General features: G+C 36.5%; 5 protein-coding genes across 10 annotated transcripts; 2 read left to right on the plus strand and 3 right to left on the minus strand.

Moving 5' to 3' along the window:
• Positions 1–5,378: 5,378 nt before the first annotated feature.
• dimt1l (DIM1 dimethyladenosine transferase 1-like (S. cerevisiae)) lies at positions 5,379–16,248 on the minus strand. The gene is made up of 12 exons (XM_077223470.1): positions 16,045–16,248; positions 15,588–15,661; positions 15,345–15,431; positions 15,165–15,226; positions 14,984–15,077; positions 11,974–12,023; positions 7,632–7,755; positions 7,345–7,437; positions 7,142–7,206; positions 6,973–7,036; positions 6,378–6,484; positions 5,379–6,275 (listed from the first exon to the last, which is right to left on the minus strand). Exons 1-12 carry the CDS (start codon positions 16,100–16,102, stop codon positions 6,233–6,235), a joined length of 921 nt encoding a protein of 306 aa, XP_077079585.1. The 5' UTR covers positions 16,103–16,248; the 3' UTR covers positions 5,379–6,232.
• Positions 16,249–16,265: 17 nt separating this feature from the next.
• pola2 (polymerase (DNA directed), alpha 2) lies at positions 16,266–31,052 on the plus strand. Its single transcript, XM_077223465.1, has 19 exons — positions 16,266–16,404; positions 16,642–16,765; positions 17,884–18,008; positions 18,158–18,240; positions 18,337–18,394; positions 18,618–18,727; positions 18,947–19,140; positions 20,796–20,884; positions 21,013–21,165; positions 21,279–21,341; positions 21,440–21,494; positions 21,576–21,700; positions 21,894–21,932; positions 22,024–22,097; positions 22,190–22,298; positions 23,034–23,140; positions 30,376–30,432; positions 30,562–30,688; positions 30,786–31,052. The coding sequence occupies exons 2-19, from the start codon at positions 16,684–16,686 to the stop codon at positions 30,936–30,938; spliced, it is 1,803 nt and encodes a 600-aa protein (XP_077079580.1). The 5' UTR covers positions 16,266–16,404; positions 16,642–16,683; the 3' UTR covers positions 30,939–31,052.
• A 314-nt stretch (positions 31,053–31,366) lies between these two features.
• cenph (centromere protein H) lies at positions 31,367–33,603 on the minus strand. The gene is made up of 10 exons (XM_077223474.1): positions 33,446–33,603; positions 33,231–33,359; positions 32,998–33,053; positions 32,864–32,900; positions 32,704–32,772; positions 32,552–32,608; positions 32,402–32,465; positions 32,228–32,279; positions 31,850–32,007; positions 31,367–31,727 (listed from the first exon to the last, which is right to left on the minus strand). Exons 2-10 carry the CDS (start codon positions 33,347–33,349, stop codon positions 31,641–31,643), a joined length of 699 nt encoding a protein of 232 aa, XP_077079589.1. The 5' UTR covers positions 33,350–33,359; positions 33,446–33,603; the 3' UTR covers positions 31,367–31,640.
• On the plus strand, positions 33,581–36,422 carry kgd4 (alpha-ketoglutarate dehydrogenase subunit 4). 3 transcript variants are annotated; one of them, XM_077223471.1, is made up of 5 exons: positions 33,581–33,743; positions 34,740–34,839; positions 35,208–35,271; positions 35,575–35,783; positions 36,014–36,422. In XM_077223471.1, the coding sequence occupies exons 2-5, from the start codon at positions 34,789–34,791 to the stop codon at positions 36,029–36,031; spliced, it is 342 nt and encodes a 113-aa protein (XP_077079586.1). In that variant the 5' UTR covers positions 33,581–33,743; positions 34,740–34,788; the 3' UTR covers positions 36,032–36,422. The 3 variants fall into 3 exon arrangements, with proteins under 3 accessions (XP_077079586.1, XP_077079588.1, XP_077079587.1); XM_077223473.1 differs by having other exon boundaries at positions 33,605–33,743; positions 34,774–34,839; XM_077223472.1 differs by having other exon boundaries at positions 33,607–33,743; positions 34,771–34,839.
• A 98-nt stretch (positions 36,423–36,520) lies between these two features.
• mier3b (mesoderm induction early response 1, family member 3 b) lies at positions 36,521–51,526 on the minus strand. Of its 4 annotated transcripts, none has more exons than XM_077223469.1 (13): positions 51,450–51,526; positions 50,731–50,755; positions 50,238–50,383; positions 49,974–50,108; positions 49,770–49,893; positions 49,435–49,508; positions 43,850–43,922; positions 41,904–42,049; positions 41,706–41,787; positions 41,524–41,615; positions 40,683–40,810; positions 40,448–40,599; positions 36,521–39,574 (listed from the first exon to the last, which is right to left on the minus strand). In XM_077223469.1, the coding sequence occupies exons 1-13, from the start codon at positions 51,456–51,458 to the stop codon at positions 39,123–39,125; spliced, it is 1,638 nt and encodes a 545-aa protein (XP_077079584.1). In that variant the 5' UTR covers positions 51,459–51,526; the 3' UTR covers positions 36,521–39,122. The 4 variants fall into 4 exon arrangements, with proteins under 4 accessions (XP_077079584.1, XP_077079582.1, XP_077079583.1 ...); XM_077223467.1 differs by having other exon boundaries at positions 41,515–41,615; XM_077223468.1 differs by having other exon boundaries at positions 41,524–41,618.
• Between the last annotated feature and the right edge of the window lie 20,208 nt (positions 51,527–71,734).

Here is a 71,734-nt window from a genome sequence, read left to right on the forward strand (position 1 = left end):
AGGCCTACACTAAATAACTTTTTTGCTCGAAATCTTCAAAATTTATATAATGAGCAAGTAATCCATCTTCCAAACCGTGTTTGCATAGTTATGTCTATGTGGTGTTTTAAATGTGCTTTAAAACAAACCAAGTGAAAATTCATTCATTGCTGAGTATTTTCTCCTTAAAACTGCAGTGTACCAAAATACGGTACCAAATACGCAGTTTGAAACCGCCCCCTAATTCCTACGTCACAATCAAGTAACCAATTCCATCATTGTGAGGAACGGGGCTTTTCCACAGTGACCACAACAACACCTTTAAGAAAGGACAGGAAAGTTATGATGAACTATATGCCATTCTCCACTGACTTTCAAAGAGGTTTCAAAGAGTTTCTAACGATGCTGATTTTTAGAAGGCAGCTACTGACTTAGAGATGGCGAAAGGGAACATGGTGTAAAATTTGTCACACATTATTAGCTGTTCGATAACGTAGTCAAACCGAAGGCTAATCATATGAATTTCCGTTATGTGTACGACGTAGAGAGCGAAACATAAAATGCATTACCATTCTGATACATTGACTTGTAGATGACCCTGTATAATTCACTCTTCCTCTTCTTCTGAATCAGTTTCTGGTTCAAACATATATGACTGAATTAAACCCATATTTCCACTTGCCACTGTGTAGCGTTTACTACAGTTGACCGAGTGGATCAGGTAGTCCAGGCTGGTGTGAGTGAGTGGAGGCGGGATCTAATTAACATATTATCGTTCCGCATATACTACATGAAGCAAGGGTGTAGAGTTACATTCAAGCTATTTTAAAGGCCCACTGAAGTTCCTTGAAACGTGCAGCATTATTTAATGTGTTGAAGTTATTCCACTGAAACAGGAAGACATTCTCGATCAGCCCCTCACCTTTTTTTAAAATAGCCAATAGCGTTTTATTTATATCACAGCTCGGCCAGAGCCGTTGAGCTCAGTAAAGCCGCAGATTCCTCCTAATCTCTAACCAATTCTCCTACTATTCACCTCCATATCACTTTAAAATATAGCATTCTGTGCAGAATACAAATGGATACAATACATTTACGTTTATCGATATGATATGTTTTGTGAATAACCTTGAACTTGGCGCACAACGTGACGAGCGCAGTTGCCAATTGCCATCATTATGTTGTGCGTCAAGTTCACGGGTACTCTTTTGGCGTAAATCGATGCATATGGCCGTCTGCCGGAAGCTAATTATTTTAGTCGATAAAGTTTTAAAAGTGGATATTTTTCTTACACGAACGTATCGCTTAAATTTAGAAGGCCTTTATTAACACTTTTATCATGATAGATGCGCTTTACTGGACTTCCAAATGCATACAGCCATTCACTGTCATTATCAAGATTGGAAGAGCCAAGACATTTTTTTAATATAATTTCATTGCTAATTTTTTTTTTTGGGTGAACTATCCCTTTAAGCAATTTTCAAAAAAAAAAAAAGTTAAGCAAGATTTAACTCATTTTTAAGTCAGTTTAATGTAATTTAATTTAAAACGACTTGCACATCCAAGTTGAGTGTCCTTAATTTAAGGCAGTAACTTTTTTTACAATGTAGAAAATAGTAAATGTGTGAACAAGTGACCGATTTTAGCGCAGCTTCAGCATCTATTTATAATGTAGGGGGCGGAACTCTTTACATTCTAGAGAGCATTTGATTGGACAGAAAATCTGATGAGAAGCTGAAGTGCAGCATGATGAGAACAAAATCATTGATCCATTGGCGGAAGTGAGAGACTGTAAGAATGATTTTTTTTAATGATTATATCTTCTAAATGCAAATTGTATCATTGTTTTGGAGCACACTGGCTTATAAATAACAGAAAGGCTAACAGTCACACTAAAAGCCAAAAATATGTCATTTTAATTTCATGGGAATTTAAAGAGGGGAAAAAAACATTTAAATTTGCAATTTTGATTATCAAAAATGAGTATTAAGGGAAAAAATTATTGACTGTAGGGGGACTTTTGATTCTTGATAAATATAAGATTTACTTTTAAAACAAGAAAATTATTTGCAAATAACTTGCCAACTTGGAGACACCCAAATATGAATAGATATTTAGTTCACTCAAATGAAAAATCTGTCATGTACTCATTTCGTTCCTAACCTGAATTGGCTTTCTCCTGTGGGACACAAAAGAACATATTTTGAAAAATGTCTGAGATAGTGTCTGAGAAATGTCTGAAAAATGTCTTTCTTTTTTTTTGTCCATACAATGAAAGTCAATTTGCTCCAATGTTTTTTGGACACCCAACATTCTTCAAAATATCTTCTTTAGTGTTCAGCAGAAAAAACGAAAAAGTCATACAAGTTTGGAATGATTCGAAGGCGATCAAAGGAAAAAAGCAAGAACAAAAAAAACAACAGAATTATACAGCTTTAATAAGTTAACACAATTTTAAAAGAGAAAAATAAGAAGAAACGTACTTTTGCCCCCATTTCAAAATTTGTGAGCAAAGCGTAATCTGATGCATGTCTTCTTCATTCTATGTTCTTCACATCATTTCCTTTTCTCTCTTCCCTCCTAATAATTAAAAGGCCAACAATGAAAAAGAGAAATTTCACTCTCAAGCAGTACTTAGCAGGACTATGGCTACCTAAAATGTCGCCTTGCTAAATGAGCTTTACAGATAATATCAATAATGGCACAAATTTACAAAAGCATATTTTGACACATCTATGACGCAAGATCCATGACGGATCCCAATATGAGCCAAGAAACAAATGCAATACTGTGATGGACGTTTCTTAGTGAACCCTATGACGGAGACCCCTGTAAGACAAGCTTATTATGGCATCAGTGTCGGGGGGTCGTAAAGACCGGCCCCGCACCATTGACCCTGACAGGCGCTAAATGCTACATTGAGTATTTATGGGACACAACCACACCAGCCAATCAGAAATCGCCACTGTCATCTGGCCAACAAAACATGAAGGTCATCGAAGGCAAGAAAAACTTATACAACTATAATAGTAAGCAATAGTGAAGTTGAGTCATCAAATGAAACCCTTCAACAACTGATGCTTGACCCGCAGGTCAGATATTTCCCATGACCTCCAGTCGCTCAGAGTTCTGCTTTATTCTTTTAGAGACCGTGATCAAGAGAATATAAGCGTCTGCCTCAAGTGAACAATTTAACAGGATAAAAGAGACAGATACAGTAGATAGATAGATAAAAAAAATAATTAAATCTCAAAGTCAAACACGTTTCGCAGGATCAATGTGTAGATACGACTGGCGTGTCCTCTGGGTGTGAGACTCAAAAGCTCTCTCGCTTTACTTCAAAGAAGGAAGACATTTGAATTTCTAATCTCGATGCTATCAGCAGGCCCAAGGCTCAGCGACTGGCAAGAACCTGCGTATACAGGAAAACTAGGACAGTATCTGGGCTACATGAGAGGGATTCACACCTAAAGCCCAATTAATTATCTTCATCAGGACTTTAGTAGCCAAGCAGAAAACAGAGAGTCTGCGCTACAGGATAATGGAGGGTGTGTGACTCAGCCGGAAAGTTTGTAACACCACTGAAAGCATTTTGCCGTAAGGCCACATACATTTCTCAGACAATTCAGTCACACCTGCAGACAAGATAAAGCGATACGCTGTGAAACAGTTAGACAGGGATCTGTACAAATGAGCAGGTGTGATGCAACAAAAAAAAAAACACAGTTGCACAGCAGGACGTCCTGCAATAGGAGATACACCTGTTCATGTGACATTTAGCTCTGGAAATGTCAAACATGACTGTTTTTGCTTCATAATTTCATGTTTTATGCATCACTTTAAAATGTGTACTTTGTGAAAAGGGTTGAGAGTCAAAGTGGGAAGTTTCTAGAGTTTCATAAAAATGAATAATCATCTGCATCTCAGTCTATGCACTGGATTGATGCAAAAATCTTAAATAAGAGACGAGATGAATATTTTTAGACATTTCTTATGTTACAAAAGATTTCTAATACAAATAAATGCTGTTCTTTTGAACTTTCTATTCATCAAAGAATCTCGAATAAAAAGGTATCATGGTTTCCACAAAAAATTCAGCAGCACATCTGATAATATGATAATTGATAATAAATGTTTCTTGAGCATCAAATCAGCATATTAGAATGATTTCTGAAGTATCATGTGACACTGAAGACTGGAGTAATGATGCTGAAAATTCAGCTCTGCCATTACAGGAATAAATTACATTTTAAAATATATTTAAGTAGAAAACAGTTATTTATTATAGTAATATTATTTCACAATCTTACTGATTTTACTGTATGTTGATTAAATAAATGCAGCCTAGGGGAGCATAAGCCTTATTTCATAAAAAAAAATTTAATCCTACCAATCCATAATGTAGATTAATAAAGAACAATTCTGTCTTATCCGTCTTTTTTTTCCCATAGACCCTTATAATGATTGACAGTAGAGGCCAAAGAAAGAGAAAGAAACTGGGATTAGCTGTCATGTAGGCCTAGTTATACTGTACATAAAATATCTATAACGGTACTCGAGAGCCATCTAGTGGTCAAATAATGTATTGACAAAAAACAACTGGAAAGAGTCTGAAACAGCCACTGGAATAATCCACTAATTTAATCCAACAACAACCACACAAAACAAATGAGTGTGCTTGACTGAAAGGAAAAAAAGATGGGTTTAAAACAAGTCGGACCAACTAAAATACGCCCAAAATCCTTTCAAAACTGTCCAACAGACCAGGGCACAGTTTGATAAACATAGCCACTATGTTAAGACTAGCTAAAACTAGACTAGCCAAGAGTTAATCTGTCTTGCTTTTGGAATTCAAATTAGGCTAATCTAGCTTTTTAATGGTTTATGTTGTTAGTTTGTGTTTTTTCAGCAGGGCATGCCCAGTATCCGATAAGTGGTCAACATTAGTATGGTGCACAAAAGGGCCTCATTAAAGTCATTCATTTGTATTCATACACAATATAACACAGAGTATGTTTATTGACTCCGTAAAAGGTATTGGTTAGCCTAACGTAATGCAATCAAAAGCTCTGAACTTTTTCCTCTGAGAACAAATCACTGCACCAGTAGTGTTTTCAAGATTTTACTCTCAACTTATCATCATAAAGCAGCAAGAATTTTTTTTAAATTGTTGCTTCAAAGCTAATTTTTCTGTTCAGATTTCTATCTTTAACTTTCTTCCCACACCAAATCGGGAAGATCTGAAACTCTTGCTTTACAGAAAATGTTAAAGCAGTTGAGAGCATCTTTGAACAGTTCAAAGTGATACAAAATAGAAACACTATTTGAAAGCCTCACATAGGGTGAGAAAAACTGTTTTCTCAAGTTTCTTAAATTTGAAAGCAATTTTACACAAAACATGATTCTTCATGATTTTATTGGACTTGTACAGATAAACCTTCCTTAGAAACAAGCCTTAAATGAATCTGAGAATAGATAAATCACCTATTACATAATTAGCCATTATATTTACACATCAAAGTTTACATAGTACAGTAACTGTAAGTAGAAGGTTAATAAAGATTTATCGGTAACACCTTCACAATAAGTTTCAACTTGTTAACAGTTAATGCAATAGCTAACATGAACTAACAATGAATAATACTTTTACACAATTTATTCATTTCAAATTTTATACAAATTAATTTATCATAAACAAACTTGAATTAGCAATTAGTATAATTATAAATTAACATTAACCTAAAAATGCGGTAAAAATAGCTGTTCTTTGTTAGTTGATAAAGAGTTAATGACACTTAATACATTATCTATTGTTAACCAACTGAACTTTATTGTGAAGAAGTTTATTTCTCAATTTGACAGTTCAGTATTGAGCAGTAGTGGGCAGGATAGCGTTTTGTGTGTATACTACAGAGATTGATGTGGATGTAGACTAATATTCTTTACAACAGCATCAGTTATATCAAAAGTAAACTGGTGTACTCACAACTGATGAGTGCATATTAATGAAAGCTGTAAGAAGCCATTACATATATCCTCTTCAAAGCTGAGAGGAATACAACTTTTACCTCAGAAAGAAGTCCAGAAATATTTCATCATTCAGCAAAGGCACAAACACATTGCCAGCCTGAGAGATTAAGTGTCCCACTGCATCTCCATTGAAAAGAAATGCCATTCATTTCTGAAAACATTAACGAGAAGACTGTGACATCACTTCCTGTCAACCTAGTAGCTGTTCACTGTTCCTTAAGCCTTAGGAGAAGTGTATCCCGGCAGAGTTGAAGGCATGAAGAAGCCTACCATAAAATATGGATGCAGAAAAGATGCTTAATGAAACGCCCTCCTAAAAAACAAACATTTAAAAGCATTTTTCATGGTGTGAAGAATGTCATACTTACACCATGAAATCATCAATATCCATGGAACGTGCCCTCTTTTCATTAAACTTCGACTCTTGAAGGATGCTATCAATTTTCTGAGTTATGTTGAAATCCTGTTGTACTTCCTGTAGTACAATTTGGAAATGAATTTTAATATAATTGTGTATCAGGTCAAGTATTAAGTGCCTAAAGCCTTGTTCAGACTGTCAGTCCAAATCCGATTTTTCGTGCATAAAAATATTCAAAACCCATTTCTGGAAATCAGTTTCTGTCAACCGTTCTCAATTTTTTGTTGCTTCAGTCACTTTCTCACGCCACATAAAATGTATAAACACATCAGATGTTGTTGCAGAAACACATGGTCATATTGTAAGACAATATTGCAAACCCCTCCAAGTTATTTCTGTCATATGCCAACTAACCCAACATCATTGCCATAGAAACCAACTCAGATTTTCCAAGAAAATGAAACCGCGCCACAGGACATATAAATCAGTTCTGAACAGTTAGCATACAAAGTGGACAGTCAATCATTTAGATCAGATTCCACAGATACACACAAATAATCGGATTTCAACTAACTGTGAACATAGTCAAAGTGAAGCAGACTCACTATGTTGTTGACAGAACAGTGGATTCTGTAATTCTTCTCTAATAATTGCTCAACCGCAGAAGACCTGTGTTGAAAACACAAAAACATCAATCCATTATCAAGATTGGCCAGCTTCTTGAATTTATTACTATTTAACACTCAACAAAAACAAAATTTAGTGACATCTTACTTGAAGGCAGCACTGAGCGTTTTGTTCTTTCGGACAAATGCAATTCTAACAAGACCATCCCATTCCTTTAAATGTGGAAAAAAAACTGTTATATCATTTCCAATAACTGCACAGACAGTATTAGATACATGTCTATCGCGAGACATATCGTTATTGTTTTATCACCCAGCCCTAGACAGTAAACATTTTAAATATACACTTACCTGGAAGTTGACAGGTGGCGGAGGATTTTTGGGCTCTATCCTCACCACGCTGGACTCTACTTTTGGAGGTGGTCTGAAATTGTTCTTTCCCACCTTTATAAGCATAAAATGTCAGTATCTCTACATATAACAGTTATAATCTATGCATTCCACACAAACTTGAGGATTTATCCATTCTCAAGCAGCAGTCATAACTTGTTTTTACATATTTTCATATGAATAAGAAGTAAATAAATTAATACAGGCACAAATAGCAGTCAATTAATGAATGTTGGGACTCTCCAAACCTTCATGAGATGGTCCACGCGGGATAGGAGCTGTGTGTTGATGGACAGTCTGCAGTATAGCTTGTCTCCTGGTTTAGCCACCAAACGCATGGCAAATTCCCTCTGAAACATCAGCACCGCACACCTACAGACAGAATAGATACAAAACTCAATTACTGGCATGGCAATAAACTGATCCTCTTCTGGCTCTGAACATGTTTTCACCATTTATTTTCCATTGTAATGCCTTGTGTTTTTACTGGTTTGTAAAGTTATAGACAGTAAAAGGGGAGAAGACAAGCCACTCGCACAAAAACGTAAATTGGTGAAATCATAACACTCAATATGACAGCAGTAGGTATTAAAGCAGCACTATGCAGTTTTTTTAGCTTCACTGAACAGCTTCGGACTAGGGCTGGGCGATAAATCGATTTTATCGATTAACTCGAATGTGTAGTTTACGCCGATTTTTTAAATGAAAATCGGTTTTCTCTTTAACAACCGCCGACGCTCCCATCTGGGCTCCCGTTAGGCTTGGGCGGTATCCAAATTTTGATACCGTCAAACCTCCTCTCTATTTTACCGGGGTATACGGTATTACCGTGACTAATTAAAAATTATGACATAAGGCTCAGACAGCATCACAAAACTGTTGGCTTGTGCCTACACCGTTCAGAAACTGAATACCAGATCGGGCAAAAAAATAAATAAATAAAAATAAAGGTCAACCTGTGCACTTTGTGTCAGCCGTAGCCCTATTTAGACTCGACTATTTTTAATATATGGGCCGTTATAATATGGTGGTGCCAAATAATTTTTTAACCCAGGTGCTGAGGGGGTGGTAGATATAAATACTATCTATAAATGAGCAAAAATGGGACAATTAATCATATTTAATTATTTTAATTATGACAATTGTATTCATTTTATTAATTCATTTAAATTAAATTAACAAGCAAGAAGTGCATTTGTAAATCCGGTGACATGCATCCATTGATTTTTATTAATACAACTTTTCTGTCAGTGCTGCAAAGATTAAGTTGACGATCGCCATCTCCTAGTGAACGCGCATATATAGAGAGAAATGCAAATCATGCATTACATAATCAGAAGGTATAGGCTAGCCTTTTTATTTTCGTTTGAGAATTTTTTAGTTTAAAGAAATTGACGATTGATATCTCCGTAGTGAACGCGCCTATAGATAGAAATCATGGATTAATCAGAGAGTATGCTATATTTCTTTTCCTTTTGAATTGTTTCGTTTAAAGAAATTGACGAATCGCCATCTCCATAGTGAACGATAGAGATAATCAGAGAATAGGCTAGCCTATTTCTTTTCGTTTTGAATAGTTTCGTTTAATTTGATGATCGCCCTTTCCGTATGAACGCGCATAGAGAGAAATGCACATCATGGATTAAATAATCAGCGAGTGGCCTATTTCTTTTCGTTTTGAATTGTTTCGTTTAATAAAATGTCAAGCTTTATTTAGATATCTGTCATGTCTGTGAGACATACACTGAGTTTCGGTTAATTTATGATGAGATTTCAATGCAAGTGACCGCGGCGCGCCAGCGCACGATCATGTCATGATTATGTTGTCTGCTATATTTGATTCTTATTTATTATTGGTTGATAAAAAAAATATTAAAATTAAGATACAATTTATACAAAACGAAATTCACTTTAAAGAAAGGCCTTTTACAAAATGAAACTTAATTAAGTGGTCAATGTCTGACTCCCGATGCATCCCATCTTACTCGTGCTGTTCAGTTTTCATTATCAACGTAAAAAAAAATAACATTATAATATTTTAACAAATATAAACTAATGCGCTTATTTATTGAACTCGGGGCAAAATGCATCCTCGCAGCAGTGAGTGGGTGGTTGTTTCAGAGATGCGACGTTTCCATCTCTCGCAGTCACCTTTTTTATTGCAACCTTTACAAATTGCCTCGTCAGTATTTACCGCCTCTCCCTTATCTCTCTCTCTCTCTTTCTCCTCCACACTGTCACTTGATGACAACTACATAAGCATTTTTAGGCATTGAATAAATTATATTTATATATTATATATAAGTGCCGGTAATGACGGTATTGAAACTGATACCGTTGCTATTTTAAGACCCCGCGGTATACGATATTACCGAAATACCGCCCAACCCTAGCTCCCGTAGTTCCGACCGGGCTCAGCGCTTGCCATGATAGTGATCCACAAACAACATGGCAAATGAGCAAGACCGCGGCAGCAGAAGCACACCTGCCGAAAACATTTACAAGCTGAATCTGCAGGCCGCCAACTCTCACGAGTTCACTGTGAAAGACTTTTACACGCTCTCACGCGACGCCACACATCCATTTTCTCACGCAGAGAAAAATCGCGAAGCAAAGAGGACACTGACACCGACAGACATGACAGAGCAGGTTACTATCGATATGAAACAGATTCTCAGCTCTCAGATTCTGTCAATTTTATTACAAAATTCAAACAATAAACACCGTTTTGGCGCTTGTAAATGTGACGTGAAAGAACGCTGGCAGATCTCAGTTCAAGCGGCACGTGAACCGATCATCTGTTACTCTTTACTACCAACTTACCGAAATGTAATAAAATCGATCGATCAGTGTTTTTCAACCGTGGAAAGATGTCCATAAAACAGCTGGAGAACAACATATGTCACGTAACGTTACATTTACCTCAGGAATCCCTTTTAATGACCCATAGCACGCATGTTAGTTAGACGCATTATAAAATAAAAAACGCATTATATTTAATTTGAGTTAGTTTTAACCTTTAATAGTACCAGCTGACAGGGCTCTCTGTATGTTTACAGCATTAGGTGATTTTTTTTTTTTTTGGGAGAACAATTAACACATTAACGTATCTACTGTACCTATTTATCCAAAGGAATTTATATTGAATCAAGATCAGAATAAAATCACAAGAATTGAATTGAAATTGTGAAATTTGTGTTAGGCAATAATAAAAACAGTAGCATACCAGTAAACTTAATAAAATTATGTTTAGTTACCAAATTATTTGACAATCACAATACACTTATTGTGATGCAAGTATTTTTTTTTTTTTTACACATTTCCCCAATCCCAATCCACCCATTTTATTTTGTTACATTTTCATTGTTTTCAAAGACAGGGCCTGTCCTCTTGTCTTTTTGGCTTGTTGTTTCTGATTGCACTTTAATGGAGATCAAATCCCAGAAGGGAATATTAAAACAAAATAAAGTTAGAACTTGTTTTGAACAATTTCTTTGTCATCTGCAGATTGATTTTAAGTAGGGAGAGAAAAAAAACGATTTAAATCGTAAATCGGATTTTTTGTGAAAAATCGGGGATTTTTTTTTAGGCCATATCGCCCAGCCCTACTTCGGACTTATTGGAATGGTTATATGACTCTTTTCGGGTTGAATGGTGGTGGTCTCGCCCCCCTCTGGTGCCTGTGAGTGGAAAAACCGCACTTGCAACTTTGGGTCGGTGGACCGCCGGCCTCAGCGTCAGGAAGTATCGCGTGATTTCAGCTCTCGCAATGTAATTGTGAATTGCTTTACAGCACTGCACACATTACACGCATACACGCCCCCATCCAGGATCCGGCTAGCTATAAGAACAACTATCGTCATGGCTAAACCGGCATATAAGAAGCAGAAAGCTAGGAAAGCATTGTCGGAGGAACAGAGAAAGAGGAAACGGCAGACTGACCGAGCGAGGAGTCAGACACGAGTAAACATCGGACCCGCGTTTTCAGAATGGCCAAAAAAAATGAAGAAAGTGCAGTTGGAAGAGCCTAGAAAAAGGTAACGAGAATCTGACAGCGCGAGGAACCGGACAGGAATCCCACTCGCTTAGGCTTTCACTGTTTAAGTTGATTCCTGCGATTATGAAAACAGTTGTCAATATTTCACATAATTATCAGGACATAAATAAGCCTACACGTTGTAAATAGTGTAAATGAGCGCAATTTGCAAACTATAATGATAAATTGCAAAAATCATGTCTAACAACATCATAACTGACATCGTTACGAAATAATGCGACGTACATGATGTAACTTTATTGATGTCATCTGGCATTTAGGCTCAGGTAAGCCTAACGCGGTAGGCTACTTTATTATTATAAAGTGCAGAGGCCGTGAGTGCAGATCATAGACTGTCATGCTCTGCGTGAGTTGTATTTACGACAGTAACGTTAAATACAAGTACTCTACAGCGACTCTAGGGGTCGCTGTTTGACAAAAACGGAAATCCTGCATAGTGCCACTTTAAAGTCCCATCGTTTGTTTTCTCTATAATGCACTTACATTTAATGAATCAGCCAAAAAAAAAAAAAACAGTTTATCCAATTTCTTACCTAAAAAATGGCCTGTGAAGTAACAGCTTGAACACGAAAGGTGATGATATCTAGAAGGAAAAAAACAAAATCTCAGTGTGATTAGCTGTGATTGGGTAACAATTTACAGTAAGGTTAAAATTGTTAACAATAGTTAAAGGTACACTATGTAACTTTTTTGTTCCAAATTAACTAAATTTAAGTCAATACAATATCAATCCTTCTTCCAAAACGTGTTTTTGTCTTACCCTGATTCACGGTTAAGCCTTTTATAAGTGTTTATATTTTAGACCTGTCAGAATGGTTTTAAAGGGAAATTGCGAAGTCACTGGCCTGTGCGTGTCTCGTCATATACGTAAATAAAGAAAAGTTGCACAGGCTTGAGGTATGGGGTGAGTAGCATAGGTTAGTTGTCATTAAAAAAACGCCAAACAGAGGAGAGTCTGCTGGCAAAGAAAGACCACGACAGAGCTTGTAATAAAACGGGAATCAACATTGACTTGGCTTTTCAGAAATGGTAAGAACTGAGGGATTTGAAAAGCAAAAGCGACGCGGAGATAACGTTTTTATTACTCAACAGGTGAGTAAGGTAATTTATTGAACAGATAAATGAAATTGCCATATGCATAGGGCTGGGCGATAAATCGATTTTATCGATTAACTCGAATGTGTAGTTTACGCCGATTTTTTTAATGAAAATCAGTTTTCTCTTTAACAACCGATCAAATCATAAAATCGATCGATCAGTGTTTTTCAACCGCGGAAAGATGTCCATAAAACAGCTGGAGAACAACATATGTCACGTAACGTTACATTTACCTCAGGATTAGGGGTGGGCGATATAGCCTCAAAGTTATATCACGATATTTCAAGAATATTTGCGATAATGATATTTATGACGATATAGATATTTTTGTTGTTGTTGTTGAAAATGTTCTTATTATGTTTATCTCGCCTAAATGTTTGCTCACTCATTGCGTTTTTAAAATGTGGTAATTTTGTTGTTAAGAGTTTACACAACACAAGGAAGCTTGATTTCAATCTTTGAATTAAATGTTAAATGTGTGTAGGTCTAACACCAGTATTCAGAAATACTACAGAAACATAATAAAGTAATCAAATGTAAAATAACACATAGTCTTTTAATTCTGTTTCCTGATTAAATTAAATACATAGGCTAATAATTCTCATTCATTACAATTAAAGCTATCTTTTGTTGTTTTGACGACAACATTAATGACAGACGCACAGCCTATGGCTGCTGTCACTTTTACAGCTAGTGCACGGAGCCATTTCTGTTTTCATTATACTGTCTGTCACACTGTCACATGCGTTTTATACATAACCGACTGTGTTTATGAGTATACTTACCAAGACCGGAAGTTTAACACAATTTTGCGGTTTCCCCCCCATTAAAGCGATATAATCCGCGAAAAATAACTTTAGTTTCTCGCGAGCTGTAGGCTACTCTTTGTATGCACGCAGTGCAACTCTCTCAGAGAGTGCGCGAGTAGCTTACTGGATAGTTTAAAACCGCTTTAATGTTTAAAACCGCTTTAAAACTGATAAAAATTAAGAAGACTTGAAAATTATAAACTTTAGTTAAGATGCACTGATGGGCCGATTGTGCAAGAGACCATTCCGTCATGTCCCGACTCCTAAACGCGCGCGAGAGAAGACGCGCGTCGGCAGCCCCGCTGAACACTCAAGCTGTTTTTGAAATTGCTAAATCGTCATCGGAGGCTGGCAGGCTGCTCTCGCGCTCAGACAGGTGTTGTTGTTGCTGTGCGTGCTAGGGAACGTAAATGCGCCATACGTCATTGCGTCGCTATATCATTGATATCGCGATATGACACTTTTTTTATCATGTAAAAATGTATACCGGTATTATCGTGGACGGTATGATATGGCACACCCCTACTCAGGATGCCTTTTAATGACCCATAGCACACATGTGGACTTAAAATAATTGCTATAGAGAGGAGTATTTTGCTAAATATGATAACTATATTACACATTTATTATATTTTGACCTATATCATTAAGATAGTATAACGTTGTTATTATAAAAAACGCATTATATTTACCTTATTAACCTTTAATAACCAGCTGACAGGGCTCTCTGTATGTTTACAGCATTAGGTGATTTTTTTTTTAGAACAATTAACATATTAACGTATCTACTGTACCTGATATTTATCCAAAGGAATTGATATTGAATCAAGATCAGAATCAATTCACAAGAATTGAATTGAAATTGTGAAATTTGTGTTAAGCAATAAAAACAGTAGCATACCAGTCATTGTACCATGTAAACATTGTTTACATTGTTAATAAACGTAATAAAATTATGTTTAGTTACCAAATAATTTGACAAACACAATACACTTATTGTGATGCAAGTTTTTAGTTTTTTTACATATCCCCCAATCCCAATCCACCCATTTTATTTTTTGTTACATTTTCACTGTTTTCAAAGACAGGGCCTGTCCTCTTGTCTTTTTGGCTTGTTGTTTCTGATTGCACTTTAATCCAGATCAAATCCCAGAAGGGAATATTAAAACAAAATGAAGTTATAACTTGTTTTGAACAATTTCTTTGTCATCTGCAGATTGATTTTAAGTAGGGAGAGAAAGAAATCGATTTAAATCGTAAATCGGATTTTTTGTGAAAAAATCAGGGGATTTTTTTTTAGGCCATATCGCCCAGCCCTACATATGCATACAGCTTTCTAACTGAGTTCATTGTAAAGCATTATCTATTGTGAAGGGTCATTTCATTATGGTTGTTGTAGCGCTGTGCTAGAATTTATCTTTTTTTGAACTGCTAGATGGCCAAAAGTTACATAGTGTACCTTTAACTACATTAACATGAAATAAAAATGAAAAATACTTCTAAAACATTTATTAATCTCAGTTAATGTTAATTTTAACATTTAGAAATACATTATTAACATCAAAAGTTGTATCTGCTAATATTATTTAATGAGCTAACATGACAGCAACCAAAGAGAAAAATCTCTGAGCAATACCTGATAAGGCAAATTAGCCACGCACACGTCAAAAAAGGGCAGCTCTGTCTTTAGGACGTCCCCTATGAGGATCTGAAGCTTGTTCTGCATTGGACTGTTCGAGAAAACAGATTTTACAATCAAACAGATGTTGAAGTTGTTGCTGGAGTTTTGACAGTGGTAGCAGTGAATGTGTATTTACGTGCACTGGACTCTTTTCTGAAGCTCAGCAACAAGCCTTGTATCCAACTCACATGCAACCACCTTTGAATTACAGTAAATAAAGTAATTAAGTTTTGTTTGGGGGGAAAATAAAAATAATTTAAAAAAAACACATCACTACTTAAACTCTAGAAATAAACATTCAGTGTAACTTATTTACTTTCTTGGCTTTCTCCAGGAGTTTGACAGTCATGTTACCAGTTCCAGGACCAACTTCTAAAATCACATCTGTTGGTCGTAGTGCTGCCTGGAAAGATATTTTTGTATTAAATCAATACAACGATTATATTGTGCCGTGACAATGTCAATGTGATCAAGCATTCAGAAAACTATTTCAACTGTCACTTTCTTTGAAAAGAAAATGACAAATTTGCCAGAAAAAGTCACATTCCACATTACTGACCTTCTCTATGATGGCATTGACAACCAAAGGGTTTTTCAAAATATGCTGACCAATACCAGTATTGAACATAATTCCTGAAACACACGAAGAAACAGAGATGTTTTGTGTATATTATTTATTGGTCCACTCTAACAAATTGTATAGATGCGTGTCAAAACATAATCCCATCAAACGTTTTTTTTTTTAAAGTAAAACGTATTTTACGCGTTATAGTGATGAGACTGTGGATGAAAATGGTCTTAACTGTCATGAAAATAATGTCACAATGTCCTATGGGCAGAAAAAATAAGCTTAATTTCAATTATGTGACGTGGACGTGTTGTTGACAGGTTTCTAAAGGCTCTCCCTTAATACAAATTAGATTTATAACATGTTCAACTTTCACTACAGATCTAAAAGGACAGACTTCATTAAATCGTCAGACAGCATGAATACAAAACATCTCAACGAAACCTACCTTGACTCTTCACCTCCTGATGTTTTCGAGATTTTTTCTCGGTTTTAACCTTCGGCATTTTGATAAGTAATGGCTGAGATTCCAAAGAGTGAAATTTACTGTACAAATATGAGTATACGTTCAAGGTATTATAAACACGTGTAGCAGTAGCACCAAAAGGCTTTGGTGGTTCCTTTCAGCTGATCGGATGGAAATTCATGTAACAGTCTCGAGCTCCCCCTAGCGTCCTGGAGTGCGCGTAGGGAAACCGGAAGTGGCCTTTCAGTGCTGTTATGCTGGTACTTTTTCGCGGCAATCCAAACGTGATGCAAAGACTTTTGAGAGGAATATGACAGCTGATTTTTGACGTTAATATAGAAGGTAAACTTTCATATTATTATATTATCCGTTTCGAAGATACATTTCTTAATTCGAGCTCTATCTTCAGCTGAATAAAATTGTATTTAGAAAGCGAAATATGTTAAGTTATTGTAACGTTATTTAGCGCCAGTTCAATGAGACTCAAAACTTTCGTTCTGTTACACTTGCGATTAATGAAATGTGTGACTCGGAACGTCTAACGTTAAATCTTAATGAGGTCGTTTCTGTTTTTTACAGTTTTTTCTTTATATTTGAACATCGGCGGAAACAACAACAACAATGGCATCAGTCACTGCAGAGGACATCAAGTCTGAACTGGACACTTTCAACATAGCCTTCAACAATGACACTGTGGACAAAAGTAAACGTCAAGTTTCTTATTTATTGTTTTTTGTATATAAAATTACAACATTGTTAGCATGCCATGACATAATGCTCTAAAAATTAGTACATTCCTTATTGTGAAAATATAAATGTGTGTGTATAACTTTTTTTTATGTTTTTGAAATAAGTCTCTTATGCTCATCATGCCTGCATTTATTTGATCAAAAATACAGAAAAGAATAGTTATATTGTGAAATATTATTACAATTTAATATAATGGGTTTCTATTTTAATATACTTCAAAATATAATTTATTTCTGTGAAACAGTTGAATTTTCATAAGTCAATACTCCAGTCTTCAGTGTCACATGATCCTTCAGAAATCATTCTAATATGTTGATTTATTATCAATGTTGGAAACAGATGAGCTGCTTAATATTTGTTTAATGTTATACTTTTTTCAGAATTCATTGATGAATAAAAAGTATCAAAATATAAATATTTTCTAACAATATAAATCTTTACTATCACTTTTTATCAATTTAACTATATTAATTTATTCTTTTTTTTTTTAATGACTGACCCCAAACTTTTGAACGGTAGTGAACATTGTTACCAAAGATTTCCATTTTAAATAAATGCTGTTCTTTTTCTCAACTTTTTATTCAACACAGAATCCTGAAAAAAGTATCACATGTTATAAACAAATATTAAGCAGCACAGCTGTTTCAAACATTGATAAAAAATCAGCATATTAGAAGGATTTCTGAAGGATCATGTGACACTGGAGTAATGGTTGATTAAAATCCAGCTTTGCATCACATAAATAAATAGGCTATTTCAAAGTATATTCAAATAAAAAACCATTATTTTAAATTGTAATTATATTTCACAATATTACCATATTTTCTGTATTTTGATTAAATAATAGCAGGCTAGTTTAGCATAAGAGACTTCTTTTAAAAACATTAAAAATGGTAATGTTTCCAAACTTTTGACCGGTACTGTGTATATGTATATATATATATATATATATATATATATTTATATATATACATATATATATATATATATATATATATATATATATATATATATATATATATACATATTATACTTACAGTGGTCATATGCGGTAATTATTCTTTCTCGTAGTGTTGGAGCAGTGTTTGTGTCACAGGCTGAATGGGGATGAGATTGTATTCGAGTGGTTTGCTTTCAGCGCCTCTAAAAACCAGCTGCTGCTCACTCTTGATAACCTGGACCAGTTTGAACATGAAGTTAGTACAAGGCCATTATAAACGCATACTGCTGCATGTCAACCGCAACACAGATATTCTGGCATCTCTTGAGATGCCTTAATAAATAGGATACTATTTTAATAAATGTTTCCCTTCTTGATTTGCATACTGCTTATGTACTCTTTCAGATACTGAACAAGAAAAAGTCAAAAAGCTCATCAAAGGGAAGCCAGCTTAACAAGACTAGAGACATCAACTCAATCCAGGAACTGTATCCTTTCAGCTCAAACAATCACTAGTTTTAATTTGAAATTATTTCAATTGGTCCCTAAATGTTCACAGTGGTCTTCTTAACAGAGTCTCACAGAATCCGAGCAGAAGAGGAAGAGGAGAACTTGTTGGATTCCTATTCAACACCTGCCAAGGTGAGAAAAACGGGAGTCAGGTTAATGGGGGAGATTTGCTGGAACACATAGAAATTCATTATTGGTTCGCAGTCAGAAAGTATTGTATAGCTCAGCTCTTAACCCAACTTTTATTTGAACTGCTGTAATTTGGAATACATTGAAATGTGCTTTCTTCGTAACTGGATTGGTAAGAAAGTGCAAATGTAAATGTATTACTGTCTTCATCTCTGTGTTACCACAGGGCTCTCAGAAGAGAGCGTTGACCACCCCAGAACATCCTCAGTCCAAGAGAGGTGTGGCCCGACTCGCCAGTCCCAGTCTAATGCTGTCACCTGCCAGCTTCTCATTAAGGTAACCAATTCACCATTTTTTTTATCTAGATAGCTTTAAATATATGAGGTCTTTATTAGGCAAACTAACCATTAACAAAATCACCAAGGCAACCAAAAGTTTGATCTCCCAGTAAGTACCCTAAAGACAACATAGAATAATTACCATGACATGTCTTTTCACTTCAAGATGATACAATACATTTAATCTAATAAAAAATTATATTATTTGTTTGTGTAGTGCAACGCCTTCTCAAAAATATGGCATGCGTGGGGGACGAGGAGAGGTGGTTTCGTCGTTTGGGACGGTGCAAGGTCCTCGCTGGACGGGTAAAGGACAGACAAGTGTGAGGGTGGAAATGCTGGCAGGAGGAGACAATTCACTCATCAGCAGCTACAAATACATGTTCCAGAGACTGAGAGACGTGCGGGACGGTGAGTCCATGTTCTCATTGTTGCCGTCAGTTAGGCATGGAGTCATGGAACGATTACCGGTTTCAAGATAAACCACGATAAAATATCCTCACAGTTAGTATTATCGTTTAAAATTGAATTATCACGAAAACCGTGTTTTCGATTATTGCTTTTTTGAAAACTTGCGTCAGCCGTTCTAACAGATTCAGTCTAACAGCCGCAGCATGCAACATTGTTTTTGTGTGCGAGAAGACATGGTGGAAAGCAGTGACAGTGCTCGGGAGATTCATCCCCCAAAAATCCTCCCTGCCGCGGCTGCATCTTCTCAGTGATGTCCGATATTGTATGTACTATTCTCTGTTATTGTTAAGCCCCACTAAAGATATAAAAATGTTGTAAAGCACCATATTACCATATTCAATTACCACACACAGACACACGCTGATATCACGTGTGACGTTCGCTGTGTTATCAGCCTCTTCCACCTCACTATAACTTCATCTCCAGAGCCGCTCTGGGTCTGATTCACTTCATGAGCATTTTACCGTTTCATTTGAGAAAAAACTATCATCATATCATAAACCCACAGAAACTCAAATGTCTTCACGGCAACCCATCAAAATAAAAGTTTGGTATAACTTGAAGAAATTGACAGAAATATATTGGGGTACTGTAGATTTAGCTATGTCTCAATGTAATAATTATACTAACACTAATAATAATAATTATTATTATTATTATTATTACTAGGTGTGTAGAGGGTTGCTTGTGTTTTACTTGATCTTTTTTTATAAAAAGTTTACTTTTAAAGAGCATGTGGCCTTCAAATGTTTATATGTATTATTTACTTATGATTACCATCATAAATATTAAATTCATTGAATTTGATTTAATATTTTTTTAGATAGTCAAATAGTTCCAACAGATTTTGCTGTGGTATCAAAATTGTTACAGAGAACCGTAAAATTTTAATGGTATTGGCACCGACTACTGGAATTTGGGTAACGTGACAACCCTAGTAGAGAGCTCTATGAATTGTTCTTCACACACACAGTAACTGAAATTTACAACTGTTAAAAGAAAATGCTCAATAAACGGTTGCATAGATATGATCTAAGCATCAATATCTCTTCCCCTTGTTTTTTTTGACTTTTCAATGCGAAGCGCTGCGCTCTGTGACTCCATGTTGCTTCAAGCGCATCATTCTGCGCACTGTGTGTGTGTGTGTGTGTGTGTGTGTGTGTCTCTGTGTGTGTGTCTGTGTCTGTGTGTGTGTGTGTGTGTGTGTGTGTGTGTGTGTGTGTGTGTGTGTGTGTGTGTGTGTGTGTGTGTGTGTGTGTGTGTAGCGCTTTCATATGTACTACTGTGCAGCATCCACTTGGATGATGTGACGGCAGCCACAGTATAATGGCGCCAGTGCGCTCACCACACACCAGAGGAGATAGAGTGCGGCAGCCAATTCAATGGATTGGGGTTTATAAGGAGGCCATGATTGGCAAGGGCCAATGGAGGGAATTTGGCCAGGACAATGACATGACAATTAAGAAATTAAATTCATTTTATATGTTTACAAATTTTATGTATGTTGTACATGTTGTTATTGTATGTATATACTTGATACGTAAAGACTGTCTCTTTATATATTCTTAAACATTTATTTATGTCCTTGTCTGTAGTTCTGACGGAAAAGATTGAAGAGCTTGGAGAGGAATTGCGGAGTCATTTTAATATAGAGGAATTCTCTCCAGTTTCATTGCCAGTTCAGGTACAATCACAGATATCATCATAATGGCTCAATAATTCAGTTTTATCAAAGTGATAAAAAAGAACTTATTTATGGCTGGTGTACTAAATTTAATTTTGGAGTCTGCATATTCATGATCTCATTCTCAGGATAGCATCACAGTACTGGGGCAGGTGTGTTGTGACAGTAACGGGAAGCTCAATGCCCAGTCTGTGCTGCTGGAGGCTGGACAGGAACAGGGAGGCAGACAGGTGCCTGTGGATCTGTCTGAGCTCAAAGAGTTCTCACTCTTCCCTGGACAGGTGAGATATACACCTATTGGATGCATATACTGCTTTTTTCCTCTTTTTTTATGTTTGTTTTTAAAGTATTGCTAAGTAATATTCTATTACTAATTTTTACGTTTGTTTTGTAGGTTGTTGTCATGGATGGGATGAACACCTCTGGGGAGAAGTTTGTAGCTACCAAACTATACGAGGTATCTCACTAATACCCTTTATACTTTAGACTTGTTTAGGTTAAGTTTACAATTTGTTTTATGAATTCAATTTATTCAGTGATTTGTTTGTCCACTAGGGTATTCCCCTCCCTTTTTACTGCCCTTCTGAAGTGAAACATGAAATGGATGAAGGTAAGATTGGTGAAAATGTATTAAGAACATCCCTGATGAGATCATGGCTCACATTAAACCCTTTATAACACACTTTTTCAGTGTCTGAGCCTGTGATGGTTATGATGGCTTGTGGACCTTACACCCCCTCTGAAAGTCTGACCTATGACCCTCTGATTGACCTCATTACTATCATCAATAAAGATCGTCCTGATGTGTGCATTCTGGTGGGTCCAGCTTTGTGCCCATTTCTGTGGTGTTATGTTCCAACAACCAGGTTGTTGTGATAAAACCTAATTTATCTTTGCAGATGACTGCTTTTCTGGACATTTAATCAAAATATGTTTAAATGTCAAAAAGACATTTAAAAGAAAAACTGTGACATTTTGGCTAGTAATTAACTGTTTATTTATCTCATAGTTTGGGCCATTTGTTGATTCCAAACATGAGCAGATTGAGGTAAACCAGATTTTGTATGCATTTTAAATTCCTTTATTAACAATTTTTCCTCATGCCCACAAATTTAAACACTTTCTACCTTTTTTAACAGAAAAACCAGGTTACAGAAACATTTCAGTCCATCTTCAAGAGATGTGTGGACAGCATAGTGGAAGGAACCAAAGGGTGTGTGTGTCTATATTTTTTCTCCACAGCTTTATAGAAAGTGATCACATATGTATGATTGTGTTTTTAACGCTTGCATTCTTTTACTATAGGTCGGGATCCAGGTTGGTGTTTGTGCCATCTCAGAGGGATGTCAATCATCATTGCATTTATCCTCAGCCACCCTTCAACCTGACCAACCTCAGCAAAGATGATACAGCAGTGAGATGATTAGCTAAATTCTCTGTTTATTTGAAAGTATATGCCTCTCTTTCTTCAGTTAAACACTAACAGATTTTTAGGACAATAATCTGAGCGCATAAATTGTAAGTGAATGGCTGCTTCTCCACTGACGCTTAAAAAAAACCCACACTGCGATCGTGACTGATTCATCCACTGCGGGTCTTCTGAAGCTAAACGATAGGTTTGTGTAAGAAAAATACTAATTTGAAGTTTGTATATTAAGTAACTCGGAAGCACAGAGGACCGGTTGTTCTCGCGTGAACTTCACAATGCACTTAAGTCACGCGTCACACTCACAACATCCCTCTCGTGAATGCTTATATCACAGTAAACTGGAAGCATTAATTCTTAGTTAAAATTAGTTAAAAATTCTTACACACACCTGTCGTTTTGCTTCAGAAGACATTGATTCATCCACTGCGTTCGAATTGATTAGGGTCACGACTCATGATCGCTTTGACCCGAGCGGGACCATTCACTTGCATTATATGGACTCAGAGATTGATCATTGTCCTAAAAATCTTAGTTTGTGTTTTTCTGAAGAAAGTAATACTATAGGTATGACATGAGGGTGAGTAAATGAGAGAATTTTCATTTTTTAGGTGATCTGTCCCTTTAATTAGAAAGACGTTATTTTTATATTATCTTATGCTGAATAAGTTAAACCATTTCTATTACTTCTCTTGTTGTCCAATATTCATTTTCCACCCTTAGCGAGTGACCTTGGCGAGTGACCCCTGCACGCTCCTCATTGGTAATGTGACTTTTGGCCTGACATCTACAGACATTCTGTTCCATATGGGAGCTGAAGAGATCAGCAGGTAATACCATTGAACCAACTGGTAATTATAGCATGAAAACAGCCTACAACTGACATGTACATTTACACTGTGGCTACTTTATGCCGAGTTCACACTGAACGATTTTAGGCCCGATTTTCGCTCGCCGACAGGTTTTGGGAGATCGCCGACAAATTCCAGGAAAAATCACAGGCAAATCGGTGCTCGTTCACGTGAGTGACAATCACGCAGTGTGAATTATCAAAGATGCGATCTGAGAGAATAGTCGACAGCTGTGAGATATTTGGCATGCTAAAAATCCTTCAAAAGGATTCAAAATCCTGCTGTATGAATGTGTTCCGACTGAAAACTACATAGTCGGTGACCTACAGCCAATGAGAGAGCAAGATACAGGGCAGGGGAAGTTCAGGGAGGAGTTATAGACCAGAATATCATTATTTGAATAGTAGGCTTGGGCGGTATCCAAATTTTGGACTTTTTCTTATTTTTAATACGTGGGCCGTTATAATATGGAGGCGCCAAATAATTTTTTAACCCAGGTGCTGAGGGGGTGTTAGATATAAATACTATTTATAAATGAGCAAAAATGGGACACTTAATAATATTTAATTATGACAATTAAAGTATTCATTATATTAATTAATTTAAATTAAATTAACAAGCAACAAGCAAGAAGTGCATTTGTAAATCCGGTGATACGCGTCCATTGATTTTTATTAAAGGAGAACTCCGGGCAATTTTTAAGTTAATCTTGATCGTTAGAGCTTTGTGAGTACTGACTATAGAAAAAAAACGAACCGGATTGCTACTCGGAGCTGCGACCGCGAATGCCCAGAGCTCCCACCCAGCTAAAACGGCAGCTATGGGGGCATGGACATAAAGAGCGTTTTTGAGCCTCTTAACAGACACAAAATGCAATAAAAATGTCTGTCCAACATGAACAGGGACCCTACATGTGAACAAGATGCGTTTAGCAACTTAGCCATTGTTTCAACTCACCTAAATAGTATTTTAGACGGCAAGCTGTAGTCTCGCGCTGCAGTCCCGTGCTGTAGCCGGAAAAGGTCAACAATGTCCAGGTGGGAGGAGCGTTGATCATGTGCGACGAGTCTTCGTACATGGAATGGCATTTTTCTTCAAACGACCCCGCTGTGTTGAGTGTGTGTAGTCATCCTTGTCAAAGTGTTCACTGCAAATGCGGTAATCTTTAGCGCGTAGTACTTCTACGGGAGTTTGCACATCAAGTTGAAGTACAACTAGCCACAACTGCAGAATCTCGAGGTCATGGAAAGGAAGACGATGAAAATTTAAGCTCTTATATTTTCACATTCGGTTGCCACAATTCAGAAAGGCACAAACACGAACCATTTCTTCTTCACTTGTAAGCAACTCTGATCATAACTCGTCGCACATGATCAATGCTCCTCCCACCTGGACATTGTTTACCTTTTCCGGCTACAGCAAGGGACTGCAGCGCGAGACTACAGCTTGCCGTCTAAAAGACTGCTAAACGCATCTTGTTCACATGTAGGGTCCCTGTTCATGTTGGACAGACATTTTAATTGCATTTTGTGTCTGTTAAGAGGCTCAAAAACGCTCTTTATGTCCATGCCCCCATAGCTGCCGTTTTAGCTGAGTGGGAGCTCTGGGCATTCGCGGTCGCAGCTCCGCGTAGCAAGCACCAATCCGGTTCGTTTTTTTTTCTATAGTCAGTACTCACAAAGGTCTAACGATCAAGATTAACTTAAAAATTGCCCGGAGTTCTCCTTTAATACAACTTTTCTGTCAGTGCTGCAAAGATTAAGTTGACGATCGCCATCTCCTAGTGAACGTGCATATATAGAGAGAAATGCAAATCATGGATTACATAATCAGAAGGTATAGGCTAGCCTTTTTCTTTTCGTTTTGAACTGTTTCGTTTAAAGAAATTGACGATTGATATCTCCGTAGTGAACGCGCCTATAGATAGAAATCATGGATTAATCAGAGAGTATGCTGCCTATATATCTTTTCCTTTTGAATTGTTTCGTTTAAAGAAATTGACGATTGATATCTCCGTAGTGAACGTGCCTATAGAGAGAAATGCACATCATGGATTAATCAGAGAGTTTGCTGCCTATATTTCTTTTCCTTTTGAATTGTTTCGTTTAGAGAAATTGACGAATCGCCATCTCCATAGTGAACGATAGAGAGAAATGCACATCATGGATTACATAATCAGAGAGTAGGCTAGCCTATTTCTTTTCGTTTTGAATAGTTTCGTTTAATGAATTTGATGATCGCCATTTCCGTATGAACGCACATAGAGAGAAATGCACATCATGGATTAAATAATCAGCGAGTGGCCTATTTCTTTTCGTTTTGAATTGTTTCGTTTAATGAAATTTCAAGCTCTATTTAGATATAGGCCTATCTGTCATGTCTGTGAGACATACACTGAGTTTCGGTTAATTTATGATGAGATTTCAATGCAAGTGACCGCGGCGCGCCAGCGCACGATCATGTCATGATTATGTTGTCTGCTATATTTGATTCTTATTTATTAAATCCATGCAATTGGTTGATAAAAAAATTATTAAAATTAAGATACAATTTATACAAAACGAAATTCACTTTAAAGAAAGGCCTTTTACAAAATGAAACTTAATTAAGTGGTCAATGTCTGACTCCCGATGCATCCCATCTAACTCGTGCTGTTCAGTTTTCATTATCAACGTAAAAAAAATAACAATATAATATTTTAACAAATATAAACTAATGCGCTTATTTAATGAACTCGGGGCAAAATGCATCCTCGCAGCAGTGAGTGGGTGGTTGTTTCGGAGATGCGACATTAGGTTAGAGGTGTTTCCATCTCTCGCGGTCACCTTTTTTATTGCAACATTTACAAATTGCCTCGTCAGTATTTACCGCCTCTCCCTTCTCTCTCTCTCTCTTTCTCCTCCACACTGTCACTTGATGACAACTACATAAGCATTTTTAGGCATTGAATAAATTATATTTATATATTATATATAAGTGCCGGTAATGACGGTATTGAAACTGATACCGTTGCTATTTTAACCTGTTAATAACCAACGCCCTCGGTACTGAAATGAAATAACACAAAATAGGTATCATTTTAAAGCTTAGAATCTCAGCTTTTTAATGCATCTAATCACTTTGATCAACTCCTAACGAGTGCTGAGTAATCCCTCTAAGACGGAGTGTACCGCCAGCTGGCGCCACCTAGCTTCGATAAAAAATAATAATAATATTTTTCAAAAATATTACCTTGATTAAGCTTTCAAATGACACCTATTTTAAGTTGGAGTCTGAAATTTACAATGAAGTAGCCAATTTTATAACTTCCTAAGTAGTGATGAGTTATTTGCTGATAAATAGAAAAAAAATGTTTTCATAATTTATGAAGTAGTACATACTACAATATGTCAAATACATCATACAGCTCAGATAGTCATGTGCCATATGTCATTTGAAAGGTCTCAATGAGTAGAATAGAACAAGCATAATTGTTTCGGGCTTTTTACTAAACTTGAGTGAGGTTTTGTACAAGAAGCCCCTCAAGAGACCATATGTAAATCATATAAGGATGCATAATTTAAGGCACATTTCCGTTCGTAACTTCATTAAACATACTCCGATTGTGGGAAATGACACATCATTATTTACAGCAGATTCTTACGATTAAAATGAGTCCAAACTTAACATAATCCATCACTCAGAACTAAAGATATTCCTCACAGACGCACGTAGCCAAGCAAGGTAGCTTAGACTTGGCCTTTTCACTCGTATCTTCATGAAAGATACATCGATCATGAAAAATGACATATCGTTATTTACAGCAGGGACTCACGATTAAAAAGAGCCCAAACTCAATATATTCCATAAATCAGATCTAAAGATATTCCTCATGGCGTTCCAACACAAAAAATACCACAGACGTACCTAGCCAAGTATATACTGGTGAAGCACTCGCGTTGGTTTTTCGCTTATAACTTCATGAAACATGCACAGATCGTAGGATTGCACAACATTATTTTCAGCAGACTCTCACGATTAAAAAGAGCCCAAACACAGCATAATCCATCACTCAGATCTTAAGATATTCCTAATGGAGTTGTAACACACGCACCCCCACAGGCGCACATAGAGCCTTGTATATAGATGGAGCACTAATGCCGCGATTTCACTCATAACTCAATGAAGCATGCATAAATCGTGTAAAATGGCACATCATTATTTACACCAGATTGTTAAGATTAAAAAGAGCCCAAACTCACTCACTGATGTGACGTTTCAGCTCATAACTCCATGAAACATGCATGGATTGTGAAAAATCGAATATCTTTATTGACAGCAGATTCTCACGATTACAAAGAGCCCAAAAACAACATGATCCATTTCGTTGATCACGAGATATACCTCACGAAGTGATGCATGCTTGGCTAAAAAACATGTCTCTCATCTTTCCGGGATGCAATGTGTTTTCCAATGTTTCCGGAGCCATCCGTGCTTTTTTCAAACGTGGGATAACACAAAATATGTATTATCTTAAAGCTTAGAATCTCAGCTTTTTAAAGCATCTAACAACTTCGATCAACTCTGAACGAGTGCTGAGTAGTCCCTCTAACTCTGAGGGCACCGCCCGCGGAGGCCACCTGGCTGCGAAAATATTAATTATCATATTTTTCAAAAATATTGCCTTGATTAACACAAAATAGATGTCATATTATATGTCTGAACTTAATAGTGAATGTAGCCAATTTGAACATCTCCTAAGTATTGCTTAGTTATTTGCTAATAAATAGAATTAATTTTTTTCATAATCTATAAAATACTTTTTTTTTACTATGTACTGCAATGTGCCAAAAACATAATACAGCTCATGAAACATTCACAGATCGTTGAAAATGGCACATCATTTTTTACAGCATACTATTACAATTAAAATGAGCCCAAAATGAACATAATCTATTGCGTTTATGACAAGATATTCTCCATGGAGGAACAATTTTAAAAATGCCCATTAGGGGGCGTCAATGACTGAACAAAAAGCCTGTCTTGGTTCCAAATGCTGTAACTTTTGATTCCTTTATCCAATCACCACACAATTTTATCCAGATGCAGCTCACATGTAGAGGGAATTCACCAAAAAAAGAATTTTCCACCTACCTTATTTCCTTCCTGAGTTATTATATGTCAAATAAGAAAGATATGCAAAATCATAATAAAAATTATATTTATTTTTTGTCTTTTATCAGCAGTTTCTCGGCAGGAAAATGTCCAAATGTAATGTAATTTATATTTTCAAAAAATTTGAAAAGTGTTCTATCAAACGATACCTACCTTTTGACTCTCCTTGCTATAGTTTTGGAGTTATGAGTCTTTAGTTTTGTGTGTCACTCAGAAAACAAAAATTTTTTTTATTGCCTTTCAAATGTGTGAGGACTAAACAAAAAGGCTACGTTTGTTCAGAATGCTGTAACTTTTGAGTACTTTATGCAATCACCACAAAATTTGATCCAGATGCAGGTCACCTGTAGAGGGACTTCACCAAAAAAGAATTTTTGAGCTACCATATTTCCTTCCAGAGTTATCCCATGTCAAACAAGAAATATGCAAAATCATAATAAAAATTATATTATATAAAAATATTATATAATTTTTTTTTTTTTTGTCTTTTATCAGCAGTTTCTCAGCAGGAGAATGTCCAAATGTAATGTAATTTATATTTTCAAAAAATTTGAAAAGTGTTCTATCAAACAATACCTCCCTTTTGACTCTTTCGAGTTTTGGAGTTATGAGTCTGTACTTTTATGCGTGTCTCTCAGACAAAGCAACTCAAAAATGGCTTCAGTGCTTAACAGGTTAAGACCCTGCGGTATACGATACCATAATACCGCCCAACCCTATTGAATAGATATATTTACAATTATATCAAACAGAAACAAAGCACAGGGTTGGAATCTCTAGGCTCCTCACTCCATTACTATTCAGAGGGCTGCGATGCTAAAGTGATTATCGATGCATCTTTTTTTTGTGTGGCTACTTTTTTAAAGCAAAGTATTTATGATGACCCATAAAGAATTTACTTACAATCCTTCCTATATTCATTTTATTAATAAAACAAATGGAAGTGATTTGGCAAGTCAACTGGAAGGTTACATTTGCCAGCATATGTCCCACCATTGCAAAGAACCAACAGGAAAGTAAATGTGTGCCTGTACTAGCAGCATACTTGCAGTAAATGAATACAAACTTCAGCATATTTGAATCTCTAGCATTTAATAATAGACTTCTAACCAACATCCTCCTGTTGTGTGCAATGAGCAATATAATCCTTCAGACAAAAAACATTTTGCTGTCGCAAAATCTCATCACAAATCTCATACAAAAATAATGCTTGTGGACTTACGCATATTCTGAATAATTAGTAACATACAAAGCCGCTCTTATACACAATTAAATAATAAAAAAGTGAAAGTGCAGAGAACACAGTCAAAATGTTACTTTTTGTGACTGGCATTGCACTGATACGTCCGTGCTTCAGAGTTCCGCCTTTTGCGTTCCTTCAATATTACGTTATTAGAGAGAGAAAAAAAACAAATTTTTTACATTTGTGCATCGATTCAGAATCGTCCACGTCGCGATGGATCTAAGAATCGATTTTTTTCCCCCAGCCCTAATTTGCTTGACCGGCAGGCGGCAGCACATTGCAAAATTATTTATTCACCCCCACCTCTCTGCAGAAAACACAATGCTCCCCTCGTCTCCCCAACTATTTCCTCCTGCATAATCTTTTTTTTTTCTCTCCTTTTCACTGCAGATCAGTGCACAGACAATTTGGATCGCAAGCTTTTTGCAGGCTATCATTTTTAATAACGATTTCAGTCTCACACACACGTGATCTTGCGTTATTTCCTTATCACTTCTCGTGTGTGTTTGGTTGTGAAATGACCAATGATCGCTGCAGTGTGAAACCTCCTGTCGCCGATCCATCGTGCAGTGTGCACACACCAGCAACTGAATGTTACCCCAGATAGTCGTGCAGTGTGAAAAGAACAGTGACCCGACTACTTGGAAAATCGTGCAGTGTGAACTCGGCATTAGGAACAAGAGTAAATTAACTTTTGTTTAAAGTGTACTGTTTTCTGATTCATTATTTCATTGACGATTATTTGAATTTAAAAATAAATACTCCTTCAGAGGAATGAGAGCGCAGAAGCACTGATTTGTCATTACCGTTTTTGCAGTGGCACTGGCACAGAGCGTTTCTCACGGATCATGAAACACATGTTGACCCAGAGAAGGTTTGTAGAACATTTCTCATCTTTAAATGAAATGACCTCGGTCTTGAGAAGCAGTAAAAAAAAATCTGTACTCTTCTTTGCTGCTACAGTGATATGCAGTTGTAATCTTTTGTTTATTTGTTCTTTTAGCTACTATCCTCTATATCCTCCTGCGGAGGAAGTTAACATGGATTATGAGAAGTTTCAACAGTTCAGCCAAATGAACCTCACACCTGATATTCTTATCGTTCCTTCTGAACTTCGGTATTTCATCAAGGTAAATAAATCATATTTCAGAAGTTGATTTATATACCATGTCAAACATTTTTTTTTATATCAATTCTGACTGGAACAAATTCGCCATTATTTCCCAGGATGTTATTGGCTGTGTATGTGTCAATCCTGGCCGTCTCACTAAAGGACAGGTGGGCGGGACTTATGGACGTTTACTCGTTCAGCCGAACCCTGTGCTGGTGGATGGGAAGAGAGTAAGCCCATGTATAGCAGGACAGGTGGTGAAAATATGATACAATATACCTTTTCTACTGCTTGAACTCTATTAAATCATGTCTGTATTTTTTATGTCTGTATTAAATCTTCTCACTTAAAGTGGATGGAAAATAAAATGCTTTGTAAAAGGCTGTTTTGTCCAGTTAATGTCTAGTTACAATGGTTTTTTTTTTTTTTACTATTTAAAATGAGTGTCAACATAAAATCAAAACTGATCTTGGACATTCTCTATTGTGAACAATTTATCAGTGCATGTTATTCCAAAAGAAATTATCTGTAAAATTTAATGAAAATGTAAAAACTTCCGTTCAGCTGATGTTAAGGCAGACTGCACAAGCTATTGAATATATAAACCGAAAGCCAACTAGCCATCAAGACCGTTTTTTTCCTGTTGAATAACATGTTTCACTCAAATGCATGACATTACAGATATAAAACTCATGGACATGGTTTCATGTTACTTTTATTAAGCATCAGTTTGAAGGTCATTTCATCTGTAAAGTGAGTTCATTTAATCTAATATATATCTCATTCAGGGTGTTTCTAAAATATTCTCTACAGATTATATATAAAATGAGCTGTTATGAAAATCTTAAATATATATTGTGCATGTTAAAGTGAAACATCCTTGACATAAATGTACAAGAAACCATTACACTGAACAAGGTAACAGGGGAACTATATACATTAATCGAGAACTGTGTTCAAATAGGTCCTCTTTAGTTAGGTATGTTTTCTAGTCCCATCGCAATGTCTCTTAATTTAGGATCATCCCCCCAGTTGACTTTACTGGCCAGTATAATTCCCTGAAAAACAAGATTTTTATTACAAAGAGGTTCAAAATGCATAGTGATCCTAAAAAAAACAGCATGACAGATTAAATTAATATGAAGACAAGTACACAAGCAAACATTGAGAAGCCACATACCCGGAGCACATTTTGTAAAATGGAGGTGACTTTCTGGTATTTCTGTAGAACCGCTTCAGCTCTTTCCTTGGCTCTCTGCTGAACCTCTCCCTGACTTTCCTTCACCTGTTTCAATTCATTTATCTCCTGCATTTTTTTCTTAATTCGTCCTTTAAGCTCTAGGAAAACATGAATGAGATATGGTTGTTTTCTACTAACCCGCATACTAAAAAAACAGAGTAGCTTTCTTTCTTTCTTTTTTTTAAACAATTTGACCCATTAGATGTTACATCTGGTCAAAATATAACATTAACCAAGGTTAAAGGGCTTTCATTTGAAAAATCAGAGCAGAAAATACTGAGTCTGAAAGGTCTATATGATTTCGTTTGTGCTAAGTACCAAGTCTTTCCTTTTGAACATCTGTGATCTGATCCTGAAGCTCTCTTGTTTCCTGGAGGGAAAAAAATATCAGCAATTAAGTATTCCATGGCCATAAAACCGTTTAAAAATGGAATTATTCATATAAATGAAAATGAATTTTTCCAAAATCTATAGCAGAACGGAATGTCCCACCTTTAAAATTTTCATGGTCTTTTCACAGAGCTCAGTGTTCTGATTGGTCAGTTCTTTTAGTTCCCTGTATGATGAAAGATCGGCTTACTGTTAGGACAACTGGATATCAGACTACATACACTACATTTATTCAAAATAAGATTCACTCACTCAGCATCTGCATCATTCTGAATCATCTTTTCAATGATGGCATTCCAAATCTGCATTCTAGAACACACACACAAAAAAAACATTTCAACATGGACAGGACACCATCAGAGATTGTAATTGCAAAAAGAAGCTTGATACCACAGCATCTTTACCTGTTTAATACCAGTGTTTTGTTGAAGTACGAGAGTCTTGCCTGCTCTATTGCACTTTCATACTTGGATCTACAGATTGGTAAAAAGATGAATGTTGGATTATTTTATAACATACAGTATAAACATACAGATGTGTATTAATAAATTCAAACACACTTACAAATCTGCATCAGCTTCACATGATTCTTTGTGTTTTCCTAAGAATTAAACACAATTATCACTAGGATAATTATTAGTAGTTAAACTTTACATAGCCTAAGTGTGTTATTTATTCACATATAAATGTAAGCTTACCCATGCTGACTTTAACGTTCATATCAAAACACTGATTTTCCATTATTTCTTTCATTCTAGAAAAAAAAAACAAGACAAGAAACAGAATGAGCATAATAACACTGTTATCTATAACATGCTGAATATAATACATAGTACATAAAGTTGTACACTGTTAATTTGTACTCTACGATTTGGTGCAAGACGATAACAACAAACCATACAAATAAAACAATAAAAGAATGGAAAATCACTTTAGCAAACGTGTGGGTGTCACTCCATCAGAAGCTGATGATGGATCAGTCAGGCCGTTTATTTCAGCAGGGTCAGTATCTGAAGATGGTCCATCATGACTAACGTTACTGGAACTCATCTTTGTATGTCTGTGCAGGGGGAAAAAAACATAATCCCATTCATGATTCAGATATCTGTAGAAGAGACCACAGACATAAAACATTGTATCACTTACTGTCGCTTCCGGTTCTTGCTCTGAAAGGTTTTGTTAACTAATAATACTTTTTTTGTTACAAGATCCCAAACCGCGAAGCTATAATCCTGTCCGAAACTGCCGCCAGGAAGTCTTGGCGTCACGTGACAGTCATGTGACTGGGTGATCCACAAAACCCCGCCCACCTGAATCAAACCAAGCATGAGCAGAAATAAAGGTTTGACCGTTCACAGGCGACTATCTTGACGGTGTTTAGTCTGTCTCGGAGGTCAACATGGAAAAATAAGGTTATATTGCTCAAAAAGATAGCGTATTGATGGTAAGAATGTATGTTTATTGTGCTTATTATAAAGCGTGAATCTATGGATTTGTACATGTAACGCTATTTTAATGGAAGAACCACTTGTAATGAATATTAGCAGGATGTGCTAGGGTAAGGGTACAGTGAATTCATTTTGCGTTTTTTCTGCAGTAATGTATAATTGATGTGTGATATAAAAGCGCATAAATTCGCATGTATATGTCAATGAATTGTCAGACTGTTTCAAGTTAATTCATTATGATATACTGATGCAGCTAATTTGACAGCTTCTCTGCCACAGCCTCGAACATGACGGTTGCTGTTACTTTGGATAATGAATGCGATATTTAAACATTAATTGCCTTTTATGATAGTCCTTACATGCCCTCAGGCTTGTTCGACTTGAACCGGCGCTGCACAGACCGATCGGTTGATGACATCAAAGTACCGCGAGAGCGATTAGAGAGCCGACGGCTCCTTATGCTTTTGAATAGCTCTCGCGGTACTTTGATGTCATCAACCGATCGGTCTGTGCAGCGCCGGTTCAAGTCGAACAAGCCTCTCGTCTAGGTTGCCTAATGTAAACTCTTCGTTTGGGTCGAATCTTTTCAGTGACTCATTTGAGCCGGTTCGCAAAATTGGTCTGAACAATTCGTTCGCTACTGGTTTGATAGACAGTTGGCTGTTGCATTATTTTTAATATTATCATCATCATTATCATAATCATCATTACTACCACTATTATTAATATTAAAACATGTTTTATATCGTTAGAACAAGTTTAATCCAAACGATCACACGTAGTAAAACCAAATTGATTTTTGAACCAATTCTTTGATACGAACTGTGCAAAAGAACCGATTCGCGAAAATGACTCGGACTTCCGATCGTTATTTGTCTGTGGCGTTTGTCCCATATAGACTATAAAAAAAAACGTTGTCCTTAAAGTTTAAATACGACAGTGCCCTCTTCAGGTTGCTAATGTATTCATTTACGCGTCTTGTTTTTTGTCAGTGTGTTTGAACTCTGTGGTTTGAACCGGAAGCAGTGATCGGATGTCGTCATGGGAAGCAAAATGAGTGGCAAGATGGCAGCTGCCAGTCGGGTCGTGCAGGTAAACAGTTGCTTCAGCCTGTATACCGATCATATTGCTGTGACATCTCGCTCATTTGTGCTCATTGTTGAAACGGTGATGTCTTATCCGCATATTATTCAATAATTTTGGTCTTGGGTGTTTTTACTTTACCAAAATGCATTGATTTCACTGGTTTGACAGATGCCCTTGTGGACAGACCCAGTTTCGGCTGTTTATCGCTTTATTTCACAACTGTAAATCACAATATTATCTCAGCAACACGTTAAGCATTATGTACATCAAATGCAATCCCTAAAAATTAAAAGTATGTAAGTGTCTGTGGTTGTAGATAAGTCACTACAGAACTGTTTTGTTAGATTTTTCTCATTACATTTATTCCTTTGCAGGTTGTGCGACCTCATGCACCTTTAATTAAATTCCCAGATCGAAAAGGCGTCCCAAGGCCGAATGGTAAGTAATAACCTCATTGCCTTATTTTTCCCATTATATCAAATGTAATGCATCTGTTGGTCTGTGAAATATATAGTTTTTATTTGTGTAATGCATTAAAAGCTGTCAAAACTGCTCCTCGTAATAGGTGCAGTAAATTTAAGACACCAAACTTTTTTTTTTACACCTAGTTTCCATTGTGGTACATGTGTAGCCTACTTGCATTGGTTTAGTTTTTAAATCATGGTAGCAAACTTTAAAGCTGGCGCTACGAGTTTGTTGGTAATTTTTTCTTTTCGTTTCTTTTTTCTGCTGTATGTCCAGTACAAGAGGTACTGAAGGTGTTTGCAGCCAGTCTCCCACAGATCTCCCCATCCGCACCTCCTCCTGCAACGTCAATATCACCTCCACCCAGATCACCAGCACCCATCAGCCGACTGCCGGGAACCCCTGACGGCGTCTCTGTAGTTAAAGATTTCCCTCAGAGATACCGCAGAAGAACCCTTGCATTAGATGAAATGGACTACATCCAGGTTAGTGTTCATTTGTTTGTTTCAGATCACCATTTGAAAAGATACAATCAGTACATTTATATTTTAGAGAATATGAAGAATGCAATGCATTTCACTTTTAACAATCTTCCTTATCTGCACTATTCTGGAGCTTGGAGAAATATAAAAACATTTATAAATGTTGTAATGTTTAGAGCAAAAATAGACCAGATGAATAAACCACTGACCATAACTTGTTTTCTCTTTTGCAGCGAGGCGGACCAGAGTGACTCGTCTGGTCCAGTTTATTCAGACTCCTTATTTGTGGAAATCTGTTGACTGGCATTTTTTTCTCAGTATAAGAGTAGTTCAAGATGTCATCTAAATAAATTATAGTTCTATTGTACATACAGATTATCATTTGACATTTGCTCTGTATTTAACCTTAAAATGCAAAACTCTTTGCCTTCCTATTCTTCAATCCATCTGTGTTGTATTGGCCACCCAGTCCAGCACCTCTTCTGACCATCATGAACAGAGTTGAAGTTCCTCTTCCATCTCATTATGTATTCTGGATTCAGAGAAAAGCATTCAGTGCCAGCTGTCTACAGATCTCTGAACAAAATGGATCACCGAGTACTGCAAATCGGAACGATTAAAATGTTCTCATTTTTGAAAGTTTTCAGTTGTCTTTTCTTATTTCATCTAATCATAACCACCATCTGTGTATTTTTTAAATTTATTTAACCGAATAGGACATTTTCAGTCAAATTACCACATTTGTTTCCAGAGCTTTTATTTCTGGAGCTTTTTACACCAAGTAATAAAGTACAACAAAAATACAAAATAATGAAAAACCAGCCACAAAGCAATACAATTATGTACATATTTTATAAACAATAGAGATATCTGAATAATTCTGTAATGTTATGATTGTCTGTATGTATATATATATATTCGGATATACATTTATAGGATTTGTTGGTTTTATTCACAAGTTTTACCATTGTCCTCCCCTCCATGGTTGAATCTGTAAACCTCTATTTAATATTTTAAATTTCTAAATTAAATGCATAATAAAACACATCCACTTTACCAAACTTTTCGCAATATTTTTAAGATGTAAAACGTTTACTTCGATAGGTCAAAACAACCTGTACATTCTGGTACTGTAGTTCGTCTTTAAAATGAAACCATAGGCAAAACTTTTGAGGGTGAAACTATTCTTGCTTAATTTCACGGTTTCATTTATAAAAAGTACTAATACAGAATAGTAGGAGCACAGAGACTTTTTTTAAGTATGAAAATAAAAAAACTTTTTATGAGCACCAAGTACTACATTTGTTGTGCATGATAAGGTTCTCTGCTTGATGTACAGACACTGAAAACATTTTGAACAAAAAAGATTGACAGAGATAAACTCTTTGTAGTGCTTTCTATCCCATCAAGGAATAATAGCATCTATGGATCCATTTCAATCAGCCTTTGTAATTGCCGCTCCAAACATGCTACTAACGAGTACTTCCCTATGTTTTAACTATGTAGATGCACAAGACTTTTCAACTCAAATTATAATTGAAACTGCAGTGCATTCAATAGAAAATAGACTCTTCACATTACTATTAGCAGCCGGTAAGTATCAAGTGTGTAAGAATCACTGTGAACGAATGAAAGCAAAGAGATGAACACACGGGTTTAAATGGAAGTATCCAAAAAGCATGTGCCACACAGATTTCCATTTCTACACACTTCTCTCTCTCTTAAAAAAAAATGGTGTGGTATTTTTGCAAACGTCGACCATGAGCATGCATGTTTTTGACGTCTCACTGCAGTAAAGAAACGAATGCAAGAATAAGATATGGATACTGTAAGACTTACAGAAGAACAACAATCTATACATATCTACATATTATTGCAATAAAACAAAAACTTTTTTTTTTTTAGCATTTTTGCATTACCCCAATTAAATTCAGGGCTTTAAGTATACAAATTAATTCTATGGTAAATTGTTTTAAAATGCAAATAACAGGAAGGACTCGAGCTCAGAGGCAGTATCGGTTTTGATACAGTGCGGTAAGCTGATTGCTTTTTGGCATTTAGTATTAATCAGCTTGAAATATGTCAAAGGATCAACAAGAGTCCAATCTGCTTCATGCATACAATATACAACAATGGTAAAGAACTTAAGATAGAGAGCTTAACATAAAAAGAGGTCCAGAGTGATTAACAATTAGCTCAAATAACATTCATGTGTTCTCATTACCCCTGGCAGCTACAAAATATACGTAATGCATAGCTGGAAAAAAAAATAACACTGGTTCAATTGGTACTAAAGCGTCTGCAGTTTAAAGCAGCAGACGTTACTGATGATTTGTAAAAAATGACCTGTGTAGGTAATGACTAGCATGTAAATAGCTTTTGCATGCTCAAAGGGGAATCATAAATGTCCTGCACCCTTCTCACAGTTTCATATTTATACATGATTTATGCTAATACTTTAGAGTGCAGGCAACTGCCCCATAAAGCCAATCGGTCTCATAAAATGTTATTGGAGGTTATATTATAACTTGAGTGCCAAAAAAAAAAAAACTATAGTGGAAACTTTGGGGACTGGAAAATCTACATTTCTGTGAAAGATTCAATTAGTGTTCTTCTCAGTCAATTGTGTAATTTGAGAATAAAGAAAAATTTAGCAAAAAAAAAAAATTCCGGCAAAATTTTGGTAATGCACAAAATGTAACAATTCTGCAAAAAGATAAAACCCAAAAATTCAGATTACCACAATAAATTGAATTATTAAAGCTTATACTTAAAAACATCCTAACTCGAACACCAACCACTAACGAGATACAAAGTGCTGTTTGAACGTAATAATCCTGCTCACTATTTTCACTTACAAAAGCCAGTTTCCTGATATACCAAATGCTACATTTCCCAAGGCTTAGTCTATCTCGGGCGGTGTAAACTCTGGAAAAAAGTACCCATTTTTGAAACACACACATACACGAAAAGCCTAAAACAACAACAAAAAAACGCAGTTTGGCGGCAGCCATTTTTTCGTGAGACCATAAAACAAAGATGCAGGCGTTGGGATGAGTACAGTAAGAGACTTTAGCTCCAGCATTTAGGTTTAACTGTATATCACCTAAGACAAAAAGGATATTAAATATCTGAAGGACCAGAAAAATAAATGGCTATTTAAACTCTTGAGAAATCAAGATTTCTTAGCTCTGTACAATAAAGACATCACTGATGTCATATTCCAAAAACAAAAAAAACAACCAAAAGGTATATTCATATATATATAGATGTTTTTTCTTAATTTAAAAAGAACTAATAGTCAGTGAGCAGATGAGTCAGTGTCTGGATGGCAGAAAGGAGTCAGTCAGACTGAAGTGCAGTGTGTTGGTGATGTCGTGAATGAGAGCTGATGAAACAGTTGGCTTCACTGCTCCCTATGTTGCTGAAGTCTGTGACCGACACTGCCATTGTGGTGCCCGTAATGCGACGTGCGTGTCTGCCCTCGAAGTCCACGCCCAGGTTAGTAACAGACACATCGTTCATGAAGGACTCCGAAAGGCCCATCTTTAGCCTCTTGGAGGGCCGTTCGCAGTCTTTGGTGCTGCACACGCTGATCTGACCCAAATCTGAGCGGTAGAAGCCAGAATCCAGCATGTTGAGGCAGCCGCTGTCTCCGTTTGTGGCGTAGCTCAGCTGATCATCGTGGTTCATGGCTCCTCTGTGTAAACTCTCCAGAGGAGGGAAATAAGGGGAGTCCATACAGCTCATGTCTCCTGGACCGTTGCACACAGTTGCTACACTGTTACTAAGGGCTGCAAGAGAAAGAACAAAAAAGCATTTTTATACATCAGACTATTTATAATTTTGTATCTTGTCAAAATGTTTGACTGCATATGTTAGAATTTTACAAATATACACTGGCGGTCAAAGGTTTGGAATAATAAATGTTCATGTTTTTGAAAGAAGTAATTTATGCTTGCCAAGGCTGCATTTATTTGATCAAAAATACAGATAAAAAACAACAATATTGTGAAATATTAGTAAAATTAAAAATAACCGTTTTCTATTAGAATATATTTAAAAATATAATTTATTCCAGTGACGCAAAGCTGAATTTTCAGCATCATTACTGTCATTACATCAGTCTTCAGTCACATGATCATTCAGAAATCATGCTAATATGCTGACTTAGTGCTCAAGAAACATTTCTTCTTATCATCAAGGTTGAAAACAGTTGTGCTGCTTCATATTTTGTGGAAACGTGATGCATTTCCATTTAAAAGTAATAATTGAGCACCAACAATAATTGATAACAACTGAGCACTAAATAAGCATATTAGAATGATTTCTTAAGTATCATGACACTATTTTAAGTGTAATTGATTCTTGTGATGGAAAAGCTGTATTACTCCAGTCTTCAGTTATTTTAAAATGCAATAATATTTCACAATATTACTGTTTTTATTTGTATTTTTGATGAAATATTTTCAGCCTTGGTTAGCCTAATACTTTTCATAAGCCCCCCCAAAAAAATCATCATCATCTGAAGGGTTCATCTGATTCAAACTGCTAACAATCATTTTATCACCTTTTTGAGTGATTCATTAAAAGAACCAGAATAAATGACTAATAAATTCCTAAGAACATCATTTGTGAATCATGACTACTGTGGCGTCTGAGCTCACCTGTGAGGTCGCTGGCAGTGATGGAGTTGAGCAGTCCGAGCTGTTGCTCTGCTGACGCCTCCATCCTTCCCCCTGCTCCTGCTGAACACACGGATAAAGAGCTGTCCACCGCCAGACCCTCCGCCTCATCCACCAGCCTGTCCATCAGGTCTCTGAGGACACAACCAACACTTACTTTCTTTGAAACACATTACTCAACAGGCAAAAAGCACCAATTTCGCATCCCAGCACTTACGTCACACCCGGGTAACAACTGTACTTCTTCTTGCCGAATCGGTTCTGTTGAGCAAAGTAGTCAAAACGTTCCGACTTTTTCCACATGTAATAAAAAGCCACACATTCTGCTACTGTCCGTGTCTGAACCTGAAAAAAAAAGAGAAAAAGCTATGGGAATATAGCCATGGAAAACAATAGAAAAAAAATTATAATAAAGTGCATAATGTCAGCATAACTAACCAAACAGAGTTACTTTTACAATGTAAAGTTATCACTGCATATTAATTTCACAATTTAAACTTAACACTTTTTATGCATTTGGCTGTTCATTTACACACATAAAAAACAGCGTTTTGAGGGCCTACAAACTACACAAAATTTACAAACACGATTTTGTGAAAACGGTCACGTCATGCGCATTCTTATGTGTTCAGTCTATAGGCATATTGTGTTACTTTACAAAGTGACCTCACCAACTACTGACCTGGCATACATAATACAGCGTTTTTAGTCTTATTTGCCGATCCGTGAGAACGGGATCGTTTGACAACATTGTTGTCAGTACACGAAAAACTACATTTTTCAAGTCAGCATATTAGAATGATTTCTGAAGGACCATGTTCATGTAACACTGAAGTGCTGAAACTTCAGCTTTAAAAAAATATTTTAAAAATATTAAAATAGAAAACTTTTACTGTAAGTTTTGATCAAATAAATTCAGCCTTGGTGAGCATACATTTTTTCAAAAACTTCACCAACCCCAAACATTTAATCTTTACTAAATTTTTAAACAGTATTGTAGATAGAAAAAACAACAACAGTTGATGAGCCCAGTGAAAAAGGCAACATACATCACTTGCCTTGTGTTTCTGAATAAGATGGAAGTTTTTCTCATAAATCTGCAGCGCATGTTCAAAGTTCCTACATTCATCCTCTGACCATGGTGGGGATTCTTCTATCAAAACAACATAAAGAAAAGTGAACATTTATGCCACTAAGGTACAAAAGCTTTAAACGCTGGTCCTGTACTGAACAGGCTTACCCTTCAAGGTCTTCACATTACTGCAGTATCGCGTCAGTGCCTCACAGGTGTTGTAATTACATTTTAAAAGCTCAAACAAGGCCTAGAAATAAGGTCATTGAAAAAAAAATGCAATTAAAACCATAGCAGCAGCTCTCACATGAGCGGAAGATTTTTACATGAATTATTTTAATTAATGAGCTTTTAGAGAGCACATACCTGTTCGTTATCTCGTATGTGTTCAGATGTGGAATCTTGTGTGCCGTCATCTGTAGACTGTGACAGCGCTTCTCTGAGGTAGTCTCTCACTTTACACTCGGACAGGACGTCAGGACACCACAGCAGCTGATCGTCCTCCTCATACGCTTTAAACAACAATACACATACAAATTGGTCTAATTCACAGTGATTTAGCTAACTAACAAGTTAATGGACATTGAATGGCTTTGTTTGCACTGTTTTTTGATGTCTTTTCACGGTTAAAACATTGATTGAGTGATTTCATGAGACGTGATACATTTTGGTAAGTATTACTGTATCTTTCAGCATACCTTCTGATGTTCATTCATGTTTATTTTGTGCTATAACTAGAAGCAGAAGAAATGATCCTTTCACATGCACTCAGCAATGCCACTTTGCTTAAACAGCAATCCGTCACACCACATTAAAGGGTCATGAAACCCCCCTCTTTCAGCTCAAGTCTAGCTCACAATCTTTTTGAAAAATGCAACTTAAATGGGCATGGATGGCTGTGAGAAGAAGGGAGGGAGTGGGTCTGGTATAGCACGGCAGGGGAGAGGGGGAACTGTCATCAGCCAGTGGCCCATGCATATCGACTGTCACTAAAAATCAGTGGTAAAACGTGAGGAAATGCTAGAATTTTTTTTATAGCTGGCAAAGTTAAAGTCTAATGAAATACACTGACATTTTATTATCGTCCTTTCAAAAGTAACTGAATGCCCTGCTACATATATTAGCCTACAGTAATCGTAACTCTATTTAAAACAAATTAATGTACATGTCTAATTATAATGTCATTATAAAATATATATTTGTTTATATACACACTATAAATGCATATATTTGAAAATAATTAATTTTCCGCTTAAAAAAACGTTACGTGCATAGCCTATAGATCTTCGCGCCCCCTGAACCCCAATGGCACATATTTAATTAGACGAATTAAGCATACAATTGAGGTATTATCGAAATATCCAAATTTTTAATAACGAGCGCTTATTTAACAAAAGGCAAGTAAAATGACCAGGGTTACATTTTAGACACACACATACCTCTGAAGGGATAGAAAAGTCCTCGGGACTTGGTACCGCATTACTCGCAAGACGTAACTTGCATTGGTCATCGACAAGGCCGAAGTCCACCATTCTCCAATTCTCGAAGCTCTCTCGGGTAAAATGTTTGCGGCACACGTACAGATTAGATGTGTCCGTGGTTGATGGCCAACCAACCACCCGGAGCCAGAGTCTAGCCCTGGCAGCATCGCGGGGAAATATATTCAACCCACTTTGACTTTAGCACCACGAAAATATACACTTGCGTCCCATGATTGACTCTCTCCTCTACTACGCGATATCACAGTTTGACATGTCTGTCATTGGAAAGATCCACGTGGTGTCATGAATGAGTGTCTTCTAATAGGATATAAAAACTCAGTCTCATTAATAATTGTGAGAGAGCGATGACCGATGAGTCATCAACGCACTGTACAGTGCTCTGCCACGTCACAGCCTGCGATGAAGATTTTATACCCCGAAAGACGAAAATAGCGGGAAAAAACAGATGCTAACATTGTCTTCAATGGTGTTCAATACCTCTGTTAAAATCTCAGAAAATTTGGTTTAGGGTTTCATGACCCTTTAAAGAGCGCCAAAACGTTATTTATTGTCTGAATTTTCTGATAAAATCAACAGAATTTGAAAGCTACAACTTTGTGTCGTATCAAAAGTAACAAGCACAATGCGAGTTTTGTTCACGCGTCAACTGAAAACAGCATAGATTCTTGGGATTTAAGAGTCAGTATCAGTTCATCAAAATGAGAATCAATTAAAATCGAGACATCAATATTTTCAACCCAGCCCTGATGATTCATAGTATTTACTATGGTTTATTTCAGTTAAATCACACTAAGCAATTTAAACACTCACCCTTTTCATCCTCATTATAGTGGCTAAGCCCCATGGGAACTTCTGCTTGATACTGAGACCCAACCATTATTTCCTGAAATAAAAAATAAAAAAAGATTAAAAAAAATGTAATATTAACTATCAAACTTTTATACTTGCATGCACCACAACATGCACAATGGTTCAAAAGTTTGGGGTCAGCATGATTTATAATACTAAGATATTCAACTAGGAGGCATTAAATTGTTCAAAAGTGACAGTAAAAACATTTATAATGGTTCAAGAGATTTTTTTTCTTACTTTTGACTTACAAATATAGTAATGACTGCTGAAATTTAGCTTTCCCATGATGACAGGAATAAATTGCATTTTAAAATATATTAAAATTGACAGTTCTTTTAAATTGCGATAATATTTCACAAGATTACCATCTTTTCATATTTTTGATCAAATAAATTGAGCATTGGTAAGCATAAGAGATTTCTTTCAAAAATATTTTCAATGAACAATTAACCTAGACCTAATACATCTGCAAGTACTTGATAGTTGCGTAGGACAAAGGCAATTATCAAAACCCAATTCCATAAACTAGAAAAAGAAATCCCACACACTATCCCTACTTGCACAAATTTATTTAGCAACATTTAAATCCTATGACCTTCATCAGGCATTTACACTTCAACAAATGCAAGATCAACTAATTTAAATCTAACATAGCCAATCCTCACATCCGACTATTATTAAAAGGTACACTATGTAACTTTCATCCCTCTAACAGTTGAAAAATAAAACTGCATGCAATTTGCAGAAGAACTTTGTTTTGGTTGTGCTTTGGCTCTATGTGACTGTGCAGATGAATATGGTTATCCTACTGCTCATAAATCACTTATCTTAACACTGGTACCTTTCCCAGAACATTTAAGCAGGCTCAGGTAACCCCACTGCTTAAGAAACCCACTCTAAATCCAGAACTTTTAGAAAATTAGACAAATGAAATCCCTTCTTCCATTCATTGCTAAAACACTTGAATGAGTCGTGTTCAAGTCTCTACCTTTCTTATACAGAACAACCTCCTGGACAACAACCAGTCTACAGTAGTTTCAAAAGCAGCCACTCAGCTGAGATCGCTCTGCTCTCGCAACATCTAGCTACTGAGGTGCCCCAGGGGTCAGTGCTTGGACCACGTCTCTTTTCCTGTCACCACTAAGATCTGTCATTCAGAAACATGTTTTTTCCTATCACTTCTACTCTGTATGAGACACAACTCTACCTCTTATTCCAAACAGATGATCCAACGGTAGCTGCTCGCATCAAAGTCTGTCTGACAGACATTTCTTTCTGGACGAAGGACCACCACCTTCAACTCAGCCTTGCAAAGACAGAACTGTATGTGGTCTCAGCCATCCCAACACTTCATCACAACTTCTCCATTCAGCTAGGTTCATCCACTGTAACTCCATCCATGACAGCAAGGAACCTTGGATTTGTGATCAATGATTAGTTAACCTTCACAGACCACATTGCTAGAACTGCCCAGTCCAGCAGATTTGCCTTATACAACATTAGGATGATCAGGCCCTTCCCATCAGAGCATGCCAAGTTCTATCCAGACTGGACTATTGAATGCTCTTTGGCAGGCCTTCCAGCATGCACTGTCAAACCACTGCAACTGATCCAGAAAGAGTGGTCTTTAACTAGCCGAAGAGAGCACATGTCCCACCCCTCCTCATAAACTTTGCATCAAATTCAAGGCACTGATGTTTGCCTACAGAACAACCACTGGCTCTGTACCCCTATACCTAAACTCACTACTTCAGACCTATGTGCCCTCCAGAAGCTTGCGTCCTGCAAGTGCCACAGTGCCTTGTGGAAGAAGGTTACACTCCATACGGGCAAGAACATCTATGCTCAGGAAGAGTTTTTTTTACCAGAGGCTGTTCGACTGACAAATTCTTGTTCTTCTACTTTGCGTGCAACAACATACTTGCATGTATAATACTTTTTCAATGTTTTTAAAATAACAGTACTATTTAAACTTTTTTAGTGCAATAATGTGTACTTTACAGATTTTTTAGGTTCAAAAATATTTAACTATTACTTATTCTTGCATTGTTTATTCTAATTTTTATTGATGACGCTGCTTAGACATACAGCTTGCCTGGTTCAGATTACACAACTTTAGCCCAATTTTGGCACGATCCGTTTGACGTAGGGTGTCGGGGATTCGTAAACGCCAACGGCGTCGGGACGCAAGATTCGATCATTTCATCTCGTATAGTGTGTCATAATGGGTGTGTGTGCGCGAGTGAGTGAGAGAGTGTGTGTGTGTGTGTGTGTGTGTGTGTGTGTGTGTCTGCATGTGTCCGAGTGAATGTGAGCAAGCGAGAGTAAATGAGTGTGTGTGTGCGAGTGAATGAGCGAGAGATGGAGCTGATCCACTTGTCCGATGTGACACCTCCCCCACATTTGTACGTTGATGGGCGATCCTCCGTTTACCGCTATGGGCGTGGTTTGGACCGAGCGTGAAATGTTGCGTATCAGAACAGAGTACCTGCGAGAGACTTCCCCCCGTCTCCATATGCTCTACTTCTATTGGATAGATGTGTCGCGTTCAACAGAAAACATTTGCATAAAGATGGGCATCGGCCAGCTTTTTGACGCGCAGCATTTTTCCAAATGAAGCACCACCTTCCTGGAATGCTTTGTGGGCGCGTTAAGTCGCTTGACGTCACCCATAGGAATAAACTGGAGTGCGGCACGACAGAAGTGTCGCACGGACAAGTGGATCAGCACCACGTCTGGTGCATTTCCCTGTTGATGTCGAGTGTCCGTTGACTTCAGTGGGGCTGCTTTGAACAGTTTTTTTCAGTGCTTCGAAACTTTATGGTCATTGGATAAATGCTGCGAATCTAATTATGTCCCGGCCACGGACGCTCAGCTTCTCTGGGGAGAACAGAGGAGTAGGCGGGGCTGGAAGATGGGCTTCTGCGTGATGATTGGAGGGTCTTTTGAAAGACTGCATCTCCTTTTGATTGACAGCGATTTTGTACAATAAAAAGTCGCTGACGCGGAAGCTATTCGAGCTCAGTCCCATCGCGGATTTTGTGTAGTCAAAAGACAAACTGCTGTAACCTATTTCTTGGTATTAGCTTGGCGAAATTGCAAGCCAATTTTCATCATACATTCCACAGTTTAACCCTTATTCCCACATTTCCTCCATCGATGTCAGGTGCCTTTATTACATGTGCTTAGTGTTTGGTGTTGGTGTTTAGATCACGGCACATCTGTCTAGTTTTGTTTCAGTTTTGTGTCGGGATTCGGACATTCATGCTTCGCGTGTTTGTTTTCTGTTGTGAGCGCACAGGATGAGCTTATGCTCATTCTCGTGCATAACGTTCTGTCTTGTGTGGACGTGCGGTTTCGTGTTCGCTCTGTTCACGTGTGTTTTGTGTAGCACGCGGCCAATGTAAACACGAAACTTGTGCTGTGTCATGCTGTGTAGCAAACAGCTTGTGTATTTTACACAAGATGTGTGCTTTCATGTCATGTTCTGTGTGAACACGTGGCTTATGAGTGTTCTCATTGTTTTTCACGTCTCATTTTGTGTGAGCACTTTGCTTGTGATTTGTTTTACTGGCCATGTGCTTGTGTTTTTTGTCATGTTTCGTGTAAGCACATGGCTTGTCATGTGTTTCCTTGTGCCATGAACTATCCTGTCGATTGTGTCGACTCCCATCTTGTTACCTGATTATTTGTTAATTTGCCCCACTTATCCTCCCTCTTTACCTGACTTGTTTGCTCCCTATTTATTCTCCTGGTGCTTGCAGTCTTGTGCTGGTGGCGGTAATGCACATTAAAAAGTTGTTTGCCAACCACCATTAAAAAAAATGAGCTTCCCCTCATTGAAAGAGCAGCAGTCACTGGCGTGCATCGATATTGACTACCAGCTATATACAGCGTGCTAACCTCGAAAATCCAGCTGCATTCCAACAATAACTTAGCTCTCCTTATTAGCTAGGCTCCTTGCATGCTGGCTAATAAAAAAAATTTAAAGCTGGGTCTCCAACATTGACAGCGCTGTGTCGGACAGATTTGTGCAGCGGTGTTCCATGGGGGAGAGAGAGTGCAAGAGGTACGGGTGAGTGAGAGAGGGACAAGCGAGGGGTAGTGCTGCGCGAATGCGCTACGGCGCTCTGCAATCAAATACGATTTTAAATAGGCTTACTAATAAATAAAAATATAATAAAAAAATAAATTCGAAAATCAATGTGTGGCGGTCAGCGTTGATATTGTGTCGGGCCGCCACAAATAAATGAACGTATGGGAAACCCTGAACTGTTAAGAGAGCTACATATGGCAATTTATCAGTTCAATAAAATACCTTACTCACCAGTTGAGTAATAAAAACGCCAAGTTCTCTTCTCGCCATCTCCAAAAAGCCAAGGCAATGTTGATTGATTCTGTCTTTATTACAAGCTCTGTCACGTTTTTTGCCAGCAGACTCTCCTCTGCTTGGATGATTTGAGGTGATTCCCTGGAGGTTCAAGATTTAGTGTGCTCTGTCAACCATTTCTCGCTCTTTATGACAACTAATCTATGCCACTCCCGCACCGTACATGCTGCAAAGTAGTCGGAGCAATTTTTCTCTATTTACGGATATGACGAGACACGCACAGGCCAGTGACGTATGTTTCATGACAGGTCTAAAATCTAAACACTTGAAATACGCTTACCATAGCAAATCAGGGTAAGACAAAACACATTTTGGAAGAAAGATTAGTCGCATTTCCACCGCAGGAACTTTCCCCAGGAACTAGGGACATTGGGCTGGTACTCCGTGTGTTTCAACGGCAGGAACCAGTGTCTGAATGAAGTTCCGGGTAAATATTTCCCCCTTCGAAAGTCCCTGCTTGTGAGGAAATACTTTTTCAAAGTTCAGAAACTTTCAGGGGTGGGACTTGGGCACTGAACATGCTGATTGGTTGAGTTCATGCCGCATTTTGATTGGTTGACTCCACGCAGCATTTTATTTCAACCACCATTTTGTAAAATCCGTTACAGTGCGTGCAATAAGAGTTGTTTGCTATTCGAATCAACAATGGAGTTTAAAAAATACGACCGATGGACTGACGATGAGGTTCAGACTTTATTAACCTTAAATTCAGAGAATGAAATAGAGCGGAAACTGTAAAGTAGCACGCAGTCCTACATCACAAGACTAAATTTGCCTAATCTTCACGGTACTTTAGACCGCGGTGGAAACGCAGACAGCAACAGGTCTGGGTGAAAAAAAGTTCCTGGGACAAATTGTTCTGGGTAATTTCGGTGGAAACTATGGATGATGTATTGACTCGTTATTTAAATTTTGTTCATTCAGAAAAAAAAAAAGTGTACCTTTAACTTCATAATATTCAGATATAGTGATTAGCTATGTTATATTTAAAAATTGTTGATCTTGCATTTGAAATAAAGTTGTTGTTTTTTAAATCGTACTGACCACAAACTTTTGAACATTAGTATATTTTTTAAATATCATTTATATTCAAGGATGTATCTATATACATATTAAGAGAATGTGTACAACATTTGAATAATATGATACTAACCTTTTTAGAATCTTCACTGCTCACACCATCCTCCTCCCCCTCAGATTCTTTATCACCATCATATGTTGCGTTGGCTGGAGCAAAAATCACAAATTTAGTACATTAAATATATTTGCATATAACTTTAAAGAGCAAAACATATGCTTGAAGGGGTATATACAATTTTAAGAAATGCAAATATAATTATTATGACCCCTTACAATTTTCTATACTGCCTAATAAGTTTATAATGAATTAAAAGATTAAACTATAAAACACATTCAGCATTCAGAAAAAAAAATTAACAATTAAAAACCCAAACTGTTCTAGTAGAAGATAGTAATGATTCTTCTCACATCTGAGTGTTCTAGGGAAGAAGTCTGTGGCGTCGTGGGAGGTAACAGAAGGGGTCAGATCATCAGCAGAGGACTGGGTCTCCTCCTCATAATCTCCTGACAAGAGATCTTTCGCTATCTCCTCCTGCAGCAGAAGACAATTAGTGATTTCATCTTGTTGAAAATTTCCCCTGGCCGGCCCTGAACCAAAATCATGTCAATTACCTTATCCAGGGTCATGTCAGGCAGATCATCAGCTAGTTCACCTGAAGAACTGTCCATGCTAGATCCTGCCCCTGTACTGACTGATGCCTCATAACGATACATAGCCAACAACTCCTCGATCGGCATGTTCCCCTCCTGTTCGTGTTAGAAAATAAATGCATCACAGCAGAAATATGACCCTTATCATCCATTGATTAATACAGTTAATACAATGCATACACTTTCTAATGAGTTAAAAAGTGGATTGATATGAATGCAAGTTACCCTCTCCAAGTCTGACAATTCTGCACTGAAATTCTTCTCTCCATCCAAAAGCTCTTCCTCCTCCAAAGTTCTCTCATCGTCATACTCATGAATTAACATCTCAGCTGTTGGATCAAAATCGTGATCCTCTGAGGACAAAGAGCCAACTGGGAAAAGAAATGAAACACTGTTACTGGTACTGTAGCATTTAGTGGAACTTGATAGAAGAAACAATGTATATATATATTCCAATATCTACCAAAAACTGTCAATTGATAATGCAAATTTTCAGATTTTCAGTATTTCTTGGTTGATATTGTAATGAATGCTCACACCATTTCAACATTTTTAACATGATCTAAGTTTATACAATTTTTATATTATTACGTGAACTCTCCTGCCCTCTGGATAGCAGTATTGGCAACTGAAAAACCCATATTGGTCAACTATTACTCTTATTAATACTAATACTATAATAAGAATAATAAACAATACACAAAAACAATGAACCTACCAGGGCTCGAACTCCCAAAGGAAGCCTGTACAGACAAATATAAAGAAAAGGAAAGCAGAACAATAATGGATTATTAAACGATGCAAAATAAATTATAGTACATTGAGCAGCACAAACATTTGACAGCGGATGAATCTTCAATTTACAGACGTCTCCGTGCAAATTTTTAAAACCCATTACAGCAAATGTACATAAATGTAAAGAAAACATCATAACGCTTACCTATTTATTAATGCAACAAAATTACTGACATAAACCAAAAAGCTATCATCTATTAACGGGTGCTGTCATCCTCTCCAAACACCGCAAAATCCCATTTTGCTCACACTATAAACAAACATTTCATGCACGTTAACAGCCCATATGCATACCCACAATATTTTAAAACACGTTTAAACCTTAAAAAACAGTCCAATACGTCATGAAAACGATTTTTATATCGTGCAATGTATCAATTACAGGCGACGATTTCTTGTTTGTTTGTTTTGTGTTTTTTTTCCTGTGAGCTAACGGGGATGAAATTCAGAGGCCTCTCCGATCCTGATAGATCACTCTTCAATTAAACCGGTTTACCATCGTCAGTTTTACACAATTATTCCTAAAACCCCAGCCGTATACACATGAGGCTCTAATATATATGAACGACAGCCATATCTATCTACCGAATCGTAAAAGAGGTGGATTTAAAATCGAATACTTTTTCCAGCTATCCAGCTTACCTCCGCCATATTGGTGTCTTCGGCCTCATAGGTTGGCTGTGTGCTGCAGAACCCGGATGCGCACAGGGAGCCAATGATGCACCCACAACTTTTGGCACACTTTTCAAACAGATTTACAGCAAACAGGGTTTTAGATTTGCCCTGTTCATGGACCCCCATTAGTCTGCATGGTTTGTAGCCTACTAAATAATTGGCATAGTCATTCACACATTCATACGTTTGTCACTTACACATTCTTACAAAGGTGTTTTCTGCAAGCCCCTAGACTAAACAATGTAAAATAAGGTAAGGTAAATAAGAATAAAATTAGTTAAGCTTATATATTAGTTCTAAATAAAACCAAGCTTTATCATACTATTAAAAGATAGAAACGACCTAATACAATCAGAGTACATAAAAGTTATGCAAACTAAGCAAGTCTGTGTTAATTATACGCTATACAGTATGCCCCATATACTATATATATATATATATATATATATATATATATATATATATATATATATATATATGCCATACATTTACTTATATAGTGCAATAGTATGTACACAATACTAGCATATAAGTTTATAATTTGTTCTGACAACTAATATCGTTGATTGACCTCTGATGACATCAATCACAAGAATGACCATTCCACAGTTTTCTATCTAACAATGTCTACATTCTTTAAAATTTCAGATTTTTCTTTACACTGCCCAAGTATTCAACAACATAACACTTATAAAACCTTAAAACTGTAAAAAGGCTTTGTCAAGCCCATTTTAAAATTTTGTCTTAATGAATCTTTTTGTAGATTATACTTTACAGCACGTTTAATCTATTTAACTAAACCCTATGCCATAAATACATTTCATTAGCCTATAAATGTTAACTGAAATAAAATACATTTAAAAAAAACATTATTATTAATTATTTATTATTTATTATTTATTTATTATTTTAGTTTTCATTTATTATTTAATGTTCTAAAATAACTAAAACATAACAAAATAAAAATTTATACAAATGTATAGGCATATTATAAATTGAATAAAACGGGAAAAAAAAGAAAAACAACTAAATTAATAAAAACTTTAATCAAAATAAAAAGGAAAAAAAGGAAAATATAAAAAATAAAAAATATTTCATAATATTAATAAAAACTAGTTTAATATAACTCGATAACAAAATCAAACTGCTTTACAATGGTAATTCATATGAGTGTCACAGCAGAATTATTCCATGGGGTGGCAGTAGTAGCAAACACTCAGAAGCAGGTTTTCATGTTTTTATCTTATATTTCATGTTTTTCAAGAGGAGCAGCACTTAATGCATTTATTCATTTGCCATTTGTCCTTTGCCAGTTTCTTCATCCACCTATTGGAACATTTGTACTGTTTTAAAATCATATCCTATTAATCTCTGCCATGACTGTTGTCTGTGATTAGTCTGACCCTCAGTGCAGGAACTGGCTTGATATGTTATTTTGTTCTGCAATGACGTCAGTCCCAGATTCTATAGTACGAGGTCATGCATACTTAATACAGTTTTATTGTTCCGTCGAGCATGGCATTTTTTGTTGAAATCACATTCTTATAACTGTATGAATGAAAGCATTATTACATGTACAGTAGTTAGACAATGTGTGTGTGTCAAAGAGAGTGCATCTAATGAAAACATCCTGGCCAATTCTTCCATTTTGACAGATTTGTATTTCAACCCCAACAAGATAATTGATTGATTGATTGATTGATTGATTGATTGATTGATTGATTGATTGATTGATTGATTCATTCATTCATTCATTCATTCATTCATTCATTCATTCATATATACAAATTGAAATGCAAGAAACATTCAGATGAATGTTTCAGATTTTTTTATATATTTCAGAATATGTTTGTCGCAACATTCACTGGATCAATTCAGGTTATCCATGGAACTTAAAATGCCCAAATCATCTGAATCAATGCTATGACAAGGACAGAAAAAATGATAATCAACTATCAGCTTGTGATTTGCTTCAGACATGCTAAATATAGACCATGCCCTCCCTTATCCGTGAGAAACAGGAGGTCTTTATTTTAGCAACACGTTCCTCTCACCAGGTTTAGACACTAATTGCTACTTTTTGTGCACATTTCCTCTCTCAGTATTTGTTTATATAAGGACCACTATAATTTTAAGTAGAAAATAAAAGAAATAGTAATACCCTGTTGAAAAGACCAGCATCAACTACCATGTCGGTAAAGGCTTTAGTCTGGTAAGGTTAGTGCTGTTTTGGTACTGAACCAACATAGCCAAGCTTGTCTTTCTCTGGTTAACCAGTTTGGTTAACAAAAGGAAGTCTTGCTGGTTAATCCTAAAAAGCCTGGTGAGGGCACCTGCACATCAGCATCCCAAACCCAACATGGTATTGGAGTTGAAAGTCTTTTATGCTCACCAAGGTTCCAATTATTTGATTAAAAATGTTTTTAATGTTTTTTTATTATATTATTTTGTTTAAAATGTAATTTCCTTAAAATGTAAATTCCTTTTATGCCAAAGCTGAATTTTCAGCATAATTACTCCAGTCTTCAGTGTCATATGATCCTTCAGAAATCATGCTGATTTGGTGTTCAAGAAACATTTCTTATTATTATCAATGTTGACAACAGTTGTGTTGCTTAATATTTTTTGGAAACATGAAGTTCAAAGTTCAAAAGAACCGCATTTATTTGAAATAGTATTTTTGTAACCATGTAAAAAGGCTTTACTGTCACTTTTGAACAATTAAAGACACTTTAATCACTTGAAAATGTTTAAACAGCTTGGCTCACTCATGGCTTGTGAATATCATTTCATTTCCTTTGTTTATTTATATGGCATACTTAATGCAACAGCTGTTACCCAAGGTGCTTCACAATCACTAATAAAACACACAAATATGAGAAAGAAAGAAACAAAATCAAATCAAATCAAGAATAAAAGCTGAAACGCACACAGCACAGCTGGGTGTTGGTTATTCCACGCCACTGTGTTGTTCCTTGCGGAAGCTGCAGTGTATCACACTGTCCTGAGCTTGGACCCCACCGTCTCAGGACACCTCGCCCAGCTTTAGATGAGCAGGGAAATGCAGAAAGACCACCGCCTCAGCTGAGGTTATCATCACGCATGTCAAAGTGTTACATCTGTTCTGTCAGGCTCTCCAGTAAGACTTTATGTTTCATAATAATAGAACAACTATTATACTGTTATACCACCAATATGTCACAAAAGATGTATTTTTTATGCATGTATGTATATATGTAAAAGCGGTAACTATAACGATTACTGTAAGTGCACACCCCAACCAACAATAAAGTTTCCTTTTGAATTAGAATAATTATTTAACTTATAGTTATAAGCTGTTGCATCCTTGGCGTGAATGGCCCTTACTCATCCCACATTTGTTGCGAATCGCATCTCAATTGTGCAGCTTATTGAGGAGAGATGTTCTATTACTATTCTAACTTATGATTTTCACATGGCAATAGATAAAACAGGCAATACATCCCGTATACTTTCACTGAAAGATCTACATTAAAGTACCAGAATATCATAATAGGCCTTGTGGGTGAGCTCTTTTGACTTGACCCAGTTCAAAAAATGACCCAGAAATCTAGAAATAAACTAGTTCGATAGTTTTTCATGTTTTCCATTCCCGAGGTATAACAGCATATTAGTAGCAGATGAAAGGAAGTGAGGTACAATTTACCGCACTTTCTAGTGACAAGATGACACAATGATGATTTGTGGCCTTACAGTTTTTCTCAGTCGCTTTGGTGCGTTTTTCACATCATCCCTAACATGTGCAAAATAATAAGTGCATTTCTCAGAACAATTTGTACAAACTGCAATATATTATAGATATGTTTCTAAAGCTAGTCCGTCACTAAAAATCCTTAGTACATCTCTCAAAAGTAAGTATTCATGCCAATGATCATGTCAGTTTCATCAGAATGATAAGTCATTGAGTCATTGTTCACGAACAAGGTCGTCAAAATGTTTAGGCATGTTGTCAATTGTAACTGTGTACTTTGACAGTATTACCTGATGTAAACTTACAGTAGGCTTCAGTTTGGATGACAGTTACTGTATTGAAATTGCACAAGGCTGCACTTCTATGGCATATATCAATTCCAACAGTACTATTTACATATTACTGTATGTGGGTTATTGATAGAAAGAGAATGGACAGGATTTTGTTTTTCACAGCTTTTACAGTACTAGGGATGTAACAATATATCATGTCACAATATATCGCAATACAAAAATCCAACAATATGTATCGTGGATCGTGACAATCTGTATTGTGTGTAGTTCACCCAAAATAAAAAAATTCTAAAAGAGTTGTAGTGTCAGTACTACATTACATAAAATACTATATATATATATATATATATATATATATATATATAATGTTGAATATAATGTATAATACTGCAATGGAGGAATATTTGTGGATCCTGATAATGCCAAATGTCTGATGTTACCACTAAAAGTGTCCAACATTCTTTTAAATAAATCTAGTCAGTTCAAGCATATTCATCTAAAATAATTCTGTATTTTCAGCTCCAGAATCATGAATATTGCTATTCTGGTGTCTCTATCGTCCTGTATTTCCAGCACTATTCATTTACACACACACAATGTATTACCAAAATTAGCATTTTAATCAACAGTTCATTTTTTGTTAATTTTTTTATCAAATGTCTTGGAGTATCGCAATACAGTAATATCGTATCGTGAGTTCAGTATCGTGATATGTATCGAATCGTGACATGAGGGAATCGCTACCCCCCTATCTTTTACTAGTGCTACTTTATGAAAGAAAAAAACTAAATAATTTACAGTAGGAAAAAGACAAGGGGCACAAAGGAAAAAAAAACTAAATTAGAACGAAACACAGGAAACACCCCTAAGTTGTGGTCCGTCTATATGCTTGCCAATTGATTACTGTATTCATGAGATGCACCTTTGAGCAATTTAGACAACTGGTTGATTGTTGGTTGAACTAACACTTTACATTCCTTCATGAGTGAGAGTCAATTTCACCTGCACGATTCATCAATTCACGTTTTTTTTACAAAAGGTCTAATAGAATTGTGTAAAACTATGCTTGAAAGTTATGACAAATAGTTCAACAATTTTGCATGTAATGGCTTATGCAAGGAACTAATGCTTAGATGTTTTTAGGGGTAAGATTATTCAACAGACAACCATATACTATGTTTTGATCAACATGACATGAGCAATTGAAAATGTGGAAAAAAGCTGACACTTGTACATTATCAATTGCAATATGTACAAAAGCAATTGCAATTTGTTCAAAGGAATAAGAAATTGCTTTAATGATGTGCACAAGTGACTAGATGATTTGGAATGTGTACAAGAAGTATCAAGAATTGCACTTTTGATCTAAGAAATGCACCAAAGCGACTGAGAAAAACTGTAACACTCAGCGGTCTGAGCTTAAAATAGGGTCTGCCTCACAGCAAGAAAACATCAACAGATTGTCACTTGCTTCCTGTTTGACAGTTTCCCATCCCTTATCTTCCCAGAGCTGTCTAAATTCATTGTGTTGATAAATGCGACTGTGGCCTAGATCGAGCTTTTGTGTGACCATTTTGCCCCAGTAATGCTTATAAACAACAGAAGTCCCAATTAAGCCTAAAAATATAGATAGATAGATAGATAGATAGATAGATAGATAGATAGATAGATAGATAGATAGATAGATAGATAGATAGATAGATAGATAGATAGATAGATAGATAGATAGATAGATAGATAGATAGATAGATAGATAGATAGATAGATAGATAGATAGATAGATATTGTCATGTCTGTTTTGCTTTGTTTTGCTGTTTGCATTTGACGTCCTCTCTTTGGATTCATCACATGGGGAACTTCCTCCAGGTTTCCGTCCGTCTGTTTCCCGGACAACTGAGGAAGGATGCCACACATATCCTCTGCAGATGCCTCCAGCTTCCTTTACTCCCTGACAGTGTGTTTGTGTGTGTGTGTGTGTGTGTGTGTGTGTGTGTGTGTGTGTGTGTGTGTGTGTGTGTGTGTGTGTGTGTGTGTGTGTGTGTGTGTGTGTGTGTGTGTGTGTGTGTGTGTGTGTGTGTGTGTGTGTGTGTGTGTGTGTGTGTGTGTGTGTGTGTGTGTGTGTGTGTGTGTGTGTGTGTGTGTGTGTAAGAAACACTCACTTCCTGTCATCAATGCATAAACAATGTCTAGAGCACAAAAGCAGCCTTTTGCATTTTCCCATACTTGTTTGTTCTTTATTATAGCCCTGTGTTCATTCATGTAATCATATTACATATAGCCAGTCGTGATGTCAGTTTGTAGCAAACCTGAAAGGGTAATTCAACATGGCTTCTTCAGAATTTCTAATGGCTTTATAGAACAGGGAAATAAATAGGGTCTGAGGTTAATATAGCAGGAAGAGAATTGTGTGCTCCAATATTTCCTCAGTTTTTTTGTTTTTGAATCATGCTCACCAAGGCTCCATTTATTTACAGTAAAATACAGTAATATTGTAAAATATTATTGTAATAAAAACTACATTTAAAATGTAGTTTATTCCTGTGATGTCAAAGCTGAATTTTCAGCATCATTACTCCAGTCTTCAGTGTCACGTGATCCTTCAGTCTAATATGCTGAATTGGTGCTCAAGAAAAATTTCTCATTATTATCAACGATGAAAAGAATTGTGCTGATTAATATTTTTTTGGGAAATTGTGTAAAATAACAGCATTTATTTGAAAGAGAAATATTTTGTAACATTACAAATGCCTACACAGTCACTTAGGATAAATTAATGTATCCTTGTTGAGCAATAGTATTAATTTCTTTTAAAAATTCTTACTGACACCAAACTTTTGAACTATAGTTATTGTTACTGTATGTACAGTAACAAAACTGCTAATTGCTCTCTGGGTTTAATTTTGCCCTCTCACAAATCTTGTCCCGTACCCTGTGAATTTTAGCGACAGCTGTGATGGAGCAAGAATAGTTGAGACAACATAAAGAAGTGAGAAGAGAAAGAGTAAAATACTGTTGAGGGTAACCGGGTTTCTTATCTGTTTCACTGGAACATCAGAGAGAATGTGGGCTGGTGAATCTCCCTGTTGTATCCATAGAGATCAGATCCCTGATAAAGCCCAAGTTTACAAAGATGGCCTGGAGTCTCCAGTGTCCGCGCTGCTACTCTCAGCCAGTCCTTTATGAATCACACCACTGCAGGCTATAGAGCTGGGAAATTCATATCTTGATGAACTGTGATACTATGTACTCGGCCAGTGTAGGTGTAGGAATGCCTATTTGTACATGTTTAAATCATTTATAATGCTGTGAGAGTTGGAAATGTATCCCCAGGTATCTCAATTAAGGCAAGGTTAATGTCTGTTCAAAGGAGTAGTTCGCTCCAAACCTGTATTTAGAACACAAAAAAAAGATATTTTAAAGAATGTTTAAACCATTTTTGTCTATAAATGAAACAGTGGGGGTCCATTGTTGTTTTGTAAGTATTTAATACATTGAAATACATTGCAGGTACAGTCTTACATCAAAAATAGCTGTATACACATTGTAAGACAATTTGGAAGAAATACCCATTTAATACTCTTTGAGATATAAGTTAAAATGAAGAAAAATGAACTTGCTGCTGAAGTTTAAAAACATTTCTAAAGATCAGCCATCTGTGTTCCTGGTGTGACCTCACATAAGTGGGAATGTCTTGAGAAAACACCATGGAGGAACGTGTGACTTACACATGAAACTGTGCGCACACTGGTTAGTCATCAACACTTTCCGAGCGCAAACGGGGAAGCCTTTAATGCGCTGATGTCATCTTTTCATACAAGCTTGTTGTCTTGCATATCTTTTCTGGCTTGTGTTGAAAAGAGAAGAAAACATGAGACGTTTATGATGAAAGTTTAATAACTACTGATGTTTGTCAATGAATTGATTGAAGATCATAGAGCAATTGGTCTTCTCTTTGATCAGCAGTTCAAAGTTTACCAAAATGGGAAATGAAAAATGACTGTTGCACTCATACCACAATCTATGCCATCACAGGTACGTTCTCACGAGCAAAGCTGTGAATGACTGTTCTGACAGGCCCGTACTAATGGAATGTAACTTAACTTGATTAATTGTAGTTTGCAATCCATCCGATGAGTTTACAGTAACCTATAACAATGCATTGGTATAGTTGATTTAGTAAGCTACCAATTATGTGGACAGAAACTAGCATGAGTGTTTTTCATTGTTCAGAGAATTGTGATTCCATTCATTTTCTATTTGACAGAGGCATCCGGTAAACTCTTTCTGCTCTGTCGGCTTCTGTTTCAGCTAAAATAAATAATACATGTAAGTCTGACGTGTACAGCATTAATGTAGATGTTAAATCCTAGTGTATTTTATAATGCTAAGTATATTGAGTCATTGTGATTTTTACATAAGTATTTTGCACTGTATAGACTTTAGCACTGTGCACATTTGATTTAATATATTACCTGTTATAAATGAATCTTGCAATATTGGTTTGTTTATTTATTTTTACAATTCCACTAAATGTAGCTACTTACATTGGCTGTTATGAAAGGAAACATGTCCAATTATTTGCCCATCATGTGTCCGCATTCAATGTATTCAATGTAAGGTCGAACAATAGGTGAGGTCATCCCTTTCGAAGGCGATGTTCTGAGTGTGCTGGGAAAAGAAGGCAGGCTGTGGTGAGACCTCCTGACCATCCAGCATGACCGGCTGCTTCAGCAAACAATGATGTGAAATAAAAAAGGGAAAACAGGATCCAGAGTTTGGGAACTCCCTTTGCCTGCAATTAAAACTGGGCTAGAAGCCTCTGGTGGGAAAAAACAATGACACCAGATCACAGCAGGTCATAGTCAGTGTTTAACACAGGTTTATCTTCTGCATATTTAAACCCTTTCCAGCAGTGACTGTATGATTTTGAGATCCATATTTTCACACTAAGAAAAAAAGGGACTTATACACAACTATTACAAAAGCTGGAAACATTCACTGATACTTAGGCTGACAACACGATGCATTAAGGCTGTACATTTTTGTTTTTTAATACCTTTTTTCCTCTCATTTAGTTATGCCCTTTAGCTACAAGCTACATAAGTTATATTTTTTCCCAGAAAATAAAAAAATACAATTTACTCATAAGTTTATATCAATTCATAAGGGATGTTAAGAAAGACTCATTTTAGAATTTAAAGTTGGCATGAAACAGAAGTTGCTATAGCCTTTTCTTCCTTATTTTGTCCCGAGTGAAACAGCTTACCAAACACAAAGAAATGGACGGGTCTTTATTTTGTCTATCAGGAATTGATTGGATCGTTGGATGGTTGTGGTTTGCTATTGCTGTGATGTCATGTGATTGACAGGTTGTCCCGCCCTCATGCCAAAATGTCAATCTTAATTTCAAGGTGACTTTAATTATGGTTCAAGATACAAAGCATAACTCTCCATTCATGCAAATATTTCTAAATTAGAAAACAGAGATTTCTAGAAACTGAAACAATAAAACTCGCTTGACAGTTTCTATTACATTAACCTCCAAGTTAGAGTGCTGAACGATGCATGACGATGTGTAGTTCACACATGTTCCTCATTGGCACCTCTTTCTCACACTGGCATTTCTCTCTCACACACAAAGATCTATGTGCAATTCAGCTCTGACTCAGTGGCACTGAGCTAAACTTTTTCTCCCTCTGTTTGTTTTGGCCTACTATAGTGAAGAACACCAAACAAGCAAGTTATACTTGAGGTTAATCTCCCAAAGACGTACTGTTTTGGTACTTTGGTACTGTAAGGCCGTCTAACGCGATCCAATGGCGGTATTCGAATTAGCGGTGAAGGTCTTTGCGTGTTACTGTCTTTTCTCGCGGCAAAGTTTTTTGTTTGTTAAATGCAATACATTTTCTCATATTAACTCGTTACTTCATCTGACTCCATAAATGAAACAAGGCTTTAATGATTTGGCGAATGTTTTAGCCTAGCCTACCATTCTTTTAAACTCTTGAATAAAAATAATGTCAAAGTCAATTAGAATAATCAAATATCACAATTTAATATGTCAGGTAAATGTATCATTACAATTCCATAGTCAATTCCAAGGTAATCAATCCAAAACATCAAATGCTCTAGAACAGAGAGGAAAATACCCGACAAGAAATACGTGAGGCCGAGAGACTCGGCTCTCGACCTCACGGGCTGATCTGGATACAGAAAAAGAGCCCCGAGCTCTCGCTGCGTTTCATTATATACCCAGACCTCATTTCAAATCTAAACATCATCCACAGTGGAATTTACCTGTAAGTCACCATTTGCTAGCAGTGGAAAATTAGCATTCTGCCAATGGTCAGAAGGTGTTAACTCAAAGACACACCCTCCAGTGTGGAAGATATTTCTAAACTTCCTAAAAACTTTATTAAGTTTTGGTTTACTTCTTTGGGAATGAGACATTTGTACCAGTCGCACCGAGACGTTTCAAATAATACCAAACATGTATAAACCTTGATGATAGTCATTCACATTAAACCATTTAGATTCTTGTGTGAGTTTGTGAGATCTCTGCCAGGATGAAGAATGGGGAAGAGAAATGTAGATTAGGATGAGGGAGGTGAGACCTTCGTCTCAATAGAGGGGGAGTTCAAATGTTAATTTCCTTTGTTTTCTCAGAGAGTGGCCCTCTCTAAAGTCCTTCCAGTTTTTCCAGTCTTACAGTACAACGATGCTGTCAGATGGTGATATATATATATACCATGATACTGAATGATTACTGATTCATATATACCAGAATTTACTCGCAATTACTCGGCGTAATTCAAAGAATGTCAAAGTATTTTCAAGGTAGGCCTACATATGAAATATATCATGGTGGTACAAAATATCATTTTAGCAATTTAGTTGTCATGCACAAATTGCATAAAATTGCAAATATATGTAATTATAAATACTGTATATATATATATTTGTTGTTGTTGTTGTTTTTTGCTTTTAGCTTCTCTCTGGTATTCAAATAAGTGATGAATAACAATAGTGATGAATAACAACATAGTGAATGTGAACTTGAACTTAAAGCTGTTTAAATAGCAGTAGGGCAAAACAGGAACCAGCTGCAGTAATCCATAAGAGATGAAGACAATGTTATTGTTGAAAAATTCTGTCCGTCATCTGTACAACAAGGCAAAAAGAAACATAAGACTCTTTTTCTGAAAGATTTCAGAAAGGCTTTGTTTGTATAAAAGCTTGCATCTATGAAGTAATTACCACCACACTAGGAACAAATCACCAGCATCAGCTAATCTGCATCAGTTGTCCTCATATTCTCTGAAAAATGCATGGCCAATTAAAAAACAAAGCATGCCATGTTCCTTCCAACACAATAATGCAGGGCCGGCCCTGACCAATTTGCTGCCCTAGGCAAGATATTACGAGGTGCCCCATGCATCACAGCCCATTTCACCCCGTCATTGTGTTCATGATTATTTAGCCTATACATATATATATATATATATATATATTTATACATTACAGCCTAAACACAAATAGCAAGAGCCTTACATCTAGCATTCAAGTCAAGTCCCCTTTATTTTTATAGCACTTTTTACAATAGGCTACAGATTATTTCAAGGCAGCTTTACAGAGATATCAGGAAAATAATGCAACAAAGTTTGCTTCTCCAGTACAGCAGATCTAGAAGAAAATAGTGTCATAATCCAGCTTCAGTATGTTCAGTGATGGTTTATTTTTGTTGTAAAAACATTATTCATTTAGTTAATTTATATATAGCCGCTCTGGATAAAACCATGATGTCATTGTGGAAATGTATTCATGCACAAACTATTCATTGAGCACAAGCAAAAGTGTTTGTTTTGCAGTTGATGGCAGCAATCTTCCACTAAACTATGCCACGTATCATTTTTTCACCATGAATGAAACTGTGAAATGTCTTCTTTAATGTGAATTTTACATAAAACGTTGCTACTCTTAATAAACACCTATATAAATATCATTAATAATTTTGGCAAATAAATTGGATTATTTTTTATTAATTACAAAATTATAAATTTGTAATATTTTGAATTAATGGTTTTAAAATATTCTTGGTAAAAAATAAATAAATCACTCTTTCACTAATTTTGGCGGCGCTAGCATTTTCCTATTCCGCCTATGCCACGGACGGCCCTGCAATAATGCTATCCAGAAACTGATGCATCAAGTACCATGCTGCTTGGACACTAAGCTAGGAACATTTTGTTCCCTGGACTTGTTAATAGTATCAATACTTGAGACACAGCAGCTGGTTGGTTCTTAAGAACATTAAGGATGCAGACAGTCTCTCTCTTGCATCTCTGGGGCTCAGGTTTTCTCCTACTTGTGAAAACATCACATTTGTATTCAAGTGGAGCATTCTTTGGAAGAACACATCATAAAGGAGTAATTTTCGTTGCAGGCCGGTGATTAATGGATCTATAAGAAAGCTCCAATCTCATATAATTAAAGAAGCAGAGAGAGCAATTAACTTTAATTTTACGATTGCAATTTTATTTTTCATAATCGTGACATCATCTTTACATTACAGACTTTACATCTCTAATGCAACTGTTTATTTCCGACTTGTGACTTCCTTGCAATTATGACTTTTTCACAATGTAACTTTTTTCATTTTAAACCTTACCGAAATGGGCTTCCATACTTTTAAGTCAAAAAAATTATTCCATTGTTGATTGCTCATAATAGTAATATGTGCAAAGGCTGTTTCTTAAAAATGTTAAAGACATTTAAACAATTTGCAATCCCAGTTTATGTAAAAGTCCATGAAATGGAACGCCCAATATTAATATCATAATTTTCACATATAGTGCATTTTACAAGTTCCACATGTTCATCTATAACTTGAAATACAGACTTGCACACACTGTAATGGAGAGACTTGTTACCACTCCATACAAGTAATGACACAAGCATAATTTAGATATTAAAAAAAACAAGAGGGCACAATATATATTTATTATATCATATGTTAAAAACCTACACAATACTGATGAAAGATAAAAACATCAATATGTGAAATAAACAATATGTGACAATATGTTACTCAGCAAAATAGAGATTACAAAAGGTGTGGTTGTGGTGGTATTGTCTCAGAAGTAAACTAGCTGCTTAAATATTTCTGTTATGATTGACAGGAATATAGGCTAATAAGGCTCTTCCCAACTATTAATTTAACTATTAAATACAAAAATAATAATTTTGAACATGAGCATTAATCAATTAGATATATTTTACCAGCTAGATCAAGTGAGGTAAAATACTCCCTATGTTGTATAATATTAGTCTTGTCCCAGATAAACACTTCTCAATTCACTTTCCTCACCTGGTCCTCGATAAGTAGGCCTAAATGTTTCCCAAAAGCTTTACTGCTTATCCACATAATGTATCTACACAGGAGTAATTAAAGGCTGGGAATCTGTGCTGTTCAAAGGAGTCATTAATATGGCAGATACTTGAAAAAGTGGTCCATATTAATGACTGTTGAAGAGCAGGCCTCTAATGTCTTCTTCATCTCAAACTGACAGACGCACAAACAAAGCTCTCCATATTTAACGAGATTGTTCCTGTCTCTTATTTAGCGGACTGCAGCCAGGTTACAGACATTACGTTCTTATGTAAGGGTGGAAGGAAAAGAGAGACGATTGGAAAGGACTGCACAGATCTGCCCTGTACCTTCCTTTTTGAAGTTTGATTATTAATTTAATGAGGGTAAAGACAAAGCACATAATTGATATGAGTGCAGAGAAAATGTGTTCAATTTGGAGCAACACTCTAATGTCTGAAGTATCATTAGTAGTAATCTTGTTCTTGTTCTTCATGAAAGTACATTTGGTTCTTATTTTGACCAACAAAATTGATTTGAAACTAAAACCTAATATATCTATTATAGGAACAGTTATCATAATATAATAAAAGGAAGAGAAGAGAATTTAGGGTGAATTCCAATCTGAAATTCTTTAAAATTAATTGCTTTAAAATTAAAGACTCTGGGTCACATGACCATAAACTATAAAATTACTTTCTTGAAGTGATCATAGCATGTACCCTTCGCTAATGAACTTGTGCAAGGGCCCTTTGTGAAGGGATTTAGTTGTTCACTTTCCTTTGGAACGCCCATACAAATGCCATCCCATTCCCGAAGAGGAGAAGGGGCCATTTAGAATTCGCAAAAATGCCATTTAGAATTCACCCTTAATGAAATACAATGTTCTGTCATGAAACCCTAACTAAAACTGCTTGCAATCATTCTCTCTAGGGCACAGCTGATTGGTTCCTGCTGTATCAGTAGCCAATGAGCTTGCGTGCTCAACCTTCAAATACTTGGTTACCACTTTCACTTGGTAACAATCTCAGGACGAGAGGAATCCAGACTATTTTATTTATGTTTTTGTCAATATAGATTTACCAAACTTTACATACACCGAAGGGCACTTTCATTTGTCTGCCGATGATGTACATTATATAGTTCTAAGCTTGTTTGTAAGTAAAATAAATACTTTTTAATGTATTAAGTGTGCCATCTAATCTTTGTTTTTGTAATTTGGATGGCAAGCAGCAATGAGAAACACATTATACTATAACTGAGTGTTATTGGCAGCATGTAAATGATATATCACCAAATGCAGAGCACTTACAGATTGCTTTCAAACTGTGACTCGAAGCCCAGACCAACATTTCAAGTAGACCTGATATAGTGTGAGGCGTTAAACCAGCCAAACCAAAATGACAAATGGACTGGGGTCAGCATGAAAGTATCATAATTTACATCAATTTTCATACTGAACTGTGATTGGTCTCATCTTTCGTATATTCAACTATTTAAAGCTGCCTTTACACTGCATGAGTGTCAAGACAACGCTCTGAGGCAAAATCATTTACGTAGAACACAGCCTAAAACCTTCACTTTTATTAAACTTTAATTCTATTCTTTTGCTGCCTGACAAGCACTTGTATTTCCTTAAGGAAATTCAAATCAACTTAATCCTCCCCTCAGTTCTAAGCAGTGAGTGTGGCTGACCAACAAATGGAGGGGTGAGATTTCATAAAGGAACAGTCCAGTCTTCATTCTCTCAACTTCCTGTGTGACATGTTTACTTCCTTTCATGTCTTGTTTAGAGTGAGAATTCTAATGTCATAACACCTGCGAGCGTTACATCAATACAAGCAATTTTCTGACTCTAGAGTAAGACAGAAGTGCCTGAAAATGTATTCTAATTATGTCTCTGTTCCCTCTGTGACTTTGTCAGTCGCTTAAAATTGCTGGTTGCCGTGGAGCCTGCCGTCATTGTGATGTGGTGGATGACTGCAGGAAAAGAACACTGAATCAGTATTAGTGAGGATGACTAACTCAAAAATATCACAGCTGTATAAAAAAATAAATGCTCAGAGAGATCTGGTCTTCTCACGTGATCACATTAGTATTCTGATCATCCAGTCACCGTCTGATCCTGAGACATAAATCCTCCGTAAATCCTCTCTTCTCTCATCCCTCCTCCTCATCTTGCTTTTCTGTTTGGACCGGAAGCACTAGAAAAATAACAAAAATCTAAATATTGAATCAATCTCCAAACTTGAAGCTGTAATTTTTCTATAATATTTTTACATGTGTGCGTGTGTGTGTGTGTGTGTGTGTGTGTGTGTGTGTGTGTGTGTGTGTGTGTGTGTGTGTGTGTGTGTGTGTGTGTGTGTGTGTGTGTGTGTGTGTGTGTGTGTGTGTGTACATACATTTATATTATATATATATACAAACTTTGATGTTAGATGCGATTAATCACGTTTAATCGCATTGACAGCAAAAATAAAAAAAGACCAAATAAAATAAAATATAATGTCATGTAATGTAATGTAATATGATAGAAAATAATATAATATAATATAACCACTTAAAAAAATCAGGGGAAAAAAGCTATTTAAAAAATACCAAAAAAAACTAAACACAAAAGCCTCAAAAGGAACAATAAGCCACAACAATGTATAGAGTTAAATGACAAATGGCCAAACTTATTTAAAAAATCCCAATCTCTTTGTTATAGCTCCGTGGAGTTTGTGCAAGGAGGTTCTATTCATGCCTGAATAATTTACAGGCTCTCCGGGATATTGGGTGAGACGAATCAAACATGCTTGATTACAATGAAATGCTTCTCTGCTTTTGTCTGGCAACTGGGCCAGCAGCTCTACCTTGAGACCTAGTCCAAACAATGCCAAGTCCAGCGGGACTTCTGGTTCTGACAGTACACAGACACAATGGCAGAGCAATAAATTGAACATGTTTATTCTTGTTGAACAAGTACGCACAAACCCATACTCCCCATGCTTTCCTTAGCAACACAATTATCTGTCTTTCCAGAACCCTTAGATGAACTGCAACATTTTATCTTTAAAAAAACACAAGCTCAAAGGGGTTGCGTCATGCTGGTAACTTCAAAAAGAGCTAGGCTTTGCATAGTACGTGAAATAATGTGAACAAGAATTATGTTCAGGCATGAGGAGAGGGGTTTCGATTATCTGCCGTATAAAAAGAATGGTTAAAAAGTGCGTACTTTGTGAAAGACACAGGGAGGGATAAAGGCCAGAGCAATAGAGAGAGTGATCGTGAGTCCTATTGAACAGCACAGTGTGCTTTGGAGTGGATGCTGGTTGTTCTGATGAGTCACGAGAAGAGAGCGAGTGAGAAAGCACCACCCCCAATCGACTCTCTTCCTGTTAGACTCACAGAAGGAAAATATCCTGGCCATCCCACACAAACAGGAAAATCAGAACTCGACTGATAATGGCAGCGTGAGTGGGGCAGCACATATACCTGGATCACCAGACAATAACAAGAAAAGACCTTTTATCCACAAATTGCTGCTAGAATATTTTTGTGTGTTTCATTGAATCATTTGCTGCTGTGAGAATCGCATGTATTCAATGACACAGAATAACCACGAAATGTCCTCAATTAATGAAGCCCATGTATGGACTATGGATGCCAGTTTCCGCCTCAGAAAGAAAGAAGTTGAAAAAAAGTCACATTGATGGATATAAATTCACAGAAAAAAAATTAGGGTCAAGAACGATAACTAATGATAAGCGTTCACACCAATGGACAATAACACACTGCTTATTATAAGCAGTTATACCATGGTCTGTCTGAATACTCGATTCTGATTGGCTGGAAGGTGTGCATTAAAACCGTTTAATGCACAGGTATTTCCAAGTCACTTTAATGATCGTTCTATATTAATGCAGAGTTTTCATTGAAGCACACACACGCAAGATCGTGCTGCGCACACAGAAACACAGAAGCATTCAGGAGCACAGAAACTTGTCAACGCTACCCTGTAGCTTCAGTAGCTTTTATGTTGTATTTCTTGTCAACGAGTGGTAACATCGCTGGTTTTAAAGTAATTAAACTCAAAGCTTTGATGTTAATAGAGAGATGATAAACAAACGCAGGTAATTCACACATGCATCTCTCACCTCTCTCTCAATAAAGAATTCATTATATATGACTGTATGTTATTTATGTTGAAGATTTAAGTCGTGTTAACCACATTCTGTAAATCCAAAAGGGGCCAATAGCAAATAACTGATTTGGCCAACAAACTGACAGATCTGTTAACTAAACTTTTACATTAACCTAATTGAAAATGTGAGTGCATCCCCATGCCATAATCACAGCCACATTGTGTAGCTAACTGTTGCAAAGTATTCTGTGCTGTTTTAAGCACATTGCTATACAGTTGCTATAGGGACTATAATGACTTCTGAGTCATTGCTAAGGATGCTTTTGGTTGTTGTAACGTGGCTGATTACCCATCCTCAAATCTCCATAATATTATATTATCTAATCAAGACTCTTCTCTTTAAATGTAAGCCTATGGATTTTTTTCCCATATTTTATCATTGAAAAGTCATAAATTTGATGGGTCAAAAAAAGTAGAAGCCTATGATTTGAGGTGTCATTCATGGCCACAGTACAGACGTAGGACAAGTTTCTAGGTTTGATTCAGGTTAGAGGTTTGTTCAGATCGCTACCCCAATAATACATATTTAGTCGATTCTGGAACAACATTGCTGTCTAAAAATTTAGTCCTTACCATATCTCTATCTCTACCCCTAAACCTAACCCTACCCATAACTTATCCCAAAAACCAGAGGGAAATGATAAGTGAATAACACTGATGTAAAAGCACCTAACCCTGCATACTGTAAGCCTAAACTTGACATAAACTGTAAACACTCAAATCTGATTGGTTGATTGGAATATTGTTCCAACATAGATCTTGATTCAGGAACATGTTGTATTTGGTGAAATCACATTCATCTGGGATGGACTAAGGATGGCTTTGATGGACTAATGACAGCTTGAAGAGAGGAGCGTTGATTGCTGTTTGTATGTGTGAGTGAACATGTGCTCGTCTGAAGTACTCTCTCTCACTATCTCCTCTGCGTCATTTCTGACACCTGTTTCCTGCCCCTGCCACACTTCTGTATGACCCTTATCCACCCACTGCAATCCATAACAATCCACAGCTCTCCAGCACTCAGATCCTGCCGCCCTGCACTGCTTCACGCTAGGACTCACTGACTCACGGTCTGCCGTGGGAGACGCATCGGATTTCTGCATATTGCGCTTCTGAGCTCATGGAAACAAATAAAAAAAAAAGTGGTTTAAAAAAATAAAAACGAGGTGTGATTATGGAGAAATTTACATAGTCAATCACAGCTTAATTAGAATCACACAAAAAAGGAAATGTGTTCCTGAGAGGATTATTGCTGGCAGCTACTCTTCTCACACATGACTGGCACCTTGCTTACACATTGCTATCATTTCATTCAGAAACACTGCTTATACCATTACAATGGAAAAACATTTCCATATAAAAAATAAATACTACATTTATTTCATTTATTTAACCATACCCAGTTTTTTTTTTCCAAAAGAAAATGTGATTAGTTCTTGGCACGTTGCTATGTGGTTGCTAGGGACTTGCTATGCAGTTACAACGGTTACAGAGTGTTTTTTAACATGTTTTTGTGTAGTTAAGGGGGTGGTTAGTGGATTGCTATTTGTTTGATAAGGTGTTCAAAGTGGTTATTAGCACATTTGCTATGTGGTTGCAACAATTTTTTACATGTTGCCGGTTGCTAGGGCGTTGCTATGCAGTTACAAAGTGTTATTAGTGTTTCTTAACATGTTGCTGTGTAGTTCAGGGTGGTTTTGATGCATTTCTATGTGGTTGATAAGGTGTTCAAAATGGTTGTTAGCACTTTGCTATGTGGTTGAAATGATTTGTTTTTAGATGTTACTATGTTGTTGCTTTGTTAGTTACAAAGGTGTTCTGCAGGTTTTTAAACATGTTGATTTGTAGTTCAGGATGGTTTTAACGCATTGCAATGTTGCTAAGGTGTTCAGACTGGTTCTTAGCAAGTTGCTTTGCTGTCGCAAAGGTTTTATGAGTGCTTTTTACCATGTTGATGTATAGTTCAGGATGGTTTTTAGTGCATTGCTCTGTGCTTGCTAAGGTGCTTGATGTGGTTCTTAGCAAGTTGCTATGGCGTTGCTATGTGGTTGTAAAGGCTTTTTAAAGGTGTTTTTTAACATATTGCTATGTGGTTGGTTGCTAAGGCGTTGCTATGCGATGGCAAATGGTTTCTGAGTGCATTTTTAACATATTGCTATGTGGTTGCTGAGGCATTGCTATGCGATGGGAAACGGTTTTTGAGTGCATTTTTTACATATTGCTATGTGGTTGCTAAGATGATGCTATGCGATAGCAAAAGTTTTCCAAGTGCTTTTTACCATGTTGTTGTATAGTTCAGGATGGTTTTTAGGACATTGCTCTGTGGTTTCTAAGGTGTTTGATGTGGTTCTTGGCAAGCCTCTATGGTGTTGCTATGTGGTTGTAAAGTCTTTTTAAAGGTGTTTTTTAACATATTGCTATGTCGTTGGTTGCTAAGACGTTGCTATGCGATGGCAATTGGTTTCTGAGTGCATTTTTAACATATCGCTATGTGGTTGCTAAGGCGTTGCTATGCGATGGGAAACGGTTTTTGAGTACATTTTTTACATATTGCTATGTGGTTGCTAAGATGGTGCTATGCGATAGCAAAAGTTTTCTAAGTGCTTTTTACCATGTTGATGTATAGTTCAGGATGGTTTTTAGTGGATTGCTCTGTGGTTTCTAAGGTGTTTGATG

The sequence above is a fragment of the Siphateles boraxobius genome, unplaced genomic scaffold (assembly GCF_051911475.1).
Source record: "Siphateles boraxobius isolate OS27281-9 unplaced genomic scaffold, OSU_SipBor_1 9, whole genome shotgun sequence".
NCBI lineage: Eukaryota > Metazoa > Chordata > Actinopteri > Cypriniformes > Leuciscidae > Siphateles > Siphateles boraxobius.

Excerpts from the sequence above, each read along its gene's own strand:
- dimt1l (XM_077223470.1), bottom strand. The coding sequence starts at position 16,102 with ATGCCGAAGGTTAAAACCGAGAAAAAATCTCGAAAACATCAGGAGGTG. Across the intron at positions 15,662-16,044 it reads TCAGGAGGTGAAGAGTCAAG|GAATTATGTTCAATACTGGT; the intron begins GTAGGTTTCGTT and ends CGTGTGTTTCAG. Across the intron at positions 7,438-7,631 it reads GCGTGGACCATCTCATGAAG|GTGGGAAAGAACAATTTCAG; the intron begins GTTTGGAGAGTC and ends ATGCTTATAAAG.
- pola2 (XM_077223465.1), top strand. The coding sequence starts at position 16,684 with ATGGCATCAGTCACTGCAGAGGACATCAAGTCTGAACTGGACACTTTC. Across the intron at positions 21,166-21,278 it reads TCTCACTCTTCCCTGGACAG|GTTGTTGTCATGGATGGGAT; the intron begins GTGAGATATACA and ends TTTGTTTTGTAG. Across the intron at positions 21,701-21,893 it reads GTCCTGATGTGTGCATTCTG|TTTGGGCCATTTGTTGATTC; the intron begins GTGGGTCCAGCT and ends TTTATCTCATAG.
- cenph (XM_077223474.1), bottom strand. The coding sequence starts at position 33,349 with ATGAGTTCCAGTAACGTTAGTCATGATGGACCATCTTCAGATACTGAC. Across the intron at positions 33,054-33,230 it reads ACACCCACACGTTTGCTAAA|AATGAAAGAAATAATGGAAA; the intron begins GTGATTTTCCAT and ends TTTTTTTTCTAG. Across the intron at positions 32,008-32,227 it reads TGTTCAAAAGGAAAGACTTG|AGCTTAAAGGACGAATTAAG; the intron begins GTACTTAGCACA and ends ATGTTTTCCTAG.
- kgd4 (XM_077223471.1), top strand. The coding sequence starts at position 34,789 with ATGGGAAGCAAAATGAGTGGCAAGATGGCAGCTGCCAGTCGGGTCGTG. Across the intron at positions 34,840-35,207 it reads CTGCCAGTCGGGTCGTGCAG|GTTGTGCGACCTCATGCACC; the intron begins GTAAACAGTTGC and ends ATTCCTTTGCAG. Across the intron at positions 35,272-35,574 it reads AGGCGTCCCAAGGCCGAATG|TACAAGAGGTACTGAAGGTG; the intron begins GTAAGTAATAAC and ends CTGTATGTCCAG.
- mier3b (XM_077223466.1), bottom strand. Across the intron at positions 50,384-50,730 it reads CTTTGGGAGTTCGAGCCCTG|TTGGCTCTTTGTCCTCAGAG; the intron begins GTAGGTTCATTG and ends TTCTTTTCCCAG. Across the intron at positions 50,109-50,237 it reads AATTGTCAGACTTGGAGAGG|GAGGGGAACATGCCGATCGA; the intron begins GTAACTTGCATT and ends TAACACGAACAG.